Below are 72,089 nucleotides of genomic sequence, written 5' to 3' on the forward strand. Positions count from 1 at the left end.
CTTCTGAAAATCCAATTTCTTCTATATATTTTTTTGGCAACTTATCCCAATTTTGAATTTTCTTTTAACAAGTTTGATTATTAAAGAGAACGTGCTATCATAACACATTGAAACACCACTGTTACAGATATAAACAATAATATAATTGATTTGTTACTTGGAGAATAACATGTGTTTCTAAGCTATGATTCATTGTGTTCTTCTAATGGGAATATTGAAAATTTAGAGACATCATATCCTGTTGAATTTTTTAACAAACTAGATTTCAATGGTCTGCTTCCACATAACTTGACTTTAAAAATAGGAATGCTAATTATGTTGTTACGAAATTTAAACCAATATTTGGGTCTATGCAATGGAACTAGATTAGTTATTACTCAGTTATATAATAGAATTATTGAAGACAAAATACTTGGAGGAAACAATATTGGTTATAGAGTTTTCATACCAAGAATCATTCTTGCAGCAACTGAGAGAAAGTGACCTTTCCTTTTTAAAAGATGCCAATTCCCAATTAGACCATGTTTTGCAATGACTATTAACAATAGTCAAGGACAATCTTTGAAACAAGTTGATTTATATCTTCCAGAACCAGTTTTTTAGTCACGGTCAGTTATATGTTGCGTTATCTAGAGTGACATCAAAAGAAGGTCTCAAAATTTTAATAATGAATGGAGAAAATAATGTGAAAAATTATACTGTAAATATAGTGTTTGAAGATGTTCTCCAAAATTTAGGATAAAATTGTTAATCTAATTAACCCATATATAAATATTTATGTACTTATTCATTGTAATTCAAACAACTATATCACAATCTTTACCTATGGTTTACAAATAACTACTAACTCTTATAACTATCTATCTTTTGTATATGCATGATGAACAATATAAGCAGTAGAAAAACAGCATCGAAAACAGCATTCAACTTAGGTTTGTTTTGATGTAACTATTTTTCTTTACTTTTTCCGCAATAAGAATCATTTACTTTTAAACTAGGCTTATAACATCTTAAAATATTTAGCATCCGCATACGATTAGTATTGAGATTGTCTTCCACTTTTTTCGCGCATTGAAATGCTCTCTCTGTATTTGTCAGTCTTTAAAATTGTTTCTTTGTCAAGTATATGATTTCAACCTTTCCTTTTCCATTTTTTTTTATTAAACAAAGCTCTTATATACTTAATGTTGATTTCCTTTTTTGTACAAATTAGTTGATCAATCTGTTCAAATACAATCTTTCTTTCCTGTTCCCTTTCTTTTGCCATGCTGGTGCTCTTGCTATTCATGACTCGCTCACCTACCCAATCAATCATCTACATTGTTCCTTATACAGGTACATTCATCTACATTGTTCCTTATACAGGTACATTTGGGTAACAATCAATGGTATGTTAAAAAAAAATATATTTTATTCTTTTTTTCATAATTGTCTTCTGCTTAGATTAAATTTTTACTAACGTTTCTCTTTGGGAGAATTAGTTCTTACCAATATATATGCACACTATCTGCTTTTTACCTGGTCTTAACACATGATTAATTACTTTCCTACCTGCTAAGGGGTTGACTTGCGCATCCAAAGTATTATCAAAGGCACTGCCACCAAAAAGGTGCCCACTCCACTACCTTTGGTTGAACCAAAGAACATCACAGCAATAAGGAAATCATTAAATCTATCTCCGCAACATTTTTATTAGGGTGAAGTGCTAATTTAGTTTCTGAACTATCACCTTAGTGAAAATTAGGTCCCTGAATTATTTTTTCGGTAAAATAAGTCTCTAAATTCATTACAATTTGCTAATTTCATCCCTACTATTATATTCAAAACTATTTTATCCAATTTTTCGTCAACTTAAGTCACTTGACACACTTTAGAGTGTAATACCATCATTTTCTTGTCTATAAGTCCTTAACATTTCATATAGGTTGCAAATTTAATGTCTAATTTACCCTTAAAAGTTAACTTACACTATTTCTTTATGAAAAACTATCAATTTATCCTCCAAAGTTAACTCCATACACTATTTCTTTATGAAAAACTACCAATCTACCCTCCAATGTGTATCACATGCAAGTAACGTGGCTTAAATTGATGAAAAATTGAATATAGTAGCTTCGAATATAACATTGGGGATGTAATTGACAGATTTTTATAATTCAGGGACTAATTTTTCTAAAAAAATAGTTTAGAGACATAATTTTCACTAAGGTGATAATTAAGGGACTAAATTGGCTGTTTACCCTTTTTATTAATCATTAGATAGATTAAACGATTCCCCTATGCATATTGTGTTCTTTTGTTGAACCAAACCATGTCAACAAAATATATCTATGGTTAAAGCATCTAGATTCATGCTTTTGGATGTGCATCTTAAACCCCTCGATGAATAGCAAAGCAATTTATCATGTGTTTACAGTAAGTCAAAAGAAAAAAGTGTTTGTCTATATATTGGTAGGAACCAATTCCTCTGAAGAGGAGAGATGGAAGTGATGATAATACTTAAAATAATCAAAGCCCAAACAATTTACCAAATTCCATCTCTATACTCCACAAAGACACTAAATAAGACATATCTGATCTATTTCTGAACATCTTTTCTTACCGTTCTTACAATAGAAAGGGCACAAAATTGACTTACACAGTCTTCCACAATACTCACTTTGCTTCAACCCATATTTCACTTTGTCAAATCATACATGTTCCTGCAATAGGTGAACTCATATTTATCTACCACTTCTTGCTAATTTTAATTTTTCCATTCCCATCTTTGCTACAAGTTTTCACACAATTTTTTACTGCATTTGTCAATTCTTTATATATATATATATATATATATATATTTGTCTTTTATGTGTTTTATGTGTTGGCACAAGGTTACACCAGCATTAAACAACTACAGGTCCTCGAAAGGTTTGCTAATTGCCCTATTTCATCAAGCTCAGTATAAATAGATCTTAATTTTTTACTACAGTTAAATACATGGACATGCCTCCACAAATACAAATTAGTTCTTGCTTAAATACTTTGTGTGTTTACATAGAAAATGTTCCCATCATCTACCAAAATCCTCCACACATGAAAACAAAATTTCTTACTCAAAAATACATATTACAATACTACCATATTTGTTGTTTTTTATTAAATTAACACATTGTTTTCAATTTTATCTTCAACACAAAAGAAAATGCTCTTACACAATATGTTTGCTTACATTTTATAACTTATCTACCACATGTTAATTGTAGTTATATTGTCATATCCCGACCCGAGCTCGACCACATCCCGAGCTCGACTCCGCCATAGCACGATATTGTCCGCTTTGAGCCTTGACCACGCCCTCACGGTTTTGTTTTTGGGAACTTACACGAGAACTTCTCAGTGGGTCACCCATCATGGGATTGCTCTCGCGCTCTACTCGCTTAACTTCGGAGTTCCGATGGAACCCGAAGCCAGTGAGCTCCCAAAAGGCCTCGTGCTAATGGAGGTGGGCATGTACATATAAGGCATAGAGGATCCACTTCCCTAGGCGATGCAGGATCTAACAATCCACCCCCCTCCCGACGTCCTCGTCGACACACTTCCGGCCAGGGATTGGCTCTAATACCAAATTGTCACATCCCGGCCCGGGCCTCCACCACATCTCGTGTCACACCCCGATCCCGACATATGTCCAGGATCGACACGTGACGTTAACAAATACCCGTAACTCAACATACCCTGCCTCTGGGATATGGCAAATCACAACTCGAGAATCAAATCGCATAGTAATTTTTTGTATACTTTATGGCTGCATCTAACCTCCTCGTTAGAATGCCTACGTACCCTCATTTCGGATTAAACCATTCGTAGTTCGTCATTCACAAAATCATACATGTATCACACTGAGTTCAAGCAGAAAAGCATAGCATTCCTCAATCATTTATTAGAACTTGACCAACATAAATTTCTAGACTCAGGGCTACATAGCAAACCCCCATGAAGATTCACAATTTCTCTTCCATCCAACAAATAAATCGTTATGTCTCAACATAATATCACAATTCACACCATATATCATATTAAAAAATTGATGAAGCACAAACCGTTCTCTAGCCACATTAATTAACTAATTTGATCAAAATACTAACAATCATTTCCATATCTTCTAAATTCATACTTTATTAAATCATAATTGAATCGTAGAAAATCTCGAAGGAGTCACCCAAACGTCCAACATCTTTTCTAACTCAATTCACAAGATTCTCGAAACCATTGAATAAAACTAAGGCTAGAGTGACACAGTTAGGCCAAGCCTACTTCTCCAAATAATGGGATTTCAGACCACTCTATGAAATCCAACAACCTCGGGTTCCGGACCACTCAACGAAACCAAACTAAATATGATCGCCTATCAAATGTACCAAATATAACTAATTATCATCACCTCTAGAATGCGTATTGTCCTCCATCGCAGATATACCAAGCATGATCACCCCTGAATACATATGGTCCCCCATCGCGGAAATACCAAGCAGGACCACATCCTAGCTCTAGGTAGTGATCACCCAACACAAATATACCAAGCATGATCACTCCTAGCATGCGTATGGTTCCCCATTGCGGATATACCAAGCAAAACCATATGCATAGTCTAATACCGTAGGCAGTGATCACCCATCGCGGATATACCAAACATGATCACCCCTAACAGTCCCCTATCGCGGATATACCAAGCAAGACTGTATCATATAGCTCTAGGTAGTGATCACCCCTAAGTGTGTGTATGGCCATACCAAGATATAAGGATCGCCTATCACGGATTAACCAAGCACGATCCATAGAAAATATGGTCCCCTATCGCGAATTAACCAAGCAGGGTCATGGTCTCCTACTAGCCCTCAATTTGACGAACATTTCAATATGTAACTCAATCACTTTTCACCAATATTACCAACCCATGACTCAATTCACATTTAATAAAAATAGATTGATGGCCAATTATAAAAGAATCACATTTTAACAGAAAACACTTTTATAAAATCAAGTCATATCCACAAAGGATATTAATATAAAGAATCGAGTAATCACCATATCACATATATTAAAGTCACTCACCGAGACAAGTCCGCAAAGCTTTACTGAGTCTCTAGTAATACTAATTTTAGTAATTCAAATGGTTCAAGACCTGTTGACCAAAAGTCAACGGTGGGCTCTACTCCCTAGCAATTTAATCCAGAAGATCCGCAAACTACAATCTAGATCCGTAACTTCTTAAGGTCCACATTATGCTCAAAGAAGAACATACTAAAATATCATCGCGATCCGACTGTCGGATCTCCGCCAATTGCTAGAATTAGGTGGCGGTTAACAATTAATTTTACTAACTTTGAAATCTAATTTGGGAGGATCCGTACGTCAGATTCCCGATCCGTCAGTACCAGTTATCCTCAAATATTATGTTCTATAATGCATTAGGGTTTGATGATGATCCAACGGTCGGATTGGCGATTCATATTTTGACCAAGTAAGGTATCGTGATGAAACTAAATCCAAAAAATCAAATTACGTCATACGAATATCTATTATGAAATCAAGTCATCTATTTGAACTTAGATGGACATCGTTGGCCAACTGGCCAGGCCGTCGCCGCACGTGTCGTTGCGGGTGGTGGTCGGCCGCCCCGACTTACGGGAAAAATTCAACTATTTTTAAAAATTGCCAAAATTTATCGAAATGAATATCTTAATGAGTAGAGCAAGTTTTATACCTGTGGACAAGTCCAATTTGGCCGGAAAATACCTCAAATCTGCCTCGATCCGCTGGAAACCCTATAAAAGGGTGCACGTCGATTCGACCTCCAAACGAGTTCTAACGCCTCCACCACTGCTTGAGCTTTGTTCCTGGGGTTGAGGTAAGTCTATTCATGGTGGGGATTGACGGCAATAGTTTTTGAAATCACCGAAAAAAGAGAAAATTCGCCAGAAAACCCTCGGCTCTTTGTGGCTTCAACCTGGAAATATGGGTGATAAAATGTGAAATCTAATAACACCCAGATGTTGGGCTCGTCGAGACCCTTCCATGGACACGAAGATCACCCAAAATGGAAGTCGGATGAGGGGAGATATGACCGGGTCAAAATTGATGGTTTGCGGATCGAAAACGGATTGGGGGTTGGTTGTTTCCCCCTCTCCCTCCTTTCCCTCCTTTTCTCCTATCCCATTGGTACCCTCTCTTTCTCCTTCTCCCTGATTCATCCCCCGTTCCCTCCTTTCTCTCCCTCAATTCCCACCCACCGCACCCCCTCCCCTTTTTTCCCCTTCCACTTCTTCTCTTCTTCGCTGCCATCAGGCAATATTTTTTTCTTTTTTTTTCTTTTTTCCTCCCTCCTAAAATCTGTTTGGTCCCCTTTAACTTAACTAATTTAACCTTTAACCCACATGTGGGAATTAATTAATTCCCACAATCTATAGTTTACAACTTCAAACAATCGTAATGGCTTTCACCACGTTCGTGATCTTGAATTCTATTTACAATATAAATTGTGACCTCGAAAGGTTCACGGATTTTAACTAATTAATTCCCAAACTTCAGACTTCGTAACTAATTTAATATAAAATCTCAATAATACAAATAAGTAGGTGATAACAGTGAAATCCAGGAATGAGATTTCACATCTCGGGCTCGACTTCACTGTAGCATGATATTGTCCGCTTTGGGCCCTATCTCGGGCTCGACTCCGCTGTAGCATGATATTGTCCGCTTTGGGCCCTAACCACGCCCTCACAGTTTTGTTTCTGGGAACTCAAACGAGAACTTTCCAGTGGGTCACCCATCATGGGAGTGCTCTTGCTCGAACTCGCCAAAGCCAGTGAGCTTCCAAAAAGCTTCGTGCTAATAGAGGTAGGCATGTACATATAAGGCATAAAGGATCCACTCCCCTGGACGATGTGGGATCTAACATATATAAATAGGAAAACACGTGTTCAATAGAAATATGATGCATGTCACTTCGTTAACAATAGTGGCAACTAAACAATTAAATAATTTGTTTCAATTAGTTAGTACATTTTATAAATTTCTCAATTAGAACTGTTTCAGTATATTCAATACATTTTTAAACAACTTTCCAGTTTAGTTGCCCAAACTAATTATTCCAGCTTATCTTCAGTATAATACCAACAATTTAACAACCAATGATACTTCGTTTAACATAAACTTCATTTGGAAAAAAAACAAAAAAAAAAAATCTTTTTCTCTGCTGAAAAAACCAACAGATTTAATGATGTAGATCAGTTATACCAACAAATTACCATAGTTTACCCAATGCTATGCAGGTTTGACTTTTGTTTATATTCTTGGATCTGTTGCTTGGTTGTATAATTTGGCTGTGTGTTTTGTTTCAGGACAATTTGTTCTTCGTTTCTTGAGGTTTCTGTGTGTAGATTTGAAACTGTTTAGCTTTCAAGCCGTTTATACTCAAGGTAAATAATTTCGTTTTTTTTTTTTATAACCTTTTTTGTAAGAATTTTTTATTTAATTTTGTGAGAGTTGTGTTTTCTATAGCATGAAAATTGAATCTTTGTGATCTTATATCCTTAGTTATGTTGCTTGGTTATATGATTTGGCTGTGTGCATTGTTTCAGGACAATTTGTTCTTCGTTTTTTGGGGCATCTGTGCGTAACTTTGAAGCCCTTTGTAGTCAACATAAATAATTTTATTTTTCTTTGTTTTTAGTCTTCTTTGTAAGAATTTCTTAGTTAATATTCTGATAATTATGTTTACTATAGTATGACAATTGAATCTTTGTGATCTTCTAAGTGATGTAACGTCATTGCAACATGTATGACTGCCATTATCGAACATGAAAAGCTTTTTGATTTCTGTACTCCGTCCTTTCATACGATCTGACTCAAAAATTGTTTCATTACGGTTTCTAACATAATTTTTGCGATGTTTATGAAAAAACAATGTCACTTCTGGTATTCTGTTGGAGCAGTTATGTTTTTATTTAATAAATGTGTGTGTGTATATATATATATATATATTATGATTTGTTAGAAACATTATATATATATATATATATATATAACTGTCATTAGGAGTAATTTTTATTCGTGAATATATTGAAGACGTTGTCAATTAGGTGTACTTTCCTTTCTTAATTATATAGGAGACGTGAGGAAGTTTATTACCTCAACAAATTTGAAATGCCTTCTCTGAATAGAGAAGAAGATCGCGTCCACCTCCATATATAATCTATCCTTTTTGATTTTTTCGTTTTGGTTTATTCCGGGTTTCTAGTCCCTAAATTATAATCCTTCAACGTCTATTTCTTTACTTTGTATATAAATACAAATCCTGAGTATTGAAAATTATATATAGAGAATACTATAAGCTGATATATAATTTTTTGAAATTAAGTTTTGAGAGCAACATATTGAAAGGGTGCAAGTTTGAAGGTTCTTCCATTGTGCAAAGAAGAAGATAAGGTTCTTGACTGTTTTATCATGGGGACGACGTGGTGTTTGTAAACTGCTTGCACACTTTGGGCAGAGCCGCGAAACGTCTTAAAGAGAGCGACTTAGTCTGCGACTCATCCCAAGAATCATTCACCACTCAAGACTTCTACATTTTTCGGGTATTTTTGTTCTTTCTATTTCAGTTTTCAACAATTTTAAGACGAAATCAATCTGCCATGCATTATAAGGAAAATTTTGCTTCTCAGGAAAATCTTATTGAAGAATTGATTGCAATGATATCAGAAATCAACCTAGTTGATGGATCCGAAGGGTGGTGGGTGGACACTGGCGCTTCTCGCCATGCTTGCTATGATCGTTCCCTTTTTAAGACCTATTCTGTGGCTGAGGGAAGGAAGGCGTTGTTGGGTGATTCCCACTCAACTGATGTTGCTGGTACTGGAGAGGTGGAGTTAAGGTTCACCTCTGGAAAAACCATGATACTGAAAGATGTGATGCACGCTCCAGCGATAAGGAAGAATTTGGTCTCGGGCTTTCTTCTCAACAAGGTTGGATTCACTCAAACCATTGGAGCAGATATGTATACTCTTACTAAAAATGGGGTTTTTGTGGGAAAGGGATATGCTACTGATGGAATGTTTAAATTGAATGTTGATGCTATTAAAATGTCACAATTGAGTCACTTGATGCTGATTTTTAGGAGAATAAATTTCCTTTTGATCTTCGAAATAGTGGGGGTTCTAATTCTTCTAAAATTTATGAACCTACTGTTAGATACCCCTCTATGGGAGAAGAAGCAGGATGGTTGAGAAACCTACTGTCAGATACCTCTTTATGGGAGAAATCGATTCCAACAGTTTTGATCCATTGTGATAGCATAACGGCAATAGCTAAAGTGCAAAACCGTTATTATAACGGGAAAATGTGACAAATACGTCGTAAGCATAGCACTGTAAGAGATTATCTCTCTAATGGAGCTATAAGAGTGGATCATATACGATCTGAGGAAAACTTGGCTGATCCTTTGACAAAAGGACTAGCATGAGAAAAGGTTTGGAAAACCTCGAAAGGGATGGGACTAAAGCCCGTAGAAAATTGAGTCATTTGTGATAGCAACGCAACCTATAGACTGGAGATCCCAAGAAATAGGTTCAAAGGGTAATAACAAGTCACAAGTGATATGAGTGAAGTCTTGCTAATTTTAATTTGGAATATTATTCCATGTCCATCCCTAAGAAGCATGACATCTTGAAGCGTTTTTAGGTTGAGATATTTTTTTTTTCTCTTAGTAAGGTCTATACTCTATGTTGAGTGGGATATCTAGCTACAGGAATATCCTTGATAGTCTTACCTATGTGAATGTGGAAGTGAGGCCGCTTCCTATGAAATCTTGGGCAAGTTTGTAGAGCGTTCACTATACTGGGATATAAGCACAAGGCCATAATGTGCTGGCTTTTTAAACTTCACCTTAATAAAGTTATGTGTGTGGTGTTGTTGTTAGAGATAGAGTTCAAAACTATAAGTTACTCTTGTATAATCTGGATCACTAACACTATGCACATGTTCAAGTTGAGAAACACCTTTACTTATGCATAACTTTATGATATGTTGCTTGATATACAATTTTTAAACAAAAACAAGTGGGGGATTGTTGTAGCAGTTATGTTTTTATTTAATATATGTATGTGTGTGTGTATATATATATATATAATGATTTGTTAGAAACATTAAATATATGTATATATAACTGTCTTTAGGAGTAATTTTTATTCGTAAATATATTGAAGACGTTGTCAATTAGGAGTAATTTCCATTCTTAATTATATAGGAGACGTGAGGAAGTTTATTACTTCAACAAATTTGAAATGCCTACTCTGAATAGAGAAGAAGATCGCGTCCACCTCCATATATAATCTATCCGTTTTGATTTTTTCGTTTTGGTTTATTCCGGATTTCTAGTCCCTAATTTATAATCCTTCAACGTCTATTTCTTTACTTTGTATATAAATACAAGTCCTGAGTATTGAAAATTACATATAGAGAATGCTATAAGCTGATATATAATTTTTTGAAATTAAGTTTTGAGAAGGGTGCAAGTTTGAAGGTTCTTCCATTGTGCAAGGAAGAAGATAAGGTTCTTGGCTGTTTTATTATGGGGATGACGTGGTATTTGTGAACTGTTTGCACACTTTGGGCAGAGCTGCGAAACGTCTTAAAGAGAGCGACTTAGTCTGCGACTCATCTCAAGAATCATTCACCACTCAAAGCTTCTACATTTTTCGAGTAATTTCGTTCATTTCTATTTCAGTTTACAACATATTCCAACTGTCCAGCTTAAACAAATTACAAGATATGTACAGTTTTAAACCCACAGCATCGCGCAGATATTCCTAGTATATACTAAAACGACGGTTTTGGCCCTGCTGTCCAGTAAAAAACTCTCGACTTCTTCAGAAACCACGAGAAACTTAAAACTGAGAAAGCTTCGCGATCTCCCTTCCATCTCTGTTACGCGATCTCCGCTACGCGATCTCTGCTTCCCCCGTGATTTTCTTCCTTCCTGAGCGACATCTAATGGAATTGAAAACCTTCTGGAGCTCTCTTTCCCGTGATTATTTTCCGACGGTAATCTGGCAACAGCGGCCATCGAGGTTGGTCTGAAACTATTCCTCATCACCACAGGTAGTTTCTACACCTATTAACTTTAGAAAAACTTTCATGATTTTGTGGAATCCAATTTAACGATTAGAAAAATTTTCATTAATTTTCTGGGTTCGTGAGTTGGAGGGGGATTAGAATTATTTTTCATTATTTTTCTGGGTTTGTGGTTTTTTTCCAAAACGTTTTTCCTTTCTACTAATCCAAGTTCCTTCACATCAATCTCTCTGTTTTGTTCTTGATCTTCCGCGAGTAGAATACCTCTCCTTGCTCTCAAGCGCGCGGGCAGTCGCTCTAAGGCAGCGAATGACGTCATTTTCCTATTCGACTCGGAGGAGGTTGGCTGCTCTTCTTGGCTGAGCTTCATGGCTGGCCGAATTCCCCTATTCCCTTCCTCTTATACTTTTTTGTATTCGTTCACCAAAACAATAGGAAAACGTCTCCGTCTGTTTGATTGACGTGTAAGAATTACATAAGAATTAAGCTAACAATATCACCAACGCAGTGTTAGGATTACCAACATGAAAAAAACAGATCTGTAACAACCAAATCATAGCATCACATTAGTCGCAAGGATGACTTACCTGATGGAGTCGCCATTGAATGAATAACAGAAGTAGTGTTCTACTTCCAATACCTCTTTATAAATTCTACTAGCGAAATAGGTTTGTAGTTTTGTGAGATTTCAACGGTATGGAAGCAGGGACTGCTTCTTGGTTATATAGCTAGGGGTTTCAACCAATTCCACCCTATTAACGGAAAGGATATCCACCCTAATCTTTTTTAATCAATTAGAGTCCCATCATGACTCTTATACCTTGTATTCTCTTAATAAAAGGCCCATAAATTGATTGCAAGTAATTAGGACTCCAATATGTTTATTCCTTTAAGGCTCCAAGAATCATAAAAGATTTCATTAACTTGATTACCAAGTCAACTACTCTCTCAAAGATTATCGGCATAATTCATTGTCATTCACAAATGGTTTTACATTCTTCCACTTGGATGTCAATGAGAACCCCTTAACGAGATAAATATATATGGTGATCACTTGAGTCCACTAAAGTATGCAATCATACGTTTCAAGTAACTTTGAGACTAAATGCAGAACCAAGGAAAACAAGGCACACATTGGAAAGTTCCTTGCACTCCATGATTACATGCACACTTAACTCAAAGCACTATGTTACTAACAAAGTCATGATATCAAGAGCTAGTTCACTGTTGGGAGGCTTGTGATTGACATGACTTTTTCCAATGGGAAGAAAGAGGCTGCTGGATCTGAGCCTACGAAGCATGTTGTTCTGAGGGTTGCTAGAACAATTACTAACAAGATTGCACAACAGAGGAGTTTTACCGTGCCCTATGTGCCTAGGTTTGTTCCAGACAGCCTTCCTTGCCCAAGTCTGATCTGATTCCAGAGGTGTGTGCAGCAGAGAAGAGCGAGGATGGTGATTCCACTGCCAAGGCGGTGCCAAGACGGGTCTTTCATGCTGAGAATGAAGCGTATGCCGGGATAAGCAGCCGTGATCAGCCTGCCAAACCAGCCTTAGGGGAGTTTTCGAGATCCATGCGCTGTTCAAGCCTAATTTGCTTGAGGACACGAACGCATGTGCCAAGTTTATTGATGGCGTGAGCAAGGTTGTCAACTCCAGTTTCTTCGCGAGGTATAAGGCTCAGTCGCAAAGGGGTTCCCTGCTTGTTTTTTGAAGGGATTTGATATCTCTGCCCCCACTGCTTAGCAGTTTGAGACCGCTCACCAAGAGATAGTGACTTGAAAGCTCAGTTTGACGTGATCCAGTGAAGATATAACATTGCAGAGAAGGAGATTGAAGTCTAAGTGTTGCTGGTGCAGGACCTTGAGCATACCATTTCAGAATTTCAGACTGCCCGTGATGCCAAGGATGTAGAGCTGCTCATCATGCATAATAACGTTGTTCGACTCAAGAAAGCTAAGTGTAGACTTGAGCCTAATGAAGTAGAGTTGCACGGAGCGTTGTCTGCCAACAAGAACCTAAGGAACTAGATAAGTTGCAAAATGCTCGTACTAACATGATTGAGGAAAATAAGCAGCTGATGAGCGATTTGTCCAATCTTGAGGTTGTCCTTGGCCAAGGTCAAGCTGACTTCTACAAGCTTGGTTATATAGATCATTTCCTTGGCATGTTATCTGACTATGCCTTTTCTGATTAGGACCTCAAGCTTTTTGCTATTTCTTCTGAGGATTTCCTTAAGTTTTCATTCGAGAGCGCTGTTTGTGGAGTAATTAAAGATCAGGCTGCCCAGGGCTGTGCGGTCGAACGTGGTGCCGCCCAGGTAGTGGCGGCCGATGACCGTGCTGCCTAGGATAAGGCAACTGTTGATAAAGCGTAGGAAGTTGATGCTGCTGGGAACGATGTGGCTGCTGAAGATGTCCAAGCTGCTATGAAGTAGTTTTTTTTTTTTTTTATAGACTTTAGGATTTACTTTCTTTTCCTCTCCTGCTTTGCTTTTTCCTTTGCTTAAACTCCATTAGCCTTCGTGCCAGTTTACTAATTTGCTAAAAATTAATAAACTATTTTTCTTCGCTTTACTTTATCCTTGTTTTTTTGCCTTGCTTCAAGCTATTGCTGTATAATGAACAATCGAGCAAGTTGCTTTGAACAAAACAGTCAAGCTCATCTTTATTCCTTTAGGTGCCAACTTCGGGTTGTCAGGTGTGAATCTTCGCTTACTTGAGGCATCTTTCGAAACTTCTAACCTGTTAAATCGAATGACCTCTGTAGTTGCATGTTTTGTATTGGTGGTCCACTAGATCTTTAATCACAAGGTTGTTAGCAAATTGCACTGCTTTTTAATAAGCAGACGGGCTTGCATGACCAATGTGACTGCCGATCTAGGCTTAGGACTTCTACAAAACTGTTAACCAGAGAGTCAGCAGATTGGCACCTTACTCATAGAAGTATGAGAGCCTACATGACTGATTGGTTGTTAACTTTGATCTTTTAGGGCGTTGAACTACTGAGCTTTATCTTGCGTTATTGCCCCCAGACCATAGGCTACTTAGCTGGTCGTCTTTACTCCAATCCTTTGAGCTGCGTGGTTTACATCACAACATACTAAAGATTGCTGAGACACGAAATTCGCTGACCTTTTGCATCAAAAGTATGTGGTTCTATGAAATTTCATGGGCAATGATTCGAAAGAGCTCTTTGCACTTTATGTAACCAATTTCGTAGGCTACGTAGCAAGTAGCACAACACTTTAAGAATCAATGTAAACCTAAGAGGTTGTTCTATGCTAGGCAGTGCATGTTCACGTTAACCTGTTAACCTTTCACAAGATTATGCGGTTCTATAAGTTTATGCTGCTAACTGCTCGAAGGGTGTACCATAGGCAGTCTTCCAGAAAACTGTAGACTGCTCGTTGAGTTGGCAACGACTTTAAGTTCCCAGGTACATCCAGAAACTGTAGGCTGCTTGTTAACTAAGCAGCAGCTTTAGGTTCCCAGGGATCTTCTAGAATCCGTAGGTTGCTTGTTGAATTGGCAATAGTTTTAGGCTTCGAGGTACTTCTAGAAACCGTATGTGCAAAGATCGCTTGTTGGTCACATACAAGACGCTCAGCTCCTTACGCTAACTGGTCATGTTAAGGATGCTCAACCATGTACACCCTATTCGTGTAGCCGGAGCTAGAATTTTGTATCCTCACAGAGATTGCCTATATATTGCACCAGGGATGCTCAACTGCAAATGCTAGCTGGTTACATAGTAGATGCTAAAAAAGGATGCTCCTCTAACGGGTGGAGGGAATACTATTTTGTAACACGAAGATCGCTAGTTGGTCACATACAGAATGTTCAGGCAGGGTTGCCAGCAGCTGGTCACACCAAGGATGCTTAATTATGGTCCATCTTCATGGGAGACATCCAAAGAGCTGTGCAACATGCCTCCTTTATCTTTAAGGCCCAAGTCCCCACGAATCAAGCTAAAGGCCTAAAATCCTTCACTCTAGCTAAGCCTTGAAAAAGACCATTGTAGCTGCTTCTAAAGATGTTGGTGCAAGCCATCGTGCTCTGGTTACACCAGGGCAGCCTGACCCATCCACGTCTGGATATTCGGAGTGCGTAGTATACCCTCTCCTAAGAGGAGAGCAAGGTTGGTCCCCGATGAAGGTGCAATTCCTGCGATAAGTCCCTGATTGGGCGCGTTCTTCAATGAGAACAGGAGTAAACAGTTGTTATAGGTATGCAGTTAAGCCAAATAATGAAAGAAATCTTCATTGAAAAAAGAAAAGAAGGATATCGAACTTAGCTAGAAGGTAGAAACTGTGTAACAATTAGATAGTCATCCGCTTGCGAGGTAGTGCTCGTCGAGCTTGTTGAGTCATCGAGATTTATTTCGTCTGAGCAATGCTTGGGGAGAAGTGGAAGGTCATGCGTAGTACTTCTGCAGGTTGTAGGCATTCCACTGCTTGTCGATCTTTTTGTCGTTCATGGTGGTGAGGGTATAATTACCATTGCCGCTTGCTCTGCTGACCTTGTACAGACCTTCCCAGATTAGATTCATCTTTTTAGAGCCTTCTCTTCACGCAGTGATGAATGTTTTTCTTAAGACTAGATCTTCAAGATGAAATTATTGGATCTTTGCCCTTTTGTTGTAGCTGAAGAGAAGCTGCTGTTGATAGGCTACAATGCGGGTGATGACCCTCCTCTGTCAGATCTAGATTTGTGGCCATCTCTTTTCTGTTATGCTCCAAAGTTGGCAGTATGGTACTGATGCTCGACACGATGACATTAGGAAAGATGATTGCTTTTAAACCAAATGCCAAAGAGAAAGGAGTTTCACCGGTTGGTGGTTGCTCGTTGTTTAGTTGTGCGATACTCCCATAAGACATCGAGAAGTTCGTCTGGCCACTTCCTTTGCTTGTCTGTGAGGGATTTCTTGAGGTAATCCAGGATTGTCTTGTTGGATTCCTTCGTCTGCCTGTTGCCTTGGGGATATAAAGGCGTAGACATATGCTGCTTGATGTCGTATTTCTGGAAGAACCTCGCCAAGTCTTTGGTTACTGTAGAAGCCTAGAAGGAAATCGAGCACTGGACTTACCAAATTCTAACTCATTTCTACACACCAAGAGCTTGATTTTGGTTCTTATTTATACTATTTAAGCTCTAAGCCGTGACAATAATTAGAGCACTACCATTTGTTGTGAGCTTCAACTAGTTAGCATTTTGTATGTTTAACTTCTAATTAGAATATATATTTCATATAGACTTATCTTGCCATAAAGCATGTCATCTCCACCCAAGTTTTTCTCTTCGCGTTGAGTTTGGGATACGAAAACTTGCCAAACAAAGTGGATTGATTAGTAACCGAAGCTAATTATTCGACTAAATATTATTTAAAATTTTAATTAAAAGAAACAATATGAATTTTTTTTGTTTGATTTGAAAACTATAAAATAAGAGAATTAAAATGTTAGTTATTAAAAGTAAAAAGATCGATAAATATTAGTAGATATTGAATTCATACAAAAGTATATAAGCATTATTGCATTCTACCACAACAATAAATCACATAAAACAAAAAGTATTACTCTGAGGATGGAAGAAACTTCAAGGAAAACGGGTAATCACAATATTGGGTGGGGTGTAGAGGTGACGCCGAAGGAATTGGCGGGCTGTTGGAAGGAAATGGGGTTGGGGACGCAAGAGATTGCGTGGAAGGTAGAGGCGGGCGTGAGGGTGACGTGAGGGCAAGGGACGTGGCAGACCGTGTGGGCTGCTGTGGTTGATCCACCAGGCTGGCAGGATAGCCTTTTTGACCAAATTATAAAGCGCATAGACTTTTTTACCAAGATAGCCAACAAATATGCAACATATTTCACGGGAATCAAATTTGTGAGCGGGATGGACACTCATCTTCTTTGTCATTCATTTTTGGCGTTGAAAAATATAATAAATGGTAGCAATGTTCTTTTAATTTTAATTAAATTGAAATAATAATTTTTTAACTAAATATTCTCATTAGTTCATCAATTCATTAAAATATGTAGTTATGATCATTTTCGTCAACTCTCTCAAAATTTTGTCAAAATGAGTTATGTTGGAATGATCATTGTCACAGTTGGGTTAAAGATAGGGACCATTCACCATTGTTCCAATTGGGTTAAAGTTGAGGGATAATTTCTCTAGTTGGATCAAAGTTGAGGGATCATTAATACAATTTTTCTTATTTGGCCCTTGATTTAACCTCACGTGCATGACATGTGGCTCATTTTAACGGAAGTTCTAATGGAGTTGACCAAAATGACTATAGCTGCACGTTATGCTGAGTTGAGGGGCCAATGATAATGAATTTTTAAGTGAGAGATCATTGCTCCAATTGGATTAAAGTTAAGAGACCAGTGCTACAATTTACTCCGAAAAATAAAAGCCTCCTACTTTAGTTGCTTTGGAGAATCCTTTCAACCATCCAAAACATGGATCTATGGAGCCAAGAAGCAAGAGTTTATCCATATTAATGGATAAAAGAAGCTATGAGCAAAAGGAATGAGAACCTCACTTTAGGTGATTATCCTTGAGGATCTAGAAAAGTATAAAGTCAACTCTTTTTGTTTTGAATTTGAGTTGAGTATTTGACTAACAATTACTAGGCTCTAAATTTCATGAGTTAAGTTTTATTTTTGAGTGTATATAAGCATGCTAGAGCCTTTAATTGTTAATTACATGTATGAGTGTTGCTCTAATGAACTTAGCTTATCAATTTTTTCCTTCAAGACCAACTTCTATGGCACACGTAGTTTCTCGTGCCAATCATACAAACATTATGTAAAAAGAATTTACATATTGCGTTGCATGATTGACAATTAACGACACACAATCTTATAACCGTGTCAATGTGTTGACTCTAAAAATTACAAAACCTACGTGGCGCGCAGGCCGAGTAACAAATAAGCTAACTATGTCCTTCGGTTGAATGCGGGGCGTGCCAACTCGTCGGCCGAGCTCGGCCGAGGGGTAAGATTTGATGATGTCTCGTTGAGCGCGCTGTTGACTTCTGTATCTTGCGATTGCGACCGAGGAAGGAACGCTCTCGGTCTCTGGGTTCTATAGCCTGAAGACAAGGCTGCTAATTCTACGGAGTTCACAAATCGTCGGAGCCTGATTCGGTCACTGTGATTATATTCGTAAGAGTATAAGCACGCCGAATCGAGACCAAACTATACGGGCACAGGTACTCGAATGTGATATATGTCTTGATGGTAAACGTAGTTCGGCCGTTGGAATGCCGAACCCTGAAACTTACTTACGAGTATCCAATCATAAAATCACTCGGCGTCTAATGCGCCAAGCAATGCAATTCGTAACACCCAACTATGCCGAAAAGGCTAGTAAGATGACCTCTACCAACAAGGGTTCGAAAACCCTTCTCGGCCGAGACTTAGATAGATAATCGGTCGACCTCGACGCAGTGCTGTTTATCTAAACTGAAGGTGCTCCTCGGTCGGCTGATTCTGCGGCAGCAGTGTTGTTTATCCAAACTGAAGGTGTTCGCCGGGTGCTTCCACAGTGCTGTTTATCCAAACTGAAGGTGTGTCGGTAGGAAAAGAAAAGGAAAAAAATCTCAAGGTGTTTGAGACGTTTTGCGCAGGGCAATTGTATGCTGATTTTGAAGGGGCCTTTTCTGTTGCATGATTTCTTGTATTTATAGTACCCCATTCCTTGAAACCAATTCTGATTTGGATTGGGAGACCTTGTCCCATTTTGACTCTAACTCGAACAAACCTACTCCCACTGGGGTTCTGAATTTTCCTTCTTTTCGAGACTCCATTCCTTGCCGGTCGAGACTCCTGGTCGCACCAGGACTTCCTCGACCTTTTCTATTCATCTGGACTACTTAGGATAGGATTTGGCCGACCCTGCCAGCTGGCCCGGGTTTCATTATTCGGCCCATAGTATTTGTCATCACCTTGGGCCGAGCACATCTTGCTGCTCGGCCTAACCATAGTATTTTGGGCCCAAACACAATGTTATGAAAGTTTTTATGCAAAGTCACTTGATATGCCGCAACAATTAGTAAACAATATTAGAAAGACCTAGAAGAGCCCACAATTAATTCCAATTCATTAAGTAGCTCATGTGCAAGCAAAGTATGGGCTTCCATGGGCAGGAGCTGGAATTTACCCATATTTGGTAGTTATGTAGCATTATACGAGGAGCCTGCTCAGCATTCAATATGTTCACCCGCATGATGTTGAGTGTAATCCTTCTTAAGGTTCAACAATATTGTTTCTATTAACAAATATAAATAAAAAATAAGCAAAATACTAGAGAGATTACATGTTTATATTACATTGTTGTACCATATTGTGATATGGATGTGTACATACCGCGTCTTGTAATGAGTTTATCTCATTAAATGTTAGATTGTTGGTTATATCTATTACTTGTCACATTATATGGTACATCAATGTGGTATAAATATGCGGTATCTCCAACATTACTCTACTAAAGAGTAATATTGCACTTACCATATTTGTACCATCAGTTTATAAAAGTAAGGCTCATCAACACATATATGTTTCATCTCTGTTAAAAAAGTGATACAATTATGGTATGAAAAATATGATAAGATTAGCATTTACAAAAAATAAAATCTTAAAAAGTTAAATGAAATGAACAAAACACATGAAATTTGAAAGTTACTGAACAAAATCAATCGCATTCAAATCAGTCCTAAAAGAAACGAATTGTACTGGAGTATACAGAAACCACCACAGAAAAGGATTAGCAGTTCAATGCCACGAAAAACAGGGGGAGATCTTAATCAACACAGATGAGACGTACAATTCATCTGTAAAGTACAATCATTTATCAGAAACCCCAAAGACAGGAAATATACATCTAAACTTGCTAAATCCTTTAGTTATTGGATTCATCTAAACTTGCACTACTAGAATTTATGGCTTGCCCTGTCAAGTGTTGCTCGACAGAGAAGATTTCGTCGGTTTCACCTTTTTTAACCGACAGAATACAAGTTTAGTAGGGCAAAATTAGTCAACAAACTGGGTTGACTGAATAGATTTACAGGACGGCTAGAGTTTGTAGGTTAATACATCAGTCGTCGGGCAAACATTTGGAGCAAAGATGGAAGTGTTTTAACTGACGAATAAGCTAGTCATAGTGTAGATCTTCTTTCCCAATGGACGGTTCACCAGACAGTTCTTTGGATAACAATTCATCCTTAAGGGGAACAGCTTGCCTCTCAGATGAATGATTAGAGGCATTTGTGAGATCATAATTTTCTAGCGAAGGAATAAGGCTAATTTGAATACAGTAAAGCCCTCACCGATTCTCTCTTTGTAACCATCCACCAAATGCCCTGATAGGATTTTTAGAACCTACACAAACAGGATTAAAATCACACAAAATACTTGCAAGAGTATAAGGATGTTGTAGTATAGATGCTCATACAAGGTCGTTCTACACATGAACTATTTTAATAATTTATGTATAAACAATTCATATTTAATTACTTAAAATTAAAAATTGAGAAAGGAGATTTTGAATTTGGGTAATATTAAAAACGAATTTTAATTAAAAATTATAGTAAATTCCCCAAAACTAATGCGATAAAAGAAAAGAGTTGTAAATACCAATTTATAAAAGCACTAAGGTTCCACAATCATCTAACAATTCTATGTATTTTTACCAATTACTTATGATCTACACGTGCCACTTTGAAAGTTAGGTTTTCCTAATATATACAAGCATTTGCCTACACACTTTGTGTGTATGAACACATTTTTTTAGAAAATGAGAAGGAGAGAGGGAGAGAGAGAACGTGGGGGGAGGGAGTGGGAGGTTTTTTATTTTTTTATTTTTTAAATTTATAATATTGAAGATATTTTAACATCATCTATAGGTGAGGTTTCAATAAAAAACAATAAAATTTGGACCTGTGAAATTACATTATTGCCCATCATTTTTTTTGTGTGATAGAAAACTAAGTTGTCTTTTCACCCTCTTTTGGTTGACAAAGAAGGTTTCATTAATTAGTAGAGATTCTACTTGGAACCTCCAACATAGAACGTATATCTAACATGCAATCTGTTTGGACATTCGGATCAAATATGAACATGAGAAACTCATTATGTTTTATGAAAACCCTTTGAAAAACCATGCAACCCTTAAGATGTGGTGTTCATTCTAAGTGAAATTACAATTATTAACCACAAGAAGTCAACGCCAATTTCAAGGAACCTTCCGACCAAAATTGCATCAAATTACTTTTCTAAATATCCTAATGTGATCAAGCATTAAGATAATTAGGCAATTTAAAACGGTGATCAATAATTCAAAGCGTGCATGCAATCAATCATAAGCAATTAAATAAAAATTACATATTTATGCTAAGGCTTAAGGCTTCGCCCTAGCAAACAAATTAGTTACGCATATTCATAATTAAAATCATAGAAAATATTATTATTATGAAGAAAAAGAATGAAAACACTTTAAAATAAAAATCTGAAAATCTTTAAGAACCCTAGCCAATTTCTCTCTGTCTCTAAAGTCGCATAAAAGAGAAGATAAATAGACGAGGGCCGGCGGAAAACCTTAAATATCCCCCAAAAACCATCGCACAATCCGTAGAAAACAAAATCTTTTATTCCCACTAGGAAACTAAATAATAATAAAATATCTTAAAAAATAAAGTCCTAATTAAGTTAGGAGAATCTACCAAGTAACTGTCCAACCACATTTTACCCTCAAATATCCTCCAAATCCAGCCCATCATAGCTTGTTTTAAAGATCGGGATGCTTTGAACACATCTCCAGAGGGCCACGAACCCATCAAAGGTCATTTTGGGCTCCAAAAACGCAATTCAAGCCCAAAACGTCACTTTGCCAGTGCACTGCTCCTTTATTCTATCGCCAGAAAATCACCAATTGGTAGAAAAATTCCAAATTTTGACACAATCAAGCCAAGTGACTCACGAACGTCCTCCAACTGGAATTACTCCAAAATTTATCCATTTGATCATGTTTTGCTCCAAAGGAAATCGAAAATCCTATATTGAAAATACAATTCAAAATATCAAAATTCTTCAAAAATAATAATAAAAATATACTAAGAATAGAGATAAATATATAATATAAAATCTACTCATCATACCCCTTCCTCCCTTTCTATTTCCCTCTCTGTAATTTCCCCTGACCGCATCACACAATCCAACCAACTCTCAGTAAGCCTCCGTCACCGATTCCATGGATTTCATGGACTTATCCTCCCTATAAGCCTCCCTCACCGAATCCAACCAATTTCCTTCGATAGCCACACCCACCCCTCCTAAACGTAAACTGACAATAATGCCCATCCAACTTTTATTTTCTGCCTTTAGATCTCAAATTAAAATGGGTAATAAAGTCCTTTTCAGACTAAAACCCACTATTTAACAGCCCAAATGTACACAACCCAAACAAATACACGGCCTAAAGGGCCTAACCCAGACCCCCGGCCCAAAAATATCATTGGAAAAAGAAGAGGCATTTTGGTAAATAAAACGTTACCTTATTCCATTGCTCATTGCCTCTGGAAAAATAAATGCAATTAAAACTCTTCATTTCAAATGGTCTAAACCAAATTGTATCAAGCAGAGGGCAAGAGGTGTAGATTGAAGAACAATGGCACCAAGAGCGAAATTGAATTTGTTGACGGGAGGAAACCAAGTAAGGATAACGCGTCTAAATCTTATTTCGCATCTATTCTGCTCATGATGTTTTTAATGATGATGATCAGCAACTCTGCTACATGCTCTGATTTTTCTGCTTTCATGTAATTAGCGGCTTAGATTTGTGGTAACGATATTGACTAGTTTTGAGAAATGACAGTAATTTTCGCAACAATCCTTTGCAGGCAAAACAAAGACGTTTGCAAGGGTGAGTTGTGTAGGACTGGTGTTTAGCTTTGTTTCATGTCCAAAGGACACTCGAGAATAAATGTTTACTGGTGGATAGTATCTATCCATTTGCAGGAGCAACCCTGCGTTCATTTGTTCTGTTACTGCTGATCATTGTGGCATATCATGCCTATATCGCTGATAAAACGAAAGTAAATAAGAATTCCAAGGGCGACGGGGAAGAGCTTGGAATTTTCGAAATGTGTCTTACAAGGCAGATGTCTTGAATGCTGCTGCTTGAGATGATAGGAGGAAAGAAGAATATTGGTTCAACCACAGAGGACACGACATATGAAATCAACCATCCAAAATGGATTTATAATCTGATAGAGGAAGGAGATGACCAGCGAATCCATATTGAGGAAGAAGAGGATGGTAAGATTCTAAAGCAACTTGCAATTTTAGGGCTCGGATGCATCCAGTGACACTCGATGGATCGTCCTTCCATGAAAACGGTGGTTCGGAGGAGGAGAAAACTTGACGATGCCTCCTAAAATTTTTGAGTTATAAAACCTGACTCTTATCAAATAGCCGGGATCAAATGTCAAGAAAATTCATTCCCAAAGTCATTTCTACGCAAGAGTTGTTTCCATGCTTTTTCACCTGGGTTTTCATTTCAAGTTCAATTTTTTAAGTAAAAATTTATACCACCCGCATCTACAAACGCCCCAAATCACAAATCTTAATTCAACATTAAGAGTTGATAAGACAGTATATAAATCCCAAATCACAAACGCCCCAAATTTGAACAAAACAAAGACGCCAGATATGGAACCCAAAGAACTCATCAGGAAGCCCTGGCTTTCCAGGGTAAGGAATTCTTCAAATCAAAGCAAAAAAATCTAAAGATGGTTACCTGAATTCAATAAAAATTAAAATATAATTACTCTTAAGCATGCTTTTTTTTCAGGAATCAGAAAAACTTGAAAATATCCCAAACAGTTTCTTACACCTCATGTATTCAACAGAGCTTGAATTTCTAGGGGGACAACTTGAAATCATATATGTAAGAGTTGTGTTCCCTCCGGCAGATAAAACTGAGAAAGACAAAGCTTTCCAAAATCCTAATAACTTTACATAGGTTCCAGCATTAACAACATAAAAACTTTTAAAATTGCAATCTAAACTAATGTTTTCTGTCTTCCACTCCCTGTCCGTATTCCCTCTGTCACATAAAAGGCAGAAACACAAAGCTTTCTAAAATTCCAACGACTCCTCTCATTTCTTCCCAAAAAATACAAATCCATATTAATCCAACAATTATCAGTGCATCTCCAAACTGGAAAAAAGCAGAAGGACAGAAAACGTACCCAAAATATAACAGCAGCATCACAGGTGCTTCGAAATAGTCACACCTTACTTTCTAACTCATTCGTATACTTGATTTTCTTTTCCTTCTACCTCAGAGCAAATTGTGTATTAGTTAAAGACCACAAAATCAAAATACTGGAAAGCCACAATTTATAACCCAAGCATATAAGATTAAGAAAAATCAGGCAAAAAATAGCTACACAGACCAAATAAAATCCACAAAACTAAGCCAAATGTAATCTGTAAAGATTTGGCACAACACAGAGACCAATTTCCCCTAGTTGAATTTTGATAAATGCAAAATGATCACAAATAACTCACTCAAAAATACGAAAGCAAAAAAACCTAAAAACAACAAAATCAAAACCTCAAAATCTGAACAAAATGAAGAACAAAAATCGCAAACCACATAAGCAAAATTATTGAAAATAAAAAATCAACATGCATTAAAGCCAACAATAATCGGCAAAAGCAAGGAAATCAATTAGGAAAAAAGGTTTTTATTTCGAAACTCACCAATTTGATCCTCTCAGCAACAACCACTTGGAATCGGCAACGTGGAAACACCAAATTTTGATAATTTAATCTCCAGGGCAGCGACCCAAGGAGCAGAACCAAGCCGCAGAAATTTAACTTCAGCCGGTTTCTATCCTTTGACACACGCGGACAAAGCCAGAATCAGAGAGGCAACACAAATTGAGAGACAGCAGTGGAATGGAAAAAAAATAGAAAGAAAATCAAAACTGCCAATTGAACCCATACAAAACCCATGACATGATGTAATTAAATATTTGACCTCGAAAAAGATTAAAATCTAAGCATAGAAACAAAATACCTAATATTATAAAAACAAAATTCATATACAAAAACCATCCAAAATTCATATGCAAAAACATCTGAGCATCGAAAACCACCAAGAAAAATTTAAAACAACGATACCCAAAAAGTAAACTCACCCAGTAACTGTAGACCTCTGACCCAAAACATTGATTCTGAAATCCAAAAAGAGGAACAAAATTCGTAGCGATTGAGGGATTTTGAACGCAAGAAATTTGTAACAACCAAACTTTTTTCCAGCAACCAAAAACAGGCTCACTGATTTCACACAGATAATTTGGGAGAGAGATGAAAAGATGAGAGAGCAGTTTGAGATAGGTAGAAAATTGATGAGAACGGCGAGAGAAACAAACCAAAAGGAAAAGGAAGTAAAATAAACCCCAAAAAGTACCCAACACGATCACCAACACGTGGCACGGTCAATTCTCACCTTATCCCTGCAACAGGCGAGATAAAAAAAGGCGAAGGACTTTTCGGGCAGCTGAAGACAGCCCACCTAGTTGGGCAAAAATGACATTTAGCTATACAAAGCAATTCAGCAGCACCTAAACCCCAAACAAATCAAGGGCATTTCCACCCTTTTACTATTGCTGAACAGTGCTAAAACTCAACTGAGTTCTAGTATATATAACTAGCTAGTAATGCCCGCACGTTGCTGCGGGATTACAAATTGCATGAATAATTATGTATCATTCTCTTCAAACAGTTTCTCTAATTATGAGTTTTATTAAACAGGAAATAAGACTATTTTCTTGCCATAGAATTAGCATTTTCTATGCATCAAAGCAAGTGGTAATTATTAAAATGAATATGTTAACATATAGCATAAAATCTAATAACCTGAATAATAGTATTTTAATTGACATCAACAATCAGAAACACAATTGTAAATATAAAGTTGGGTGATTTAATGGTTACAAACCATGTAAATCACCTAGACATAGAGAAATAAAAAGTAGATGAAAATTAAGGATTGACTTGAGCTTGGAGTTCACAAAATGCTTTTAAGAGTAGTAAATTTTCTGTTGGATTGAGTTCCTGGTAATGAGATACTCTTCTCTGCACAAACTGCATGAATAAAATTCCAACTTTCAACCACCCCTAATTTAAAATAATTAAGCTAAGCAAATACATAGTATGCACTGCACCATTACAGTAATAACAATTTTCTAATAGCATTACATTTATCAATTACTATGCACAGGAATTTCAAAAATGGATAACTAAACTGTAATTTAAGATCTTTGAAATTGCAATTTTATAAGTCACTAAACCCAAATTACAAATTATGCAGTCAATCTCACAACCCTCCTTATTACACATCGAAAGGTAAAAAAAAATGTAGCGTCTTTGAGATTTGTAAGTGGAAGTACCTCATTGAAAGCCTTTAGGAAGCACTGCAACACCTTTTGGAACCTTTGCCTCATTCCCAGCACCACAAAGCATCATATTTCCTATTATTAATCCACAATGCCTCCTCCAGCTTTGAAACAACAGCTGGGCAAACAAACACAAATCTACATTTATAAATTCAAACTCCCAAATAACTAAATGGCACAAGTCCCAAATTTATATTTTCAACTACCAGATAAAACATAGAGATTTCCTACGTCTAAAATAATTAATCCAAAAAAAAGAGGAGATATTTCAGGAAAATTCAAAGTTAGCACCTTGAGTTAGCTTCTTTGATTCCAGTATCCAAAACTGAGACAGATTGCTCTCCACTTCCTATCATACACATGCAGTTTCTGTTTTTTGATCAGGTGACGCGTAGTCTATTTTTTGAATCACAATTAACATTTATTAACAGAATTTTTAAATCATATATCCAATCTCACAGAGAGATCACAATCAAACAGTTGGTATTTGGTGGTGAAACTTAAAAACCAAAACTGCTCTTTAATGTCCTAGAGAGAACAAAATTGCAGGCAAAAGTAGAATATTGAAACAATATCGTGTGCATATAATGTAATCTTTTTCTTATACCAAAAAATAGTTGGCAAAGGACACATTCAACCTGCAGATATAAGTTCTATTCAAGTTTATACCAAATTCATATAACATTTCCAAGTAAATTAATATAGAATTCGTTTAAAAATAAACAAAAATTTTAGCAAGTTGGGCTAAAATACTGCAATTGCTCAAAGTCGAAAAAGCGGGGAAAAAAGGTAGTCAGCTTAGCATAATATACAAATTTTCAAGCTTTGAATTGCCTTGTTCGCAAATCAGTATTCTGTTATATATACAACCATTGAACTTATTATTTTAATCCAAAGCGGAAAAGTCAGGAAGACATTCACAAAACCAAATCAAATGCACCAAATATCACATCAAAGTATAAACTATATAAATTGACAGATTGAAAGAAACTCAGTAGAGATTAGAAAGAGAAAGAGAGACCGGAGGAAGTGGGAAAGTGAAGAGAGACGTAGTTGTAGAGGTTAACGAAGGAAGCCATTGCCAAGAAATCAAGCTTGAATAATTAACATTTATTGTTACAGATAATTAACTCTAAGGTTTCTCAATATCTGTGATCAAATGCATGTAAATGGTTAAATGAGTAAGCTAGCTTGTTGATTTTTCTTCAGCCACCAGTGCAAAATTCATACGAATTCTCTCATATGCTTTGTAAATCTACCAAGATTGGTAATAACATGCTACTCAGCGAAACATTCATTATTCACCCATTAGTATTTAGCATCTACACTGAGTCACCAACATAAATTGCTCAGTTAGGACTCTGTTATATGCATCATCCATGATCAATGTAATCATATATTTCATAGCTACACTTCCCCATTGACATACACTGACATAGCATCTACTTTTTTGCTGACTTTATTTGCTCAGTTAAGAAATAACCAACATACACAATCTGACAATCATAGCAGCTACACCAATCATCCATAAATGGGCAGAAATACAAATACTATTATATTGGGGTTTGGAACAAATAAACCAATCATCCAATTCAAATGTTGTATGGAACAAATACACCAACCGCTCAATTGGAATGGGGTTTGGTACGAATACATTTTTCCATAATTGGATATTCAATTAATTGGGATTAAAAAAAAGATTACCAAACAAAAGCCAATTTTCTAAAGAAAATTAGTGTTTTATACCTGCCAATTCCAAAGGCCTGTATGAGCCCAAAATTGAGGGATGGTGACATCTCCAATTTCGAGTTGGGGATCTGCATTTCCTGCAATTCCATAGTGTACAACACCCTTCACCTTGAATAGGGTTTGTAGTAATTGATTTGGGATGCCTGCATTGAGCTTTTCACAGGTTTCTACATCAATTTTTTTTCCAGCAGGTTTCTACAGAAAATACTTCCATAATATTGAATGATACGGGAAATAAACCGTTCAGATTTACACTAAAAAATTTAATAATTTGAAAGTCGAATCTAACGGATAATACACTTGTAGTATTGAAGCTGGACACTGTTTCTACATCATTTATTAATACATTATCTATGATATGCACTGACCAAAGAAATTAATCAAAGTAAAACAGATGGTCATCTGCATAATTAAACATACCATGCTCAATCCAGTCATAACAATTATAACCTTTTTGTCTTCCAATCATCCGATTCGAAACCTTCTTCCTGTCAAATTGAGCATGTAGAATTCGGTCCAAAGTTATTTTTCTTTCAATTACAATATTCTATGTATTTATAAATTTCAGAGCAGAATGTGCAAAGGCAAGAAAGCAACAACAACAAAACTCATATATACCATGAGCTATAAAGATAAACATTTTAGCAAATTATACTGATTTCCGCATACTCATTATTCTCCATATACACTCGTGTTTATTTTGGTCATTTGAATTGAATAAAAAAAAAATAGAAATCAAGGGACAAAAATTCAACAAAGGTGCAGAATAAGAAAATAGTGTGAGAATTCAGTTTCTTTTAGGAAATATATGTACATAGCACTCAAAGAACACCCATGTAATTATATAAACTTAATGAATATAAATACATACATACATACATATATATATATATATATAATTTCATGCTTACCAGCAAAATCCAAATAAGGCAGCTTCTGATCAGCCACAAACCTTGTAGACTGAAGTTCTAACCAGAGACCCACTGACCTGTTGGAAGAGTGACAGCCATGCAAACCTTCCCCATTTTTACAGGAAGAATAGCAGAGTGTGACATAACCACTCTGAAAACTATAGTAGCAGGTTTCCAAATCATTGAAGATAATAAATGAATAGCTAGAGACATTGAGAATAGTTTTCTTCATTACTTAAACAGTAGAATGTGTACAGGGCATAAGTGAGGTTTGCTTATATAAATATCCTCATTATAAATATCGCTAAAGCGTGCATATATATTGTGAGGTTTGCCAATATTTCCAACTATTTCCAAGTGTGTGCTGATGTGTTTTTTTAACTTTCAAATATGAAGTTTTTTTAAATTGAGTATAGATGTTAATATTTCTATGATTCAAGTGCCATTTTATTTCTTCACTTGGAAAAAGAACTAAGCCTTTTAAAGTGGCCGTGGTGGAAAGCAGTTGGACACCATTGTATAATTTCTTGACTCACTCCACATTTTGTACCTAAAATTTCCACTTGATTATGTTTTAGCCTCTACCTATTCTCTTCCTTAATTTGGCTTTGCCTAACCAAAGTGTTTTCCCATTTAAGGACGCGTGCCCTATGTTTTTTCCTTCTCCTCTGCATTGTCATCTTGCTAAAATTTATAACATCAAACCATCCGAATCTCAACCCATAATCAGTTTTACCCGCCCACAATAAATCAGAATCCTCAAGCCAACAACTTACATTTGATTCGGGAAGTAAAGTTACTTGTGCAAATACTTCATCAGTGTCTGGTTCAGCCTATAATTCAGCAGAAAGAAACATATTATTCCCTCGCAAAGCCCAATAACTTGAGTACAAAAGAAGCAGCTAAACAATTAAATCCAGAATTCTTAGAATTCTTTATAAGAGCAGCCACCACACTACCTTCAATGATACATTGATAACCCGACAAAGAATCTTCGATGCAAGATTATACACTGGCATCTGCTGATCAGCCAGCTGATTAGTCGAAGCCTCCACCTATTTTTGAAACCAGAAAATCCAATTGACAATTAGTGATAAAACCCAGAAACACAAAACATAATATGCATCAGCTATAAAAACCCAAATAAATAAATAAAACACTCAAATTTCTATGTAAAAGCGAACATATTTTGACCCCAAAACAAAGTTGTCATAGATGGAGGAAGAGAGAAGCAACAGAAAGGGAGAAATACTAACTCAACCCCACCATCTCTCTGCAGCCAACACACTCATTCCCTCAACCCTACCCTCAAATCTTGTACCCAATCAACTCTCTTTCTGTCCCCCTAATCGTGCACCCGCCGTCACCTTCTCTCTGCAACCAACCCCCTCTCCTATCTCCCCCAAATCACACCCCCATTCTCTGCAACCAACCCCCTCTCCTCTCTCCCCCATATCACACCCCCCCACCATGTGAAGGCACTGATACCAGACCACCTCCCTAGAAACCAGCCCTAAAAACCCATACCCATACCTCCCTTACCAGTTCCCTTTCTCAAAGCAAAAAGAGTTTAAATTGACTTTATATATAAATTATACCTTTTTATATTTAAATAATAATGTACATTGTATAATTACAGTTATAGTCCATGAATACAATTAGAGGCCTTTGAATTTCTTTGCAAGAGAATATTTATACGGAAAAGCAACTGCAAATATACAGACGGAGGGAATTTGAGGTTTGTAGTTCACCTACACAACAATTTCTTACTATATAGATACAACTGAGTAGTGAGAGAGCTTTAGATAATACTATTCAAGTCCACAGATAATTATAAACTACATGGCTAATATACAATAACATGTCCAATCTTTAAGCACATTTTCAAAACAGATTTAGAACACTATAAACTCTACTTAGCAGCAGAACATAAACATAAAAATCCAACACAGAGACAAAGCAGCATACCAATTCCCTATCTTGTATGCTCTTTTCAGCTGGATCTTCTTAACTCGTTTCAAAACTTCTCCCATGTGTTCTGTTGCATCCTGCAAATTTGTTAACTCAATTTAATAAGTACACTCTAATTATTTCTTAGCCAAAACTAAGCCGAAAATAGTCAATCCCATAAAAAAGTTGCATCTTTTTCACTGTATTTTTCCAGACTTTAATCACAGAGAATCGGTCCTAATCTGTACATCTGATGCACCAATACATGCATCTGTATTTTCTCCATTTACAGTTTATATCACTTTAGAACCATATAATTTTCTCAGTTTCATTGTGTTCTTAATATTTATGCAATTTTGATTTTTGTTGTAATTGGGGACCTAGGAGAAGATTAAAGTACAGCAGTCTATCACAAATGCCTTGGAAAAAACCTTCATACATTTGAACTGTAACAGTTATGCCTATAGTAATTTTAAGGCAAGCACTGAAGCTACTAAGGCATCAAATTTGGAAGTCTAAACATATGCCTGACTTCAAGCACAGAATGACAGCAGGTTAATCTATAAATTAGCAACTTAACAATACACATATGGGAACAGGTTTGAGAACTGTCTCGATGAGGGCATAGAGGAGACTAAGAAAACGAAGATTATAACGATCATCAAGGGAATGGGCGAGCCGGTTACTGCTCCTTTCTGTCATGTTATTTTACTCACGACGAAGACGAATAAGCTGCAGGGTTTATTAGATTAGCAAATAATATTGCAGTATCAGACTCCACCTAAGGTCAGTGGCTCAAAGACGCATCAGAAAACAGCGTAAGAAGCTTTGAGAAGTACAGATTATAATTTCTTGAAAGGTGAAACAATACCTTGATGGCTAATGCTCTGTCGAAGCTTTGAATGGCACTATCAGCCTCCCCAAAGTTTAACTGTGCTCTACCAAGGGTCACCCAAGCCTGAACATATGATGGCAAGTGAAGTTAGGACAAAAGAAAATCATGACACAACCAAAGGAAATATGAGTGGAAATTGCCTAGTTATGAATCATAACAGCATCAGCCACAATTATCACCGTATGCATAGCAAGTGAAAGTACCCATGAGTTTCAGGGACCATTAAGGAACATGGCTAAACCTTTATCTTCTTTCATCAGCAACACACATAGATCACAACAGAATTTGTCAGAAAGAAAAAAACTAATGGGAGGAGTCAAATTTAAAATGCTAATTGCATCAAAGATTCCACAAAGCATATGAAAATTTCCCCTCCCAATTTTCCTAGAGCAATGAGCACCATCATAACAGGGCACTGGCACATGATAAGGTGATAACCCATTTCAGAAGTAAAAAATTGTCATTGTTTAGGAACAAAAGCAAAATACCAATATGAAAACTTCTTATTTGTTTTAAACCAACATACAAACACAAAGACCAAAATTTTGGGGGAAAAAAGCTTCACAACTTCCATATAGAATCCAGATGGCAGATTCCATATTTGGGTTGTTGTACAAAAGCGACAGTTATGAGATCAATACATAAGCAAGGCAAAGTTTGATAAACACTGAAATCCAAATAACCCAAGGATTTATACTACACTTGAGAATAAGCCTAAGTTTAACTAACCTTCCAACATAATTTCTACACATATACATCCATTCGAGGCCTATTTTGCTTCTTTCCTTCTATATTCATGTTAAAGATTATGCCAAATTTGATTAAAACAGTGGCTTCTTTATTAATAAGTTCGGGGTAATCAAAATTCAGTTTGCAGATAAATCCGGTGTAAGTGAAGATGGTCTTCTTCATATGCAAAAATAATTGGGAACTTGTCTGAATGTGATAAATGATTTGACCGAGGATTGCATTAAGTCTATTCATTTGCAGGAAAATAGGAGATCTGACTTATTAATACTACTGCAAACAGAGCTTGCTTTCTCTCTTCAACAAACTATATCATTTGCCAAGTTGGGTTACGAAATAAAATTATCTTGAAGAGAACAGAGATGGTGATTCCGTCTATTATACTATGTTGGGTGACATTACATCTAACTGAAGAAACCAAAACAAAAGTATAGCAAATTATATGCCTAAAAATGTCAAGCAACCAAGGCCATAATAAAAATGTTTCGCTTTAAGCAGATAATAGTGAAAGGATGAGGATGAACCTGCTGCTATGAATTGCAGATTCGAGGGGATCAAGCTCTGTGTTTCAAAACAACGTTCATATAGCTCACCTGCAAGGATCATCACACAGCCAAAAATTAGACAGATTTGTACCAAGGAATACATAAGGAACCAAGAAATGGGGAAAAAAATCTACCAACAGAGCGATGAGAAGCAAACACCAGGAAATTATCAAGAAGCACAAAAATGAGCACAGTGAAACCAAAAAATTCGAAATATGGTTTTAACAATTTAAAAATGCACCCCTCTGTCACTCTCCTCACTGACCCTGCGCACTAACCCATTAATTAACCCCAAAAAAATGCACACAGCCATGCTTTCTCCTCCCTCTGTCAATCTTTATCTCCCTATCCATCTCTCTCTATAAAATCACAAATCCCCCAAAACCGGGCCTAACATACTAAACAATTAGAAAATCTAAGCCACCATTAAAGAAAACAATTTAAAAAAGGAACTTGTCTTTGGATTTGAGGCATGCAGCGCAAGATCCGGCACACCCCAACCTCAGTAGGGTTTGTTGATGACCCCTACCCCTTCTCCCTGAAATCCCGACGACCAATACGGTCTTCTCTGACCATACCGACCCTCCCATCTGCAGCAACAGTGCCGAGACCCCCTACCCCTCCCCCTCGCTCTCCTTCCATCGCCATCTCTCTCTCTCTCTCTCTCTCTCTCTCTCTCTCTCTCGCAGACCCTCCCCGAAACCCTAATTGAACGACAGCAAATGATACCTACCCGGTGACCCCCTATCTTGCCCAAAATCGAGAGGACAAAATTACCCTTCGTAATAGACCATCCCCACCATTGGATTGTAATCTTAGATGGGCAAAAATGTAGTTAAATATTTTGGGCCTCACTGAGGGCCGGGCTTCCCAGCCATAACCAACACATTTGAGCCTCGCTGAGTGCCGGGCTTCCCAGCCATAACCAACACATTTGGGCCTCGCTGAGTGCCGGGCTTCCCAGCCATAACCAACACATTTGGGCCTCGCTGAGTGCCGGGCTGCTGACCCAAAACCAACAGAAAAATCAATGGCATGGTTGTAATTAATCTGAAATTCGGATTGAAACACCATCCATTTCCACAGTGCCAATTCCATACCTTTCTTGAGACTAAAGTAAGAATGTATATGTATACGCACCAACACAAGTCATTCTTAGATGAATCCAAGCCAAACAATTACAGACGACAATTATTCACCAAATCACTTTAAAGCAAGAATTTAATTAATAATACATTACTGCACTTCCTTAACCATTTGATTATCACCTAGCTGACAATGAACATGTTAGCTCCACGTTAGAACATATTGGGTTCAATTCATTGTCTTGAATATCACCCACAGTCACAGGCGTCTCTTGTGGGCATAAAGAAGGCCTGAGAGGCATTTGCAGACATTCAACATCTCCTCCAAGCATTTCGACAACTTTGGACATCGAAGGGCGATCACTTGGCTTCATTTGAATACACCACAAGGCGGTTATAACCATCTTTCTTATTACTTTCTTTTCCTCCTCTGTAACATTGTCCATTTCCAAGTCATTTCCCACAATGTACTGATCGTATACCCACATTGGGAAGTAGATTTGGCTTGAATGCTCTACCGTTGCATTCAAATTCTTCCTTCTGCTTGCCATTTCCATCAACAACATTCCAAAACTATAGACATCGGCCTTGTACGAGACACCTCCAATATTTTTGTAGAACAACTCAGGAGCAATATAGCCCATTATACCCCGTGCTGCCGTCAAAGAGACAATGCTAGTATCTACCGGATACAATTTTGCAAGCCCAAAGTCAGAAACCTTTGCTATAAAGTTCTCATCAAGAAGGATGTTATGAGGCTTGATGTCGAAATGTAGAATTTGCATTTCGCAACCTTGATGTAGATATTCAATCCCTTGCGCCACTCCAAGAGAAATCTCATACATAGTCTTGATAGTTAAGGGAAGACTTCCTTCTTTGGAATAAATGTATTTATCAAGGGAGCCATTAGGCATGAAGTCATATACTAGAGCGCGCTTTGATCCCTCGACACAGTATCCAACAAGTCGCACCACATTAGCATGGTGAATCCTTCCGATCGTAGCTATTTCGCTAATAAAATCTTGGCCATTAGCTTTGGGCTTGCCCAAGACTTTAACTGCTACAAAACGGCCACTGCGTAGCTTTCCTTTAAATACAGAGCCAAAGCCACCTTCGCCCAACTTGTCCTTGAACCTGCGAGTCATTTTCTTGATGTCCGAGTAAGAGTACCTTATAGGCATGAAGTTGTTATTGCATTGCAGAAAATCTTCTATTGTGCTATACATTGATAAATGTCTTCTGCGCCATGTGTAGATTAAAAATGCAGTCACAACTAGACCTCCAAAAACAAATCTGGCTAGGAAAAATAACCCTGCATGCATTGACATTAATATGTTAGATCCATTGCGTACTACTTTTTCTTCCCTTTTTATCCAAATTACTTTGTCTTTGATGTGATTAAAGAGAGAGAATGGGAAATCTACTTATGACGATAATACAATCTTGTCTTAGTCCTTACCGATGCATATGAGTATAAACAATCCACGCACTGCAAAAAAATTAATCGACTATGAGTTTGAAAAGTGCATAAAGTGAAAAAATAAATAAAAAAATTAAATCTAAGGATGCCTTTATTGACACCCAAATTTTAGTTAGTTTCACTTAACTAAAAAATTTTGTCATCAAACTTTTTAATTTGCCGTCGAAATTAAGTTCACCCAACCCACCAAGCAGCAAGCAGCACCCACCAAAAAAAGGAACAACACACACCCACCATTCACCAATAGAAAGAGAACGAACACACAAACCCACACGGAGCCGGCATCGACGCTGTCGATGAGGGAGGGACCGGAGGATGGTGTAGTTTTGTCGGGCGCGCGGCAGTTGTCTGTTCTTTTTCTCTTTCCTTTGGTTGGTGGAGGCTGGTGTAGATTTGGGCAAACTTAAAAATGAGGGGAAACTATGAAGTTTGACCAAATGTTTTAATTAGGTGAACTTAACTAAAATTTGGGTGCCGATAAAGATACCCAAAATCAAAAGACTTGTGCGTTTGGACTAATTAAATGAAGCTCTTACCGGTTTCGTTGTTCTCGGTGCGTAACAATGGACGCAACTTGCCAGCTGTAATAGATACATACCACGAAAAAGTGAGCAAAGACAAACACTAGGTTTAAGAAGTACAGATAGAGCACACAAAAATAAAAGAAGCTTTTGGGGAGAAAATTCTTACGCAAATGGCTATCTTCATGACCTACAGTGAAAAATGGAACGAAGAATACACGACATTAGCAATAGCTCACCTAGTCTTCAGAATTTGAAAAATCAAGTTTGTCGATCGAAAACTTGTAAATAAAACAAAAAGAGGACCCCTTACCGATTTGTTGCCATAGATATCGAAAGAAACCTACAGGAACAAAGAAAGAACAAGATCACATGCATTACCATAACAAGTGTGAGGTGTATAAATCGTTAGAAAAAAAAAAAAATTTAAATTCAAGTGCTGTCAATAAATTGATAATATGTACATGTGTGTATATATATTATACAGGGGAGAAGGGGGGATTTGGTACGATGAAAAAGTTTCCTACGGATACGGGTAATTGTTTTTTGATCAAGAAACTCTTAAGTTAAGTTCTTGAATTCTTATTCAGCTACCAAGTCTAACTTATGCATTGGAGATCCCTTGATTCACACCACACCGGTATATGCATGATTATGTCTAATATGTCATTTTTATATGATTAACTGCAGAAGAAGAAATTTAACAGAGCAAAGCATGACCCGAAGAGAGAATTGCTAAAGTTGTTAAGGTTTCCTAGCTGTTAGGGTTAGGCCTCCTAGTTTTTAGGATTTGTTTTAAGTAATGGTAAATAATCCCTATTCTTGAGGGACAAGTTTGTTGCACCATATGTTTAAAACTTAGTCATATACCACAATCTTAGGGTTGTAAGTCGTGGGTTGTTTTTTCCCTTTCAGTTTGTTTGCAAAGCTATTATATAACTGCTACAACGTTTTGAATTCAATAAGAAAGTTCTTCCAGCATTTGTGTTATCAAGCTTTTGTTTTGTAAGTTCTTTGTCAGAGCCTCATTAATGGGCCTGACCAAAAGTCTAAAACATGAGTGTGAGTAAGCTTCGACATGGCAACTGAGAACAGTTTTGTGCAGCCTACTATTCTAAGGTTTGATGAGCACTACGATCACTGGAGCATTCTTATGGAGAACTTCCTGCGGTCTAAGGAGCATTGGAGCTTGGTGAAAATTGGGATTCTTGAGGTGAACATAAGAAAACAATTGACGATAAAAAACTGAAGGATTTGAAGGTGAAGAACTATCTGTTCCAAGCCATTGATCAATCAATTTTGGAGACAATCTTGAAGAAGGATACTGCAAATGATATTTGGGATTCTTTGAAGCAAAAGTATCAAGGCACAGCACAAGTCAAACGTGCACAGTTGCAGTTCTTCGCAAAGAGTTTGAGATGCTTCACATGAAGGTTGGAGAATCGATGAATGAGTACTTTGGAAGAACTCTCACCTTCAGATAAAGATATAGACATTTGAGGCTCAGATAAGGCAAAATGTTCAATGAATGGGACATGCCCCCATTCTAGCCCGACAAAACACGGGAAAGGTAGTTACTCCAAGGCACCAGAATCTATTACGCCCATAGGATCAACTAGAGAAGAATCAATGTGAGGAATGTCAGTGGCAGGATCCCTCTTTTTCTTCGTATACCCATTAGATTATGAGGAAAACTCACTATGCTCCAATAAAGCGAGCATTGACTGCAAGTGAAAAAGGCACCGACAAATTATCATCTCGTATCTCTTTCGGCAGACTAACGGTATCCCACCGATCACGGTGATCCTGACCAGTATAACCATCAAAGTAACCCTGATTATATTTAAGAACGATGTATTCCTGGTATTGTTGCCGAAGCGCTGCAACTTCCTATTCGTTTTGCAGAGAAAACTCTGCTTGGATTTATACTATAAGGCATACTTCTTCCCGAGCTGCGTCCAAGTTTGTTGGAGAATAGACATGTCTGCATCCCACGAACTCCCCTCTGATGCCAATGCCTTGTCTGCCTTCTCCAAACACATCTTCAAGGTCTCTCTCTCGGTATTCCAAATCCGCTTTGCGTCCAGCACACTTCAAGCCTAACATTTATTTCCTACAAATCCTGTCAAGCATTGATCTTACTGCCCAGTTCTCTCATATAAGCAGCTACGAGTTTGAATCAAGATCACAAGGATGGATCTGGTGCGGGACAATCAGGGTACTTAGAATTAGAAAGGTCTAGGCCACATTGTCATTATTGTCCCACCAAACCGACATCCATTAAGAAGATGACTATAACCTATGAGAAAAGCTTCTTCCTCACTTTTGTTACAAACCATCACCACAGAAGGTTCAGGCATATCGAGAACGACAGATTGGATAGTTGGGGTTAGAAGGGCTGGTGGCCATTAAATTTGATCGAGTATGGGAAGGTTAACAATGACAGATGGAGAGTTGGAGCACTTTCTAAATAAGATTTGGAAATTTGAAGAAAAGCGAAAATGGTGATGCGGAAGATATTTAAAATATGGGATTTTGAATCGTCCTACCATTGAATACGGATTGGTTCACCTCGAGATCAACCGACCCGATTGTTACCAAAAAAGATTTCAAGTTTTTCGTATGCACACGATAGATGCGACACATCATCAAAACTAGGCCAGAAGCATGGAGTTCAAGGCGACTTATTTAGGATTACAGACGCCGCTGTTTTAGATGTAAAGGTTATATCATTTACAAAGAATTTGAAGACTAAACGGTACATATTTCAGCTTACTCTAAAAGGCATGATCTTTGGTAACAATCCATCCTCAAGAGGAACAAATTGCCTGTGAAATCCCGTGTCTTGGATTTCACTGTTATAGTCTATGTATCTGCATTATTAAGATTTTATATTATTTTTTGAGAATTTATATTAATTTATTTGAATTTAGATTTTAATTAAACTAGTTACGAAGTTTGAAGTTTGGAAATTAATTTTCTAAAATCCGTAGACCTTTCGAGGTCACAATTTATATTTTTGAATAGAGCTCGATCACACGAACGTGTAAGTGCAAATCGTTCGTGAAATAGAGTTATAATGAAAGAGTTATTAACGTTTAAATTTAGGGACATGCTTGTAATTTGGTTCTCATTTAGAAGGGTAAGGAGAAGGGTAAGGAGAGAGATGAACGGAGGAAAAGAAAAGAAAATAAGGAAAGGGGAGAGGGCTCAGCGAATGAGAGGAAGGGAGAAAGGAAAGGGATCAATGAGAAGAAAGAGTAAGCTGAGAAATGAGAGGGGGGAGAAGCACCCAACATGACCCCCCTTCCTTGTGACCCGATAAACCGGCGGTGACCCGGTTTGATTCTGACCAATTTCCACCATTTTTCAATCAGAATTCACCCATCCACCACCTGTAACCTACTCCATGACCCCTCATTTTCCATCACCCAAATTCGAGGGCTTTGAGGTCCAAAATTCGTGACGGAAGACGCTAGGTTCGCGGGAAGGCTCGACGGCGATCTTGCCGTTCCGGCGAGTTGCACCACCCACCACCACCCTTAATCAACTCCCCTTAGACCCAGGAACAAGACCTAACCAGTTGTAGGGACATCGGAACACTGAGGAACTATCTAGGGTTTCCAACGGGATTGAGTGAAATTGGGGCCTTTCCCTGCCAAATTGGCCTTGGTCACAGGTATGAAACTTGCTCCACTCATTGAGATCTACATTTCTGTTAAATTTGGTAATTTTTGGAGTTAGTCTGAAAATTGGGTTTCCGTTTGCCAGAAACCGCCACTTATGGTGGTGCGTGGCTAGTGAGCCGACGATGACTTTCTAAGTTCAAATAGATGTCCTGATTTTGTATTTGATATTCGTATGACGTGGTTTGATCGTTTGAACCTAATTTTACTATGATGCATTACTTGCTCAAAACATGAATCAACGATCCGACCATTGGATCGTCACCAAACTTTAATACGTTATAATACGTAATATTTGAGGATGTTAGGAAATGACAGATCTTCCCAAATTGGATTTCTAAGTTAGTTAAAAAAAATTGTTAACCGCTACCTAATTCTTGCAATTGGCGGATATCCGACCGTCGAATCATGATGAGAATTTAGTATGTCGTTCTATGAGCATATGAAGACCTTAGGAAGTTACGGATTTGAAATTCGATGTTTAGATCTTCCAGATCACATTACATAAGGTTGTGGACCCTACTGTTGACCGAGAGTTGACTTTGCCTCTCATACAGATAGTTAGGGGCAATTGTGGGACCATGATTTTTCAGGGCTGGAGTAAGGCTAATCTGAATACTGTCACCTCTGAAGTCCGGTCATGGACTTTATCAGATGGAGCATGGTGCCACCATTACTCTACTCCGGGGTAATAAGCCCAATCTTAGTGACCTAGCTGGATGGCCGTGCTTATTTCATAAGACATGCGAATTGATCTGGATATGGACACAATCAGGTCCTATAAGTCTTGGAGTCTCTACAATCTAAGGATTGGCGTGCGTCACAAATAATTACACTCCTAAGAGGACGCAATATCTACTTACTAGATATCCTCTAGGATTCTCCCGGTTTAGAACAAAGATTCTATCCTGAAAATGTCTCTCTCCCCATGGTATAAATACACCCTCTAAAGTTTCATTTATGATAACGCAATCTATACACTTAAACTCTTCTACCCACTGCTTGAGTCTAAATCATTCACTAACTTAACCGTCGAAGGCCTCACCCCCGGTCTAAGGTTTGATTACGGTTGTTTTACTGTTTTGCAAGTTTCTAAGGTTACTCGGATTTGTGCTCAACCAGCACTCACGGAGGTGTGCAGATTTGGTTCCAACACACCTCATTACTATTGTTGAGAATGAATATTACATTGATGAAAGGATGACCTTGCATATGCTTTTTAAGTAGTTGGGCTACTCCCCATATTGCCAATTAGTTTTATATATGGTGAAACCTCAACTTCTTCATGCTATTAAAGCAAGTTGTCCTATGTGTGAAACCCAATAATCTCACTTGTTCCACGTCACCCAAGTTGTGTTGTACACGTGTTAGGCTTGAAAATTTGTCACAAATAAGGGGCGTGTTGAAAATGAATCCCAAATTGATAAGATGACGGAACTTGCATGTGCTTATAATGAGTTGGGCTACTCCTCATATTACCAAGGATTTCAATTGCACGGTTTAAATGAACAGTGTTTTTGGGTGGATTTCAACTTATTTACAAATCTGCCACAGGCGCTAATCTTGATGCACACGTGTTGATAATTGTGGGAAGGAAAGAAGGATGGTAAGCCGGCCTTTTCCATATCCTTCTCAAACCCTCTTTTGCCTCCTCCATTTCGCAGACCCCGCGAGAACGACGCAGACGGTCTCGCCTCCGTCCTATCCCTCCTCTCGCCGCCGTCTCCCTTCTCTCGCCTCCGTCGTCTTACTCCTCCTTTCTCACCGTCGCCTCCGTCCTATCCCTCCTCTCGCCGCCGTCTCCCTTCTCTCGCCTCCGTCGTCTTACTCCTCCTTTCTCTGTCTATGGAATCGATCGATCTATTCGAAGAGGATCGACATTTCTGAAATGGTGTTTAGATAGGTAGGGGTTGTGCGTGGTGCGGTCATGCTGATGATCGTGGAAGCCATCGATTCTTCTTCTACGACATAGCATCGACTCTGCTTCCATCTCCATTTTCTCTCCTCGCCTTCACTCTCAGAAATCACCAACCACAGCACTGTGTTGCTCAAAAACCACCAAGCCGTTAGAAATCTCTTCGATTCTCTCCCAGAAACTACGAAGCACAACGACCTCTTGCTGAAAAACCGTGAATTTGGTCCCAATTCAAAGGAAATTTTAAGCCCAGAAAAGCCTTGGTTTCCTGGTGAGTTCTCCGGTCGATTTGGGGTAGGTAATTTTGTGATTTGCAGTTTATTTTGGGAAATGATTGATGGGTTTGCAGTTCATTTTACGATTTCTAGAGTATTTGCAGTTTATTTTGGGGGTTTACACTAGAATTGAGGAAGCACATATGAACGCAAAGCTAGAGTGTCTGCAGTTTAGGTCCCCCCCGCGGCGGCCCTCATTTTAGAGGTTTTTCTACTGTTTAGTTTTTGAATTTTGTCTAATTTTTGTGGTCTGCTTTATATATTGTTCTCTTTGGAAGCTTCTTTCCAGCCTTCACCTTCTTCTTGCCTGGTGCCTTCTCATTGAGTATTGGAGGAGCATTAAAACATAGGTGTGTGTGTGTTTTGTCGACGTAAGAGATGAACGACATAAAAACATCTGTCTTTGTATGTTTTTGTGCTTTTTCTAACCCATCAATTTCTTTTGAATCAACCAAATAGTCCCAAATTGCAACTTATGTTTGTGCGCGTGCACACCTCCGCATGGTGTTAATGTCTGTGGGCCATCTATGTATATGTAGACATATCTATGTGTGTGTGTGGAACGCAACATATCAGATTTTGGTTATACTGTGCATATTTTTATTGTCTGTTATTATCTGCGCTATCACTATGCCATTTCTATGCAGGCTCTGAAAGTTATTCATGAGCTTTATAAGCACTTTCCATAATTTAAACAGTCTGTTTTGGGTTCTTTTTCATTAGGTCATTAGCTACTGATTAATGGAGAAACGAGGACCATGCCACTGATTTGGGTTCTTTTCTAATTTTCTGATTTTGGGGTTTTGCAGGGAGTACTGATGTACTGATTTTCTGGGATTTTTTTTGTCCTTGCAGGATTTTTGGTCTTTGAAGTGGGTATGTGTTGTTTTTAACATTTCAGTTCTAGCGTGTTCCGTTCTTCGTTGCTTCGTGATTCTCATTTTTCAGTGTTGGGTGATGGAAATTTGTTAAAGTAGCTCTAGTTTTTGAGAAAGTTGGCATTTTTAGTTTTATTTTCTGTTTAATCCCAAATGTAAGACTGGAAAATAATTGAAATGATGGTTTTTTAAAAACTCATCATAATTTTTTGTTCTGGGATTTAAAAGCATCTCTTCCGGATTGGTTACAAGGGTTATGCTCTCTTCAATTGGTTCACCTAATTTTGATTAGTTTTAAGTTTTGTCCTATAAGTTTTGTCTTTTAAGTTTTGTCCTTTAAGTTTTGTCTTTAAGTTTTGTCTTCTGTGCTGTAATGAGAGATTTCTGTTGGCCTTTCGGATTTCGGCATGGGATAGTTCACTTATTTGTCTGATTAGATTGCGTATGCCTTCGATTCTTTATTTAATTGTTCTGTTTGCATTCGGGTGCGATGATCTAAATTTCATATGTTTGGAATTATTCACTTCAAACCAATTTGTTACATTCAGGTTTCCACCCCACATTTCACAAGTTCAAATTCCAGAGAAGTCGGTTCTGCAGATTGCGTCTGCAATTAGATCAGAGATCAACCGCTCTTTTGTTATCCTGAGGAAGATTGCTTTTGGGAATGATCTGAAGCAGTTCCTCTCTGTATGTTTACTCTGTGTATGTTTATTCCCATGTAGCTCTGTCTTTTCTAATTAATGGTGTTGATATTACTCTGTAATTCATGATGATGATTTAATTGTTTCTTGATTTGTAATTGTTTGTAAATAATGTGGCATATATGAATTGCAATCTGTGTTTGTATGAAAGGGATGGCATATTATGTTGCTGACTTAGTTGTTTATGTTTTTCATATTTGCGAATGGTGTTATGATTGATTAGGTGATTGCTGACCTATGACTTTGTTTGGAGCTCAAATTTTGTGAGCATTACATTGGATTGTATTGCACTTGGTTTGATGTTGTTTTGGTTGACAATGCAGGGATATGAGAAACAAAGAGGATGACACTTATAACTGCCCCTCCCCATCCGCCGTCTTCAAATTTGGATCACACTTAGATATGGTTAGTATAAATAATTGGACAAAAGAGCCAAACAAACCCTTTTCTCTCAAATGGAGGCGATGATGTGGTCGACGGCCACCAGCCCCAACTCAAGAGTTTGGCCTTCATAAAATTGGATTATAGTATAATTTTATTTTGATTCATTTCTTTTTTTCCTTTATATAAGTGCAGGTGTTGTGATGTTTTGAATGAAGGGTGATGAAAGGTGGTTGACACACTTCCTCCTTCCTTAGAGCAAGTGGAGATGATGGTTTGTATAAAAAGAAAAACTTGCTAGGTACTTCAATTTTCTATTTTATTAATTATTGTTTGGTTTTTCAAATGTTGTATTCATAGAGAGAGACCAATTATGTCTTTGAGAAACAAGTTTCTTTGTCTACATTGCGAGAATTTGCAGTTTGCAACTTTCATTGGTTATTATATTTGATTGAGTTAAACTTGGATTTCTGGATTTTGACTTTTTTGTTTGTTTCTTTGTTGCAAAGTTGGCTTCATTTCCTTCCAGTAACTCTCTAAATAGGTCCAGGAACTCACTAATTAGGTAGTCAAGAAGAATTCAGTGTTGCCGTCATTTTTTGCCTGCTGTTTCCTCTCTTACTGGATGCACTCTCATCGCTTCTCTCGCTTACCACTTTTCTCTCACTCACCGCTTCATCTCTTCTGTTGCTTACAAGGTCGCGTCATATATTTTTTAATTTTGTGTGGTTTAATTGATTGAATATTTGAAAAAGAGATAAAATTTTTAATTTACAATTACTGATACGATGTTTGTTTTGAAAATCATTAGGTGAATGGAGAGATTTACAACCATGAAGAGCTGAGGAGCCGTTTGCCAAATCAGATTTATAAGGTCTGATCAATTATAAATGAAATGAACTTTCATTCCGAATGGCCTTCTTTATTGTTTTTCTTAACGGGCTAGCTGAACATGAGGTGGATGCTGACTTTATCAAATATGAGAATGTTTTAGGATTTTATTCTTATTTTTTGCCTGTTTGATTACTTTGCTTTTCGTAATCTGTTTTGTTTATCGTCAATTGGATGAGACAACATATTTTTGTAACCAGTTTGTACTTTTACCATCTCGGTTTTGATGGAATTGGTGCTTTCAGTAATGGGTTCTGAGGGACTTGGAGTTTTTGAGTAATGGGTTTTTTTAACAGCTATAGTATCATTTGTGAATCATTTATTAATAAGATATTATATAGGGAATTGCTGTTCGCACTCTAAAAATCTCATTCTACACTCGCGATAAGTGTATTTTTCTTTCTAATTATAAAAAATTTGGAATGCAAAATGAGATTTTTGGAGTGCCAATAACAATTCCCTATTATATATACCTCTACTAGGAAGGCAACTGTATGTCTTCATCCTGTTAAATTGTATATGGCTCTTGATGTCGGCTGAATTGAATCTAAATGAAAACCAAGCTGTTGATCTTACCAGCCCATATCACTTATCTCTTGCTTATTTAAATTATTTGAAGATGCGTATGTTGATTGGTGATTTTGTTGGATTCACTCAGCTCAAATATATGTTATATGAATCGCTACATTTGAGAATGTGATTATGTTCCTACCACCATTTTGCCCACTTTCTATGGAAATTATTCATGCTTCTTGTGAATGATACATTCACCTCCTGCAACGAAGTGCGGGTACCTTTTCTAATTTAAGTTAAATCATATTGAGTCATCAATAATCACAAACTCTTCATTTATGTGAGTCAAACATGAGACCACCTACCTACTAGTTTAGTGGAATACCACAAGTGGCATGTTGATACCATTAAATCTCATTTTCCATATAATGGATTGCAGAATTAGGATATACCTAAACTAATTTAGTTAGTGATTGAACCAGAACAATTAAGCAGGGCTTTATTCTTGCTTGAATGTTTGTTATATGTTCATAGTTTGACAAGGCAATTATATTTCCGACTACAAAAGTTATTAATTTAGTCGAGAATTGACGCACCTGAAATGGTGTGAGGAAAACATGTAGACACATCTTTCGCAGTCCATCCTGGGCATCTGCTTTCTGTATAAGGCCGCTCGAAATAAAGCTCAAAGCCATACATGAGGGCATTGTGTATGTCTTTATAAGACAAGTTGCTGTAGTCCTCAACGTAGCCGGCAGCCCAACTCATTTCTACAGTGCTGGTCCACTCTACACTGCAACCCTCATCCAAATCCCATGCGTAGAAGTAATTGAATTTGCCCCAGGTGACATAGCTGTACGTTTTTGGTTGACTCGAAGAAGAAGAACTTGTATTATTCAAGCATGGAGCAGTGTCCACGTATAGAGAAGACTTCGATGGATTCAAACACTTCAAGTAATAGTAATATATATAAGCTGAACGCTTTGGGGCTAGCCAATATAGAGAAATGGTGTCATAGGTGACCGGAATATTTTGAGACATGGAAGAGCAGTTGTTGCTCTGAAGGCCAAAATCTAGGAGTCGAATTGTTTTGTTATTGTAGTTGATTGCCTGGACATGGTATTTTCCGGTAGGTAGGTCTAGTACTGTAATGTTGCTATCACAGTACAGAGTATACGATACGTTGCCGCAGTGCTTCGGATCATCGGTCAGTCGAAAAGGATGGCTTATGTTGTGGATATGGCCGCAGGATGAAGTGCAGGACTTGGCACTAGTGTTGTCCTTAGCGTTACAAGTTTCACTGCAAAAGCAAAGAAGAAGAAAGGCTAAACTTAAGGTGAAGGACCTGGTTCCACTAATTTCCATTGCAGAGAGAGAGAGAGAGAGAGAGAGAGAGATGGGGAGAGAGAGGGTACTATAGCTTAAACACCAAGTAGTTATATAATATAGGAGGGGTTAAAGCACCTTGCGTAAAGTTGCAGTAAGCCCGTCAAATATCCTAGGGAAAAGTCGGTCTATGGTGTCCTAGAGAAAAGTCGGGCATGGTGTTTGACACAGTCAGTCAACGGCAAAGACAGACTTGTGTAATAATAATGCTCTCTCTCTCTCGTATGTCTCATTCAATAATGGAGACACTTTAATTGGAAAAAATAAAAAATAAGTGTTTCCTTGAAATTCTTATTTTATAAAGAAAAGCACCTAATATTAATCATTCAAATTCACATTCAATACTACAATCTAGTGGTATTCCTTTTTATTTGTAAGTAAGAGTTTTTAGATTCAACAAATTTGAACCACACTATTACTAACTCATTATGAGACACCATTTACCCCTTAGTATCCATTTGCTCATAAAAATTTTTTTTAAAAAAAAACCCAAATTTAAAATAAACTGCCATGTAAACAAATATATAACCAACCATGACAACATATTTACAACTTTCCCAAGATGCTATTACTCACACTAGTTATGATAAACAATTAAACCCATATGGTATTTTAACCTTTCTTGTATCATAAATATTAGTAACATATATAAATTAATTTACCCATATTCAAAAATTTAATAGCCATATTTCGTATGAAATAAATTCCTTCATACAATAATTATTTTTTTAATAAAAAAAATATTGTTTGAATCATGTAAATACATGCATATAAATTAATTGACCTACTGATATAAAATATTATACTAATTTACCTACGTTTAAATTAATTTACCAAATAAAAAAAATTAGTAATATTAAATAAGGATAATTTTAAGGATTAGTTTGGTATTGATGTGTTTTGAAAAAATATCACTTTTGTTATACTGTGAGAATAAGCAGCTGTGAAATAAAACTGTAGAGTGTTTAGTAATTTTTTTTTTTTTAAAAAAAGTGTTTTTAATAAAAAAAAAACAGTGTTATAGTGTTGGTGAATTTTTATGTAAAACAGTTATGACTATGCAAAATGGAAAAGGATTTCCTGGGAATCCGGGGAATCCCGTGATCGTATCCGTTCATTGTACATCATGCGGTCAGACATCATTTCAAAATTTAAAATTAAATATAAATAGTACCCAACCAAAATTGACCGCACAATATACGATGAACGATCACGATCATGAGATCCTCCATATCTTTAGAGGATCCTTTTCCATGTAAAATAACTTGAGGTATAATACTAGAGGTGCCATTAAACCGAAGAACCCACCCACCTCCATCTTCTCCAACCAACTTGAACCCAGCCACTACTACATCTCATCCCGACAACCCACTCTCAAGCTTCCCAAACCGCCATTTTTCACCCACTCACCTACCTCTCTCTCTCTCTCTCTCTCTCTCTCTCTCTCTCTCTCTCTCTCTTACCCAAGCCACTGCCATTATTCATTCCATCAATCCAAAACACGAGAGCCACCCCCACCTCACCACTCGAACAGATGCAGCCACCAACCCATTTAATCCCAGTCCAAAATCAAACCCTCTCCTAACCCACCCCAGAATACAATAATATAAAAAATGGCTGATTATATCATTTCAAGAACCTCACAATTCCAAAAACTAAAAACCCACTTCAAAGATGTAATATTCTCTCTTCCTCTTTTTGGGTTTTTTATTTTTTATCAATTCTCTTCTGGGTTTTTGTTTACAGTGTAAAATCAACACTAAATTACTAATTTTGCTTTGATTTTTCAAATACTATTGAGGCGTGATAACCTGTTGCAAGCTCAGCCATGGCGGCTACTGCGAAATCTAACGGAAAAACCATCACATACTCTGCCATTTCATCCAAGGTTCCGACAATAGCAAACCCTTTAATGAATAGTTGTGGCAGATTTCTTCCAACATCAATCACCACGCGAAATTAATTGTCGATGAAAACGATCCCACTCTCCTTCGAAATCTGCTGGAGGAAACAGACCTTCTTTCAGATCTGGTCTGAGACGAGTATTTATCACATATAGCCAAAAATTAACTCTTAATTTCAAAAATGCCACTTTTTATAAAATATTTCAAATATATCCAAAATTTCATCTAAATAAACACAAATACCCTTAAATTTAACAATCAAATAAATTAAAGACTTTTTAGCCAAAATGATTCGTGATATTGACATAACTCTTTAATCTAGTCCTTAACAATTAATGATAATCAATAGTAGTGTTCTTGAATTTGTCTATCGTGAATCATTTTAGTCTTTCTTTGAATTTGTCCATCGTGATCATTTTAGTTTTTTCATGAAAAATTTGTCAATTACTCTGTTAGTGTGATGATGTAGCGCCACGTGGGTCTCACAAATACAATCATATAACGACATGTGAATTAACTTTAAAAACTATTTTATATTTAAAACTAAAAATGATATTAGTAAGAAAAAAGGTGTTGAAGGCATGATTGAAATTCTGCTACTCCCACTTGCAGTAACCGCAATGGTGCTCAATGTCGGTGATGAGGGGTCGAAGGGGATAGGGTTGTGGTGGTGGAGTGTAGAAGCGAAGGTGAAGTTGGATCGGAGCTTAAGGCGACGGTAGCTAAAAAGTCTTTAATTTATTTAATTATTAAATTTGAGGGTATTTGTGTCTATTTAAGTAAAATTTTGTATATATTTGAAAGTTTTTATAAAAAGTGACATTTTTAGAATTAATAGTTAATTTTTGGCTATATTTGATAAATTCTCATCTGAGATTGGTTTATGCTAGAGAGTGGTGAGCCTGATGACAAAGAGAAAGGAGGGCAGGATTGGAAAATTGAAAAGTTCATTTATTGGTTACTGTTTACCCGAATTTCTTTGAAATAAACTATTTTTATGAAGTTGCTTTTTCTAGCTATGGGTTTTCATCTTTTTTTAACCTATAATTTAAAAAAAACCTGATTTGAAGTGTTTACCAAACGCTTAAAATTCATACCCACTTTTTATTAAAAGTTAAGCTAAACCAAAACCAGGACTAAGTTTACCACTCTGAAATTTCTTACTTTTCAACATTTCATACATCAAGTTTTTCTCATTCAGTGTCATACCTAAGGTGAGAATTGTGAAACACTTTTATACATCCGTTAGATTTTCTGTGAATTGTGGGGCACTTTTATACATCTATTAAATTTTCTATGAGAATCTTCGTTAACCCATGATACGGCACACATGTGAACATTAAAAAAATTCAAAAATTTAAAACTCAAAAATACTAAAAACCTAAACTTTTCATAATATTGAGAGATTGAATCTTTTCACACTCGGCCAAATATTCTTGGAATTTTAATTAGATGAAACAATGAATCTTGAACAAAGCAAAGTAAAACGTAATACTAAGAGATTCAATCATTGAAGTGGACGTGGATGCATTGCTGGGTACTCAATAGTCCAAGAATGAAAACTCTCATATCAGTTTCTATCCAAAAGTTTGGAATTATGTGTGTGTTGCAACGATTGTCTAAAGGATTATTCTTCTTTTATTAAATTTCCATGGAACATGAGCATAGGGCACAAAAGTTGAACGAATGAAATTTCAACGATCTGAAAAGGGATTGTGAGTTTGACACGTCATTTTTCTTCCTCTTATGCAATCATGTTTATTAAAAGACAAAAATAAATATGACTTTACATAAGGAGAGAGAAAGAGTATTTATCTTTGAAAAAATCAACTATTTATTGAAGAGGATGTGGATGTTGATTGATGCATCGTGTGAATACGAAAAAAAGGACCTTGAAGGGAGACGAGACATTCATTAGAAGCTAGAAAAAAAAAATTTACAGTGATTTAGAAAAAAGCAAGAAAGCCTCATTTTCAAAGTGGTAGTCATTGCACAATACTTGATTACAAGAAAAGTCATAGTATTGTATTTACAATTTCAAGTCTTGAAGGGTAACGAGAGTGCAAATTTCCAATTGGAATATGATATGAAATTTCTACATAACTTTATGTGACTGTTTGGGCCCAAAATAATATTGTTGGGCCGAGTGTAAGTTTGTGCTCGGCCCAAAGCCGTTTCAAGAATACTATGGGCTGTCTGGTGATCTCGGGCCATTCAGCAGGGATGGTCGAGTCTTATCACAAGAAGGAGTAGTTCAGATAAGCAAACGGGTCGAGGAAGTCCTAGTGCAATTAGGATTCTCGACCAACAATGAATAAAGCCTAAAAAATGGGTGAGTTCAAAGTCCTAATGGGGGTAGGGTTGTTCGGAGCAAAGTTGGAACGGAACAAGAAATCACAATCCAGATATGATTTTAATTCAATCTCAAGAAGGAGTTGGTGCTATAAATACAAGACATCATGCAACAATTAAGGACCTTCAATTCAACACATAACTGCCCTGCGCAAAACCTCTCAAACATCTTGAGACTTTTTATTTTCTTTTTCCCGCCGACACATCTTCAGTTTGGATAAACAGCACTGTTGCCATAGAATCAGCCGACCGAGGAGCGCTTTCAGTTTGGATAAACAGCACTACGTCGAGGCCGACTGGTTACCTATCCAAGTCTCGGTCGAGAAGGGTTTTCGAATCCTTATTGGCAGAGGTCATCTTATTAGCCTTCTCGGCGAAGTAAGGTGTTACGAGTTACGACATTTGGCGTACTGGACGCCGAGTGATTTTATGATTGGATATTCACAAGTGAGTTTCAGAATTCGGCATTCTGAAGGCTGAACCACTTTCACCATCAAGACATACATCACCTTTGAATACTTGTGTTCGTACAGTTTGGTGTCAATTCGACGTGCTTATAATCTTACGAATATAATCACTATGACTGAATCGGGCGCCGACGATTTGTGAACTTCGCAGAACTAGCAGCCTTGTCTTCAGGCTTGAGAATCCAAAGGCCGAGATTTGTTCTTTCCTCGGCCGCAGTCGCAAGATAAAGAAGTCAGCAACGCGCTCAACGCAACATCAACAAATTTTACTCCTCGGCCGAGCTCGACCGAAGAGTTGGCATGCCCTGCATTCAACCGAATGATGTAGTTAGCTTATTAGTTACTTGGCCTGCGCGCCACGTAGGCTTTGTAATTTTTAGGATCAACATTTTGGCACGCTCGGTTGAACCTTGTGCTGGACTTTCGGAGCTCATGACCATTGAGACATGGTTCGTAAAGAAGAAAACAATCATGGGAAAGTCAACAACTGACTTACCAGTGCAAGGCCCTGGGCAAGATTTGTGTCAGGCACAAAATTCGATCATTATTGCGCCACTCGAGGCTATAAGTGCGACACGCCGAGATAAGGAAATTTGTCTCGGCGGATAGCCTCGCAACCCAGAAATTCCCAACCAAACGGCAGGCATTTTCGTTGAAGGAATAGTGGAAGATTGCGACAAAGATGGTGGAGAGGGTTTGGATTCGCCAACTAGGTCGTTTCTTCGAAGACGACTTTATGAACAATACAGGTCGAGCAGTCGATTGGCCAGAAAATGAATGATTTATTAGACGAAATACGAAGCAACAGTGATACACAGACTAGGATGCTTGAACTGTTGGTTAGTAAAGCCTTCGAAGATGGCCACGTCGGCCAACCTCGGCAGCCTTCTTTTACGAATGTTCCATTACAAGCCGAGAAAGGATCTGCTCGGCTACAACCAATTGACTTAGAGAAAAGAGGCGGATCAAGCAGTAGATCTGACGGACCTGACTAGGGAGTAGAAACAGTATCCGTCAATATGACCGAGGTCCAAAGAATGATCAACTCGCCCCTAAAAAAGTGGCCGAAGTTCCCAAAATTCATCCACCCGTACCCGGCTTATGTAGAAAGGTTCGAATACCCTAGAGGCTTCAAGATCCCAGATTTCAGTCTGTTCGCTGGGGAATCATCCTTATCCTCTTTAGAACATGTCGCTCGGTTCACGACGTAATCTGGGGACGTCAATAGTGACTTCCATAAACTACAGCTATTCAACTTTTCACTGACAGGGTCAGCTTTTACTTGTACATTAATCTCCCACCAAACTTCGTCCAGAGTTGGGAAAAATTGGTCGAGAAATTCCATGAACAATTCTATCGACCAGGGATGGAAATGTCCATTTCATCGTTGGTTAGGATGGCTCAAGTTTTAGACGAATCACCGATGGAATACTTAACAAGATTCAAGTCGGCCAGGAATTGGTGTTGAGTACCTCTTCCTGAAGTTGAATTCGTCAGAATTGCCCTAAACGGCCTGGACGTGGAATACAAAAAGAAATTCCTGTGGGCAAATATTCGAGATATGTAAGAACTTGCTCAACAAGTTGAGCAGTATGATTATTTGCTCCGAGAGGAAAAAATATCGAAGTCCTCATCCCAGGGACCACTATACAAGAATCCCACGGTCAGCTACGCATTGGCCAAAAGTGAGAACCCCCAGTATGCCAGTGTGGACGCGGCTGAAATAATGATAGATAAACCATACGTTTGCAAGGCATTAGCTCAGGTAAGTCCCAAAGACGCCAAGACCCGCTCGACCGCTGAGGAGATGAGTAAAACATCGAAAGTTTACACTTTCGATATCACCAAAACCGATGCAATTTTCGACTAGTTATTTGTAGCAAAGATCATTAAACTTCGGCCAGGACACAATATCCCTAAGGTCGAAGAATTGAGGGGCAAAACATATTGCAAGTACCATAATTCAAACAAGCATGCTACCAATAATTGCGTTGTGTTCTGTGACGCAATTCAAAATTGGATCGAGAAGGGTAAGCTAAAATTCCCAAAGAAACAGATGGCGGTCGACGTCAATCCCTTCCCCTCAACAATTATTGGTATGGTGGATGCTCATCTCCCTAAAAACAAAGGAAAAGGAAAGGCTGAATTCGTCCCTGTGCAACATGTCCGTAAGCAGAGGTCAACTAAGACTGAAGATTGATTTATTTTCAAATGCACCACCCACAGAGTCTTCAGGGCCGGCCATCGATGAACCCATGTCAGGTTCTAGTTCCGAAGAAACTCATGAATCAATGGTTTTATGCGACCACTGTAAAACACGAGTTGAACCTAAAAAGAGGGCATCTCCGACACCAACTTCAAGCCCACCATCCACGACCGCTACAAAATTGCCAAAGGAACTCAGCGCCGGCCTACGACGCCAAGTGTTTGAGAGACTCGATCCATAGGTACAAGTAAAAGACCCAACCCCAGTCAGACGACGTCTTGACTTTGACGCACCATTCTATAATGAGGATTCTTACTCACGCAACTCAAGCAGTTTGGGTTCATAAGTCGATCGAAAAAACTTCAAACCGCCTAGGCCACGAGACCAATGTTGGTACAGTTACAATTCTCCAACTGGCCTATATACGGCGTTATCTAAGTCTCAAAAACGTCGTCGCTAACGGATAGATTGCATGGCTCGATGACAAGAAGCGCAGGACAATTCGACTACCCGGTGGTAACCAAAAGAGGCAGTAGGAAGTGGTGACGATCACCCTACCCCGACTATCATGACCGAATTACTTGAGGGAAAAAAGGTAGTTGCTCGCGACTTTAAGACCACCATTGAAGAGTCTGAGAAACGCATCAAGCTCCTTCTTCGGCCTGGGGAAATGAGAGCTCGTCTCGAGCATTTTAGACAAGAAGCCGAAAGGAAACTTTCCCCGCTACCACAGCAGGAACCGTTAGTCAAAGTACGACGTAATCTGCACCCTCCATTCCTCGGTGAATCCTTGGAGTACATGCGGGAATTTCATAAGAAATATTCCGCCAATGACTTATACGGACTACCCAAGGCATGTCAGGAAGCCCTCGACCTAGCACTAACTTGCCCTGATGTCGAGCAAATTATCCAAAAAACTTTCGATCCAGCAATAAAAGCTAGGTTCCAGTATATACGTAAGGCTCAGGTCCTTGGCTTTGAGGTCGACCCATACACAGATATAGACGCCGTCGAATTACCCTTTTCACTCGAAGACCTTTAGCATTTACGATATCATTTCGAAGTTTTATTGGCAGTATCTTTTTTCGGCCTTACGACAGATGAGGAAAATCATGTGGCACGTTTAGACGCATACCTGGACATAAGGAACGCCCACACCGCCTACGAAGAACGAGCTTGTAAAGTACTACAAGAACGAAATCAATCTTCGGCAGTGAACGTGCTCGAGGAAGATAACCATAATAGAATAGATTTAGTCTATACGCCTAAGGAGCAGGTTCATGCCGAAGCGCTAAATAGTCCAATTGAAGACATTCCAACGACTGATACTACATCTACTACTTTGGAAGACCACGACCAAGACCCGATGGGTCCCTCAGTCATTGAGCATATGGAGATCAATATGGTCCATGTCATACTAGCTGAGTTTCAACCAAGCACCCATCAGTCAAATTTTTTGGATAGGGACGTGGTTGCCAAAGAAGCAACACAAGTGGATTTCGTCGCTACTGACGAAGATGGGGAAATCAGTAAAGACGACAATCTTCAGGCAGCCTTGGCCGAATTATTTCCCCGCTCCCCCTTTGTTAATCTCCAACATCTGAAGCCGTTATACGTCATGGCTCATATTAAAGGATATCCCATTCCAAAGTGTTTGTCGACTGTGGAGCCACAGTCAACATCATGCCGATTTCCATCATGAAGGCATTACACCGTTCCAATGACGAGCTTATCCCGTCAGGGATAACGATGAGCAGCTTCATCGGCGACAAGTCTCATACCAAAGGAGTGCTCCCGTTAGAAGTCAGCATTGCCAGTCGTAACCACATAATGACATTCTTTATAATTGACTTAAAGATTGACTGTAATGCATTGCTCGGCTGCGATTGGATCCATCAAACAAGTTGCATTCCTTCAGCACTATACCAAGTTCTCATCTTTTGGGACAGCAAATCGGTCGTAGTGCACCCAGCCGATAATCAGCCATTTGAGACCGTTAGAAGTCAAGCTCGCTATTATGACGATCATGTTAGCTATATCACCCTCCAAGGCTTTAACGAGGATGGACGGTCGACCAGAATTTCGATTTAGAAAACTATCGAGGTAGGCGCCGAGACTGTACAATAGGATTCGACGAGACTCGGCTTGGCAGATCTAATTACCAATGCCGATGACTGACGCCGCCAAATAAGAAAGGCGTCAGGCCGCGGTTTCGTCAACCATGGAACGTCTGCTGGCCCATTGGTACGCCATTGCCAAGCAACCACATTCAGGCATAAACTTAATCGAATTTTTGGCCGAAACATCAAGCTGCACCGGCCGAACTCGAAGACAATCGGCCCCAGGTTAAGGACCCATTGGAAGAAATCAATGTCGGCATAACCGATGAGCCTTGACCATTGTTTATCAGTGTGTTATTACCACCTTCTATGAAAGTCGAGCTTTGTAAATTGCTTCATGAATTTAAAGATTGTTTCGTGTGAAATTATCATGAGATACCAGGCCTTAACCGAAACCTCGTCAAACATGAGTTACGCATCAAATAGGGATGTAAGCCTTTCTGACAACCCCCACGTCGGTTCTCGACCGAAGTACAACTCGGCATAAAGGACGAATTAGTTTAGCTTCTAAAAGCTGGGTTTATTTCGACCGCTCGGTACGTCAAATGGTTGGCCAATATCGTCCCGGTGTTAAAGAAAAATGGAGCCCTCCGCATTTGCATCGATTTTCATAACTTAAATCTGGCCACTCCCAAGGATAAATACACAATGCTAATCTCGGATTTACTAATTGATGCCGCAGCCAATCATGAAATGTTGTCCTTCATGGACAACCATGCCGTTTACAACCAGATCTTTATCGCTGAGGCCGACATCCACAAGACGGCCTTCCGTTGCCCGAGGGCACTTGGTACCTACGAATGGGTTGTCATGCCATTCGGCCTCAAGAACGCCAGCGCCACATACCAGCGAGCCATGAATACAATATTCCATAACTTGATCGGTATGGTCGTAGAAGTTTATATCGATGGTGTGGTGGTGAAATCGAAAAGTCGCCGAACATACCTGGATGATATTCGGCAAACATTCCTTCACATGTGACAACATAATCTCAAAATGAACCCGGCCAAATGTGCATTCGGTGTATCAACTGGTAATTTTTTGGGTTTTTTGGTGCACCATAGTGGCATTGAGGTTGACGAAAATACAGCTCACGCAATCATTAGCGCTTTGCCCCTGACGACCAAGAAGCAACTCCAATCATTGCTCGGGAAAATAAATTTTCTTCGCCGTTTCATCACTAATTCGGCAGGCAAAATGAAAGCATGCTCTACGCTCCTTAAACTTAAGGACTCTGACAAGTTTGAGTGGCACGAAGAACACCAAACGGCTTTTATGCAAATCAAGGTTTCCCTTACCACACCACCAGTACTAATTCCACCTTGTAGCGGTAAGCCTTTCAAATTGTACATTTCAGCAGCCGCTGAATCCATCGGTTGTCTCCTCGCGTAAAATAACGATGGTGAGCGTGAACAAGCTATCTTTTATCTTAGCCGCAATCTGAATTCGCCGGAGCTCAATTATTCACCCGTCGAGAAACTTTGCTTAGCTCTGTTTTTTGCCGCATCAAAACTTCGGCACAACATGCTCCCATCAGTTACGCAGGTCATTGCCCAAACAGATGTTATTCTTTACATGCTCACTCTGCTTATCGTCAAAGGTCGAATTGGGAAATGGATAATGGCTTTATCAGAGTTCAGTTTGCAGTACGTACCCTAAAAGGCCGTCAAAGGCCAAGCCCTAGCCGATTTTTTGGCCCAACACCCGTCTCCTTATGGCTTTGCGGGCAGCAACGTTGACATCGACTTAATCACAACACCCGACAACCACTGGATGATGCATTTTGATGGTTCCAGCATTTCGACCTCGGCTGGTGTTGGTATTGCCATTCAATCCCCTGACCACTACCGCTGGTATTTTTCTCTCAAGTTAGATTTCGGTTGTACGAACAATCAAGCCGAGTATGAAGCCCTTATCATCGACCTTCACGTTTTGCACGATTTAAGAGCAACCCATGTCCTCGTCCTTGATGATTCTGAACTGGTGATTAACCAACTCAACGGCGTTTTCTGTTGCATGAGTTGTACTCTGGCGCCCTATCACATGGTCGTCACCTATTTGGCCGAGTCGTTTGAATGAATTACATTTAAGCACATTTCGTGTATTCGGAACACTGACACCAACGAACTCGCCCAAATCACCTCTGAAGCACAACTCACGGGGGGCAAGCTAGGCTGGGTAACACCCATAGTACTGCGATCGTACCCAGCCTTAGTCAATCAGTAAAGCGGGGAGACCCCTTAGAAGTATGTGCCGTCGAGACACTACCAGACGATTGGAGAAAGACGATTCTACGATATCTCAATAACCCCAACAGGAAACACGACTGGAAAAAGAAGGTCCACGCCACGAATTACGTGTCATACCAGAATGAATTATACCGAAAGGGTGAGGATGGGTTACTATTACTATGCCTCGACCCACATGAGGCTGTCCAAGCAATGGACGAAGTACATGAAGGAATTTATGGAGCTCACCAATCAGGACGCAAAATACGCTAGTTGCTCCGACGACACGGCTACTTTTGGCCAAGTATATTAAAGGATTGCATCGAATACGCACGGGAATGCATACCGTGCCAGATTCATGGACCAGTGCAGAGAGCCCCGACCAAATTACTCCACTTAGTTACTAAATCATGGCCGTTCAGGGGATGGGCAATGGACGTAATCGGCAAAATCACACCGTCTTCTGGAGCGGCAAAACACGCATGGATAATAATGGCAACTGACTACTTCACTAAGTGGGTCGAGGCAAAATCATACGCTGAATTAACAGCCAAAGAAGTGTACAGTTTTGTAGAGGAAAATATTGTGACCAGATTCGGCATGCCAGAAACGATCATAACCGACAATGGCACAATCTTCACAGTCGATAGGTTTAAGGAATACACGTCGAGTTTGAATATCCGACTTGAGCAGTCTACGCCGTATTACCTAAAAGCGAACGGGCAAGCCGAAGCAAGCCGAAGCAAGCAATAAGGTATTAATCGGCATTCTTGAAAAAACGGTAAGAGAGAGGCATGGGATGTGACATTTAAAGTTAAATGAAGCATTATGGGCCTACCAAACTTCATCCCGGTCGGCCACCAGAAAAACTCCTTACGCGTTAACTTACGGACACGACCCTATGTTACCAGTCGAACTAAGTATAAACTCATTACGAGTGATCGAGCAGAGTAGTTTGTTTAGTGCCGAATACAGTCAAGCCATGCAACAAGAGTTAGAAGACTTAGAAGAAATTCAGATTGACGTGTGTAATTTATTAGTAGCACAAAAGAAAATTGTCGAGCGAGCTTATAATCAACGTGTCAAATAAAAAACATTCGGCGAAGGAGAATTGGTTTGGCAAACTGTGTTGCCTGTATGGATTAAAGACCCCAGGTTCGGCAATGGGGCATATCATCTTAGAGACCGGACCGGTTTAATTCACAAATTGCCAATCAATGGGAAATTTTTAAAGAAGGTCACGTGGGAAATGCAAGAATGAATATCATTGTATTAAATTCATAAAAAAGATGAACAGATACATTTAAAAGGCTCCTAAAAATTCTAAGGGGTCGAAGGGAGGAAAGTCTCGAGAACAGCCTTCAACTCCAGCCACCTTACTTCGCTCAAAATTAATTCAGCGTGCCTCGTCTTCTTATTGAGTTGCAGTTGCTAGATGTGCTTGACGCCAGCAGCGAAGGTCGTAAGCCGAGCCTTATTCGCCTCAAAGTCCCTCTCAAGCTCTGAAGCAGCAACTGACCTTTGTTGTTGAAGCTCAGCGATTTGACGCTGAAGCTCAGAAATTTGGCGATCAAACTCAGTCAGCTGCGCCTTCTTCGTTTTTATGGCCTCCACTTCTGACCAACTGGCTTCATGCGTAAGCTTGGTCGTCTTCAGGTCGTCCTCGGCCCGTAAAGCTTGTTCGAAAATGGTGAAGTGTTGCTGAGTCCGCTCCAGAAGGTCAGATAGATAAATGATATTCTCCGTGCTCAGGAAACTGCCATTTGCAAGGTCGTTCAGGCACTTCCCAACGAAGTCAAGACCCTTGCATTGGAGGACCTGAGAGGCAGAGAGGGATAGAAGGTCATATAGCCTAACAAAAGCTTGGACCTTGGCCACGGCTTCCATTGGTTCGGCAAGGGCAGCAGAGGAACCAGCCGCGCCCGTGGTGCTCTGAAAAAGAGCATCGAGCTCGACCTCCCACGAAGGCTGCACAAAAAAGAAAAATTTGTAAGCAAAAGGAAAATTACAAAGAATGCATAACAGAGGGAATGTGTTTATAGACTTGCCGAGAGGAGACTTCGACCATGTCAATCTGGTTCATTGCTTGAACCTAGAGAACTTAATGGCCGAGCCCAGTGCCTAAAACCGTTTCTCAATTCAGGCGGCCAATGGAGGTTATCTACATTTGATGGCCACTGAGGTGGCCAGGAAATATAGACAACATCCATCGGCGCATAAAATTGTCTGTGAAATGAACGTTCGGGCATCTGACATTTAATATTTTCCTGGGTTCAGATGCGTCATAGTAAAATCAATAAAGAAAGGGGAGTGAGCCTTACAAAAGCCGAGGTAACTTCTTGTGGAGGAACGTTGAGGTTTTCATATTGGGGGTGAAGTGGCGTTTCTGCCGTCGCCTCAAGCTCGACCAGGGGCCTCTTCCCACGATCGGCCATTGGAGGATTTGGTTGAGTAGCCATCTCGACCACGGGAGGAAGATTGGCGGAAGTATGTCTGGTTGGTCAAGGGCGACTCGATAGCGGGATTTCGTCACCCTCGTCGCTTTCATCATCCTAAAATAAAAGCCGTTAGGATTGCAAACTTGGTAAAATGAAGAAGGATCGTTAGCGATGTAGTTATACCTCTTCCAAGATTACCGTCGCCTGTTTCTTCGGAGAATTCGTCTTGACGGGTGAGGTTATCTTCTCCAGGACAGGTGCAGCCGTTGGCCCCAGGACTACAGGCCCCTTGACCAGCGGAGTTGTCCCTAGATCAGCCACGACCCTAGGGACAAATCAGGTTGCTTGGCAAGATGCCGTTGGCCGTTCTTCTGTTGTGGCCGGGACGACCAGGGCAGGGGGAGAGTTGCTTGTTGCGTTTATCCTAGTAGTATGACTGGAAATCAAGTGGATCTCCCGTTCACCTTTCTTCGCCAAGCTCTTGATGCCTTTTGAGCATCAGGGAGCTTCGCCGACCACTTCAGCTTCCGGGCGAAGCCATTTGCCTTATGAAGGTTGCACTGCGGTTTTACTCCTCTTAGAGAGAGCAGATTTCATCTTGGTCGCAACCGCGGCGATCACGTCCGCTTTCTTCAACGACCGACCATCTGAGAAAACAAGATCGCATTGGAAAAGGGTAGTGACAATTGAAAAGAGAAATAGAAAAAAAGGTAGCCGTCTACCTTGGGTCGGCTCTTTGGATTAGGAGGCAGAGATTCTCCTTGGTTGATCATCGAAAATTTTGTCAGTGATGTTTTCAACCGCAACCCTAAAGAAAGCTCCAGTGTATTCTTCCCACCAGTCACCGAAAGTGTCTGTGCCGAGAGATTCGGGGAAAGTTAGTCGGAGACGAAATGTTTTGCACCGATCCTGAAACTATTTCTCGGAGTCTCTGATTCCCTCTTTGATGAGCCAGAAAGACGTTCTCGGCTGAGGAGGGAACGAGAATTGAGTAGAGAGACTGGAGAACCTTGAAGGTATCCAAGTTGTCGGGTCGTGAAGTAAGGGTGGTAAACTTCCCAACTTGTTCGGCGAGGATCACAACCCAGGGGAAGGTCGCGTGCTAGCACGATCGACCCTCAATTCTGGCGGAGGGCAGCATCTTTACTTTCATCCCAGGCTAATGATGGAAGCCTGATAGAGCAAGGGTGCTCTCGATGATGACACACTAAAAATACGTTGTCGGAGAAGACTTCTAGGCCGAAGAGGTACTTAAAGATTTCTTCGACCTGGTGAGGGGTCGGTGGCCGAAAGGCCAACTGGAGGCCGATAGAGGTAATAAGGTAAAAGGTAGAGATATCTAGCCGAAGTGTGGTAAAATAGACTTGCAGCTAGAGTTGGAAGACCCAGAGGGGACCATTCTGGTTTGGGTCAACTTTTCCAATAGTCGCCTCGGCCAGGCAGTGGAGAAGATTGGCGAGAACGACCGAGCTAAGCGTCAGGGTGTGACCACTAGTCAGGGCCTCGGCCACCGGCATGTTCTCGACCAAACAATTGTTCGATTGGGTACAACAAATGAATTTGTTGTACCAATAAAGTAAGAAGGCTTCATGTTCTCCCTTCCTAAGACTTTCCTTGCCTTGGCCAGCGAAGTGGAGGATGTGGGTGTTGTAGTTGAAGAAGTTCTTGTGTAGCTTCTGAACCTCTTCTTTCGAAGGCTTTCGACCATCTCAACTTAGTGTTTCGACGGTTCGATCTTCTAAGAGCGCCTTAAGGTCGAGATTCGACAGGTGCCCAAAGAGAACAGCATCTATCGGGATGCCAGATAGAGAAGTCCCAAGAATGGCTAAGCCGTCAAGAATGGTACGGCTGAGAGGGCCAAAAGGAAGGACCATAGTGTTGGTGGCCGAGCACTAGAGACTCAGCGTTGCCATGAGGAGTTCTTTATCCATGGTTAGCTCCATGGTCGAAAGCTTGATGGCATCATAGATACCAAAAGTCTTCCACTTTTGGCCGAAGAAGTTTTCCATTCAGACGACCCAAGCCACCTAGTTGGCATTGGTCGTGGGCCAGGCTCCTTGGGGCCTCGATAGGTCCCATTTTGACCAGTCAAACCCTTGCAGCAAGGGTGTTAAGCAGTGAACTTTGAAGAGGGTGGTGATAGACGAAGGAACTACATCCTTAAAGAGTGGCCCCAAGATTTGGTGGGTAGTGCTCAGGTCACCCTCGAAACGCAGAGTTTTGATGGCGCTCCGATCGATGAAGCTCTTGCATTTGCTGCATTCATCGCTGAGCTTGGAAACGAAGGTGCTGGAAGTCATTTTGGAGTGCCTGGAAGGGTTTGGAAGAATGCTTGGGGGGATTTCTGGGGTAAGAATTTGTTTTCTAGGATTTAGGAAGCAAAATGGCTGAGAGAGTCTTCGAAGGTTTCTGGAAACGTGAATGCAAATGAAGGAAATTCAGGTATTTATAGGCATTTCAGAAGAAAGATCAAATGTTTGGTATTTAGAGGCGCTAGATTTTTGAATTTGAGGGAAAAATCGACCGGGAAATGGCCAATCATTTTGGATATCTCGGGAATCTCCAAGGATAAGATCGAGGTTTTCGGGGATTTGGGAAGCACGATTGCTTGCGGCGGCGGATTTAATGCATTGATAAGGAAGAGACGTTTCGACGGGCACACGTTTTCGAGGGCCATGATTGAGAGTTGTTAGGTTTATCGGAGAATCAACATGTGGCAGGACGTTGAGAATAACAAAGATCGTGCAATCATATTCCATAAATGCGCATGGTGATGGTTATCGAGAACAGTTAAGTCTAAAAGCAAAAGATGTTTTCGCTTCTTCGAGGTCGAGATTAGACCGAAGGTTGGCAATCGACGACTTCAGAAGCGAAGGGGCAATGTTTGGGCCCAAAATAATATTGTTGGGTTGAGTGTAGGTTTGTGCTCGACCCAAAGCCGTTTCAAGAATACTATGGGCTGTCCAATGATCCCAGGCCATTCAGCAGGGATGGTTGAGTCCTATCACAAGAAGGAGTAGTTCAGATAAGCAAAAGGGTCGAGAAAGTCCTAGTGCAATTAGGATTCTCGACCAACAATGAATAAAGCCTCAAAAAGGGGTGAGTTCAAAGTCTTAATGGGGGTAGGTTTGTTCGGAGCAAAGTTGGAACGGAACAAGAAATCCCAATGCAGATATGATTTTAATTCGATCTCAAGAAAGAGTTGGTGCTATAAAAACAAGACATCATGCAACAATTGAGGACCTTCAATTCAACACATAAATGCCCTGCGTAAAACCTCTCAAACATCTTGAGACTTTTTATTTTCTTTTTCCCGCCGAGACATCTTCAGTTTGGATAAACAGCACTGTGGAGGCAATTGGCTAACATCTTCAGTTTGGATAAACAGCACTGTTGCCGTAGAATCAGCCGACCGATGAGCACCTTCAGTTTGGATAAACAGCAATGCGTCTAAGCCGACTGGTTACCTATCCCAGTCTCGATCGAGAAGGGTTTTCGAATCCTTATTGGCAGAGGTCATCTTATTAGCCTTCTCGGCGAAGTAAGGTGTTACGAGTTACGAATTCGGCGTACTGGACGCCGAGTGATTTTATGATTGGATACTCACAAGTGAGTTTTAGAGTTCGGCATTTTGACGGCCGAACCGGTTTCACCATCAAGACATACATCACATTTGAATACTTGTGTCCGTACGGTCTGATGTCGATTCGACGTGCTTATACTCTTATGAATATAATCACTGTGACCAAATCGGACGCCGACGATTTGTGAACTTCGCAGAACTAGTAGCCTTGTCTTTAGGCTCGAGAATCCAAAGGCCGAGATTTGTTCCTTCCTCAGCCGCAGTCGCAAAATAAAGAAGTCAGCAACGCGCTCAACGCAACATCGACAAATTTTACTCCTCGACCGAGCTCGACCGACGAGTTGGCACACCCCGCATTCAACCGAATGACGTAGTTAGCTTATTAGTTACTCGGCCTGCACGCCATATAGGCTTTGTAATTTTTAGGGTCAACAGTGACAAAGAAAAAAGTCTAAGTTTCTAAGTGGTAGGGCTTCCAATTGATGTGAGTTTGTTGAGAAATGAAGAGGAAGATGAATATTGATGTTGATATGAGTTAGTGAACAATAGAACAAGTTGCTTCTCCTTTGGCCCTCTAACATGATATCACGGAAAACAAGTTGTTACTAATAAATGTATCTGACTGGTGGACTTAGACGTGCACGGTACCATTTTTGATAACTAGAGAAGATGAACAGTGTCATGACAAAATTTATCCAAAGTAGACCCAAAGGAAAGACTTAGGAACTTCATATGCAGTGGGATAAAATCTTAAGCGAATTTCCTTACCTATCTTATAGTCATTAAGTAAAATATGTATGCATATTTCTAGATGCTGACACACCAATTTACTTAATATTAACTCCTTTCAAATACCCATTTGCAGAAACGCAAATCTCTCTTGCATGCTCGTTGTAATGCTTATGTAGTGCATATCTAATCTCTTATATATATAACTTTTTGTGATCCATTTTTTCATCACTATGCCAAAATCTCTTTAGAATTTGCAATTTATCTATTTGGTTAGGGTAAAAAAAAAACTTAGAGTTTCATTTAAACTCGAAAATCTAGAATTCGGAAAGCAATTTTCTCTTGTTAGGCAACTTGTAGCGATAGCAAAGGAAAATTGCACAGGAAAAAAGTGGAAATTGGTGATGAAGATCTTATTTTAATTTCGTCAATGCATTGCGGGGAAATCTTGCGACCACCAAACTTTACGATTAGAACGCCAAATTTCATGATTAAACGTAATAAGGGTTTGCATCGTTCACTCTGTTAACTCTTTAATCTTCGACGGGATTTTCAACTCGTGCATCATCTTTTTGCTTTGTTCTAGGCCAAAGCCTACTCTTTCCTTTCTTGAATTATTTTAGCTTTGCGGGTATACTCTTTAGGTCAATTGTGAATTTTGCTAGTTATTTTTATTTTCTGATGACCATATGTTTGTTTGTTTGTTTTTTTTTTCTTCTTCCAATTGAGTTGTGTATTGGTTGGATCTGTAACATTTTTTTTTTTTTTATGGATTTTGGTGTTAGTTCCTTGTTATAGATGTCGTGGAGCAAAAAACAATCCCAAAAATTGTGGAAGTGACACACAGATTTTTGGAGAAGAAGGACAAAATTATCCTCGAGGCACATTGGGATTCCCACACACATGCAACGGACAATAGTGGCTCAATCATGGAAGAGTCAAAGGTGATCAATATGGTATTTATTCAAATCCTTCTCATCACTCCTCATCAATCCCTTATTGATTTTATTCTAAAGGTAACTCTCAAAACTTCCTATTTAATTTAGGGATAATTGTCATGTTAATTGCAAGATATTATTTCACAAAATATCTTGTAATTATTCTTCAATTACCACCATATATGGCTAGCCACTCCTCACACTATGGGCCGGTCACTCCTCACCCTATGGGTCGGCCACTCCCTATAAATAGTCTTATTATCCCCCTAAAAAGGAAGTCATTTACTACCCACAAACTCCTAAACACATTCTTTCATAATTCTAACTTTGGCATTGGAGATTCTTTAGTTAAATCCCCCTATTCATCGTGGGTGCATGAGGCTTTTGGCCTTAGTCTTAGGTGTTATTATTTTGCAGGTGCATTTTCGTCAAAGAAGAAGATGGTTGAAATTTGCATCCACAAATTGGTGCTTTCATTGAGAGTTTGATTCACATGCTCAAAGAAGACTCTCGCATTCAAAGTTTCACGTTTCACATTCATAAGTAAATTTTTCATACGTTCTTATTCCTAGAATTTTTTAATTCTTTGAATAGACATAAGAGAAAAATACAATGGTGAGAAATTTGGAAACCACGACGAACGAAACTTTTTACGTTCAAAGATCCAGATCAAATGATGGAAATTACGATGTAGCCCTACCACGACGATCCACGAAGCTTAACGCGGCGGCATAAGAGTAACTTTACCACCACGGAATACCACCACCACGATAACCAAGGCAACCCCTGTTGCAGTAGGGAATGAGACAACTCCATGACAGCAATGCCACGAAGCAACATTAGCTATGTCACATCCCGGCCTGGGCCCCCACCACATCCCGGGCTCAAATCCACCGTAGCACGATATTGTTAGTTTTGGGCCCCGACCATGCCCTCAAGGTTTTGTTTCTGGGAACTCACACGAGAACTTCCTGGTGGGTTACCTATCTTGGGATTGCTCTCGCATGAACTCACTTAAATTCAGAGTTCCCATAGAACCCGAAGCCAGTGAGCTCCCAAAAGGCCTCGTGCTAGGTAGAGATGGAAATATAAATATAAGGCTTACAAGATCCACTCCCCTAGGCGATGTGGGATCTTACAATCCATCCCCCTTAGGGGCCCGACGTCCTCGTCGGTACACCACAGCCAGGGTTAGGCTCTGACACCAAATTGTCATATCTCGGCCCAAGCCCCCACCACATTCCTGGCTCGACTCTACTGTAGCACGATATTGTCCGCTTTGGGCCCCGACCATGCCCACACAATTTTATTTTTGGGAACTCACATGAGAACTTCCCAATAAGTCACTCATCATGGGATTGCTCTCGCGTGAACTCGCTTAACTTCAGAGTTCTCATGGAACCCGAAGCCAGTGAGCTCCCAAAAGGCCTCGTGCTAGGTAGAGATAGGAATATACATATAAGGCTTACATGATCCATTCCCCTGGGCGATGTAGGATCTTACAAGCTGCCACTTTATAGTAACGAGCCCAGACCTGTGCCATAAGGCAGCCTAGATACAGTAGGCCCAAGACGTTGCCATAGCAGTTGAGTTCCAAAGCACGGCCCAAGCAGCTGTGGTAGCGGCAAATGGAGCAGCCCAACACTAGAGGGCCCAATGCACCCTCTGCCTAATGCCAAACAGGCCAAATCACACCACACCCACACACCCTGCACATGACTTGGCCCCATTTCCGTGGCTCAACCAGCTTGCATGGTCCACCTAGTGATCCCAATCGATCCAAGGCCAGTTCAATCATCCCAGCTTCAGATTTCTGGATCGATGATTGAACCAGAGGTATTTTCACCCTGATTTTCTACAGATTTGACATATCTCAACTCAAATCTCGCACTTGGAGTCCATTGCACTTCCACTACTCAAGGAGACGCATATCGTCTAAGCTTTTCCATCTCAAATGGCGAACAACACTTGTCTCGACAAGTCATAAAGTTGACAAGCGCCCTCGCGCATTAGACAACCTTAGTGAATCAGCTCTTGCAGCGCACAAAGATTCAGCATGCCCCAGACGAGGTGTCCCGAAGCAAGACATGTGCAAACGAAGATCCTTTCCAGCAGCATCCCAACAAGCAGCCTCTCGACCAGCCACGAACCGAAAGTTCTAGTAGTGTACACTCCTGTCTGGGCCCTCGAGAAAATGTATACTCTCGCCATAGCATGCGAATAAGCATGCACTCCCAGTTAGGCCCCTGGACGAGCATACGCTCACAGTTGAGATCACATTCCGATAATCAACATGGACAACCTTCCAGACGAAGTGTTCATTCGCGACTAGGCCCACAAAGAGCATATTCCACCTCACATCGGAGTAAGCAGCACAGAGGATAGAAATAGTCACTCAATCCAGCTTATGTTCAATCGGCAGCCTGCAAGTAATCGGCTCCTTGCCATGAACATACCACATGCACCGTAACCACGACATAAACGAATTAAGCATAGCGATGAGCAGCCTAGACTAACAGGTCACGACTAGGAGCAACCAGAAGCTCTGCTACCCCGACAGAGGTAAATTTAGAAAGAAGTTGAAAGACTCTTGACTGAACGATTGTGCGATTTGCAACTTAACAAAGCTACTGATGAAGCGTTCCAATGATACTTGACTAACATAAATGGGTCACCTTTTATTGATAAGATCAATCAGACAGAACCATCCCACATACACTGGCGGATACAAGGATTATTTATGCTTTAACATATGCAGTAACTCAGCCTAATCGCAACCCGGGGGGCAAATGGATACCAGAAGGACACACTAGTTCAACCACCAAGAACCAGGGACATATCTTATTTTCATCACTCTACACGATTCAATACTGAAGCATCACATCACCAGTAGCTGAAGACCACGGACCTAATGGTCCAATTCCTCCTGATGCACACAAGTTCACCCCGGCTTCACGCTTACAGTTGTGGTTACCTGCTTCATGACACTCGGCCACCCTTGATTTGTCACCATGGCTCATAACTATGCCAGTCTTACACCACGGCTTCTAGCCGTGCCGATCTTGCCATGCGGCTCCTAACTACGCTAACCAAGCCCACGATACTTCATACTTCAAAGCATTCAACGACGGAGTAGAACACAAGGCTCTACTAGTAGCCCTTGCTAGCGAATGACTTAGCTATAAATAGGCTTCCAATCCATTCAAATTCTAAGCTGACCACCAACCAAGCCTCAAATGAACACACGATGAAACATCTAAGGATGGAATAATACTTGGAGAAGGTCTGGGAGCAACTCACTGCGTTTCTTACTTATACCCTTACGCAGGTTCCATAAGCTGTTCGAAGTCTCATGTAGATTGTCGGACAAGACTTCACAGGCTAAGGATTGTTTCAGTGGTCTAGCAGTCCAGTTTCATAACAATGACTTTCAAGCTTTCCAGTGGAGAGGGTAAACCAATCCCCCGACACCCATCTGGGTAAACGCTCTAGTGTGATAGGGTAATCTAATTGCACTCAGTAAACCAATCCCCGACACCTGCAACAACCCGTCCCGATTATTTTTACGGATTTTGAATCAGGATGGCATTTATGTAATTTCACAAAAATTGGGAGATTTTATTTTGAAAATTGCTTTTTGGGATTGATTGGTGAGCCATGTAGGGCCTACCCTGAAGCTTTTGTCCCCCGGTCACTCTTTTCTTTTCTCTCTTCTCTCCCTGTAACCTTCTCTCTCTCTCTCTCTCTCTTTATCAGCTCTTACTCTCGGATCTCTCTCACTCTCACAGAACCCTCTCTCTCTCCCCGATTACACTCAACCACCCACACACCCAAGTTGAAAAATGAACAGCGATGACGGTGTCACCATCACCATCGGTGTCAACCCTCTTCCTCCCTCATCTCTGTGAAACACGAGACACCCATAGTCCATCCAAAACTCCTCTGGTGAGCAATGGTGTTCGAGCTCGAAGTCCGGCCATCTTTCGTCATTCCACGATAAAGCGAAGGCAATAAATCACTCATTCTCATCTCTAGTTCATTTTGGTACTTAGTTCATATGTTAAATCATCAAATCACCACCAACCGGAACTTGGGAGGCTCCGACCTTAGTTCTCAATGAGAAACGAGTTATTCAACCCAGACCTGGAGCCCAAGCCATTTAGCCCAGAGCTTTGGGTCGGGCCTTCAAGCACAACCCATTTGTAGACCCAAACATGGACCCCATAACCCATTAAACCCAGGCCCTTCGGGCCGTTACCAACATCGGGCCTTTGGCCTGCTAAACTTTAAACTCAACCCTTTCGAACCTAAGCCATTGGGGCTGTGTACTATTGGGCCTTCGGGTCGTTGCATCTGAACCCAAACCCATTGAAACCCCAACCCAACACCTTATTGGACCCCAGGCCTTTAGGCCACAGAACCAACCCACTGACCCTCGGCCCTACCCCAAACCAAACCCTAGGCCCGATAACCTAACGGTCTATTAACTGGCCAATTGACTTGGCCCATGACCCGACACGGTTGACTTGGTTGACCCGACCAGCTGATTCAGACCCGTTGACCGTTGACTTTCGGTCAATGCTGACCGTTAACCGTTTACTTTGACCCATCAACGTTGACTTTTGTTGACTTTTTTGGGTTTCGATCAGGACCCCTCCTAGACTAATTTCGACGCCTTGGTAATGTCCGTTTTCTGAAATTTAGTCCTTTGAGTAGAGTTTTATTAATTGCACCCTTTATGTGCTTAGGTACGATTATTAACAGCGATTCCGTTCTTCCTTTTTCGTACGGCTCTTCGACGACGGAGTATCTGTGAGTGGACCCCTTTAAAATACATGTTTTAATAGTAGAAATGCACACATGAAAAACATAATTTAATGGTTATGTTTTATGAGTAAATTAGATTTACACTTTATGATTATCGTGCTTTACTGAGAATATATGATGGATGACGAAATGTTATGAAAATATTTTTTGAGATATATGTACTTATGTTGGAAATATTATATTCAATGTTTTGTCTGTATCTAGTGGTCATTGTTCTGCCTACGGGCGATGATACTTATATTAGCTTCGGCCGGGTGTGTGTAGGTGCCTACGGGGTGGAAGATATTTATATTAGCTTCGGCTGGGCATGTGTAGATGGCTTCGGCTAGAGGAGTTCTATAAGCCTTCAGGCAAATTTAGCACACTATATATGATACATGTTTATTGAAAGGTTTTATGGCATGCTAGGGTTTTCGGAAAACCTATTACATATTATGCTATTGAGTTTGCATATTAATTATATTTTAATTTATAACTTTTATTTATATTTATTATTTCTCATGCATGTTGTTATGGCTTCTTCAACTTCGGGTGTTGGCCAGTATGTGCCTACCCTGGTATTTGGAGGATATCAGGGTTGGGCGTGTCAACACCTATCTGGGTAAGCTCTCCCATGTGAGAGGGTAAACCAATCCCCTGACACCCATCAGGTAAGTTCTTTAGTTCGATAGGGTAAACTAATTGCTCTCATATGCAACTGGGTAAACCAATTTCCCTAACACCCATCTGGGTATGCTTTCTAATGAAAGAGGGTAAACTAATCCCCCAACACCCATCTAGGTAAGCTCTATAGTGCGAAAGCGTAAGCTAATTGCTCTCCAATACGGGAGGGTAAACCAATTCCCCGAATAAGCTCTCCAGTGCGAGAAAGTAAACCAATTCCCCAACACCCATCTGGGTTTACTCTTCAACGAAAGAGGCAAACTACCTATGAATTTCCACACAACTAGTCATTTTGATATGATTAGTTAATGATTTTCATATTCCACATATCTTTATCATGTTGTGATGCAAGCCACACAGCTCAAAAGATCGAATACTCGAATACCAGCTAAGCAGCATATGGTCAAGGGGCAATAGCCGACAACGAACTCAACAGCTCCACACCCCAAGAAACCAAAACTCACTGCCATAGTGACTCCAAGGGATTGTCAGCCAAAAGCGCTTTCAGACATATTAAAAGCACATCCAAATGATCTCTTA

General features: G+C 39.3%; 1 protein-coding gene and 2 long non-coding RNA genes across 35 annotated transcripts; 1 reads left to right on the forward strand and 2 right to left on the reverse strand.

Moving 5' to 3' along the window:
• Positions 1-21,745: 21,745 nt before the first annotated feature.
• On the reverse strand, positions 21,746-33,965 carry LOC103928630. 24 transcript variants are annotated; one of them, XR_007253958.1, is made up of 15 exons: positions 33,514-33,965; positions 33,359-33,427; positions 32,064-32,150; positions 31,211-31,290; positions 30,202-30,297; positions 30,019-30,075; positions 29,320-29,347; positions 28,752-28,819; positions 28,329-28,484; positions 26,874-26,931; positions 26,577-26,700; positions 25,323-26,271; positions 24,883-25,012; positions 24,366-24,452; positions 21,746-24,220 (listed from the first exon to the last, which is right to left on the reverse strand). It is a non-coding gene; the product is annotated as an uncharacterized LOC103928630 (long non-coding RNA). The 24 variants fall into 24 exon arrangements; XR_007253947.1 differs by having other exon boundaries at positions 29,243-29,347; XR_007253952.1 differs by having other exon boundaries at positions 29,320-29,400.
• Positions 33,966-34,557: 592 nt separating this feature from the next.
• On the reverse strand, positions 34,558-47,143 carry LOC125471861 (rust resistance kinase Lr10-like). Its single transcript, XM_048572740.1, has 6 exons — positions 46,305-47,143; positions 36,779-36,808; positions 36,635-36,655; positions 36,481-36,525; positions 35,924-35,953; positions 34,558-35,776 (listed from the first exon to the last, which is right to left on the reverse strand). The coding sequence occupies exons 1-6, from the start codon at positions 47,071-47,073 to the stop codon at positions 34,644-34,646; spliced, it is 2,028 nt and encodes a 675-aa protein (XP_048428697.1). The 5' UTR covers positions 47,074-47,143; the 3' UTR covers positions 34,558-34,643.
• Positions 39,440-45,475, forward strand: LOC125471868. Of its 10 annotated transcripts, none has more exons than XR_007253967.1 (8): positions 39,440-42,360; positions 42,446-42,546; positions 43,151-43,217; positions 43,768-43,924; positions 44,247-44,328; positions 44,500-44,605; positions 44,814-45,002; positions 45,116-45,475. It is a non-coding gene; the product is annotated as an uncharacterized LOC125471868 (long non-coding RNA). The 10 variants fall into 10 exon arrangements; XR_007253965.1 differs by having other exon boundaries at positions 39,442-42,337; XR_007253971.1 differs by lacking the exon at positions 42,446-42,546 and having other exon boundaries at positions 39,448-42,337; positions 44,849-45,002.
• Positions 47,144-72,089: the final 24,946 nt, after the last annotated feature.

This window comes from the organism of the source record quoted next, unplaced genomic scaffold (genome assembly GCF_019419815.1).
Source record: "Pyrus x bretschneideri cultivar Hongxiangsu unplaced genomic scaffold, Pyrus_bretschneideri_v1 Contig62, whole genome shotgun sequence".
NCBI classification, from domain to species: Eukaryota; Viridiplantae; Streptophyta; class Magnoliopsida; order Rosales; family Rosaceae; genus Pyrus; species Pyrus x bretschneideri.

Excerpts from the sequence above, each read along its gene's own strand:
- LOC125471861 (XM_048572740.1), bottom strand. The coding sequence starts at position 47,073 with ATGGAAATTAGTGGAACCAGGTCCTTCACCTTAAGTTTAGCCTTTCTT. Across the intron at positions 36,809-46,304 it reads TTTTCCTCACACCATTTCAG|GTTTCTTTCGATATCTATGG; the intron begins GTGCGTCAATTC and ends TTGTTCCTGTAG. Across the intron at positions 35,954-36,480 it reads CACCGAGAACAACGAAACCG|TGCGTGGATTGTTTATACTC; the intron begins GTAAGAGCTTCA and ends ATTTTTTTGCAG.